Source organism: Melospiza georgiana, chromosome 8 (assembly GCF_028018845.1).
Source record: "Melospiza georgiana isolate bMelGeo1 chromosome 8, bMelGeo1.pri, whole genome shotgun sequence".
Classification (NCBI taxonomy): domain Eukaryota; kingdom Metazoa; phylum Chordata; class Aves; order Passeriformes; family Passerellidae; genus Melospiza; species Melospiza georgiana.
Window position 1 is genome coordinate 7,889,074 of NC_080437.1, and position 72,089 is coordinate 7,961,162.

The 72,089-nt window shown below is 43.5% G+C and overlaps 1 long non-coding RNA gene across 1 annotated transcript; it reads left to right on the top strand.

The window, feature by feature from the left end:
* The first annotated feature begins 10,831 nt into the window (after positions 1–10,831).
* LOC131086583 (uncharacterized) lies at positions 10,832–60,574 on the top strand. Its single transcript, XR_009114769.1, has 5 exons — positions 10,832–10,871; positions 12,677–12,784; positions 13,421–14,411; positions 18,472–18,568; positions 60,416–60,574. It is a non-coding gene; the product is annotated as an uncharacterized LOC131086583 (long non-coding RNA).
* Positions 60,575–72,089: the final 11,515 nt, after the last annotated feature.

Here is a 72,089-nt window from a genome sequence, read left to right on the forward strand (position 1 = left end):
AGAAGCAAACTCCAGAGCACTCAAGAGGTGAATTGAAGGTAGTGATCACTGGAAAACTTGACATATGAGATTTGATCACCTTGCTGAATTCTGGGGATTCTTCAGGGACAGGATCTGTGAGAAATCCCTGGCGTGCTGCTGGTTCTATAAAATTCATATTAATAGTGAATTGTTTTTAGAAGGGAAGGTGATGTGTTGTAAAAATACCAAATGATAATGCTATGGTGGTTGATATACAGAATGTGCATTTGCAGCCTGGATTGTTATGTGCTTCTAGGTTTGCTAGAAATTTTAGATACACACTTACTACAACTTTTAATGTAGGCAAAATACCCAGCAATATTTAAGTAAATTATTTGGAACAGGAATTGCAAAGTCAAAATAAATGGCTTATTTGCTTTATTACCAGGGACTACACATGTGCTGCAGTTGGGCTGGTTTGTTAGAGCCAGATTAAAAAATGCTGCCTTCAGATAACTCCATCTCTTGCTCGCTGTCTTACTGTGATATCTTGTGTATACCTGTGTTGGTGTGGCATGGTTGCACTCTTTGCTTTCCTGTACAGAAGGGAGTGCCTGAGCCTGGGGCTCTGGAAAGAAGTGTTTTTGTGGGCACCCAACTGGTATGTGGGGCATGAGTAAGCACAGCTATGCAGCTCTGTAGATTGAGAGCAGTACTCTGGGAAGCTCAATGGTGCCTGTGCTGTTTTGGCTCTGCTGGTTTGGTCCATGGCTGAGTTTGTCTGAACTGTGGTTATAGCCACGTTGAACAATGGATTGCAATAACATCCTGGGGCTGATTGTAGCCATGGGATGAAGGAATGGATTGTGATAAGTGAAGGAAATGCTGGACTTTGGTGCTTTTAGGAGTAATAAAATGTCTGCTCTGCAATATGTTTGGCAATACATGCAGAAACAAATAATCTGTGGGATTGCTTAGTGTTTTTCCAAGCTTTTGTTAGGGTGTTAAAGCTGAAATCTGGGGCATCTTCAATACAGTGGAAAACTGTCTTTGCCTCTTTTGGATCAGGATTCCTCCCTTATGTCTGTGCCTACTGTACTTGGTAAATCATCAGAACCCCATCACAGCTAACCTAGGAAAGCAGAGAGCCTCTGAGCTGTACTTTGGAAATTCAGTGCAGTGCCTGAGGTAGTGCTCAGGGCAGATGTTGTACCTGGACACTCCATTGCTTGTCTCCATGCTGAGGGTCTTCTGAGCAGAGAGGTGGGAAGAGCCAGCAGGAAACATAGCTGCTTGAAAAAGCCCAGAGATGGCAAGGGACTGATGGCAAACCAGGGCACAGCTGGGGAGAAACCCTGCTGGCCTGACCACATCTGATGACATAGCATTCTGTGTGTGCAAGGAATTTAGACAGGATCACAACTAAGTAAAGTTACGTTGCATTAAATGCAGCCCAGAAGAAAGCAACTTCTGCTCCAAAATCCTGACAAACTAAGCAGAAAAAAACTCTCAATTGCCCAGAAGTCTTGCTTATAATGGGCTTTAGCACATGGATATTCTCCAAATGTCAGTGACAAATATTTGGAGTTGAACTGTGTTAAATGGTGCCATACCTCATTTCTGAGCAATGCAAGCCTGGACCAGTTTGGCCATGGGTGCCTCTCCTTTTGTGCCTTAATTCTGGGTAGGTAAATGGTAGTGACTGTTCATACTTTAAATGCTGCTTTTCCTCTTTTGACCTCGGAGCACTTAAAAAAGGTGGGACACTGCCTCAGGTCAATTGTGGGCTGAGAATTTCTATACTGAATTTTAACCTAAGGGCAGTGACAAAGCCCAGTTTATAAATCTCTCCGAGATCTCAAAACAGTCCTACTGATCTCCAAATGATACCCTCTTGGATATTGTTGCTGAAACTTTCTGGAAGTAGTGCAAACCAGGAGGGAACAATTAATCCTCAGAGTAACCCCATTTACTCTAGCAGTTTGGCCCTGAGGGAGTAGGAGCACTTGATGTCTGACAGCAGCCCCAAATGTCAGTATTTCTCCACTTGTTCATTTGCTGCTTGCTGTGGTCGATTTCATGCCGTTATAAGCTGTTTATGTACAGCCTGATCAAAGTACTTAATGACAGGGTTAATTTCTACGTATAATGAGGAAGTCAAGACAGGAGACAGGTACTGTGTAATCGAATTTTTCATTTTGGAATTTGTTTCTCTTCATGTAGGGCTTAGCTTTGATTTTTATTACCATTAATATCTGTATTTACTGTTATTTCTAGTTTCTCAGATGAGCTAAACCTACTGCAGAAATAGGCACTGAATTGTTCCAACAGCTTCTATGAAAGTATGAGGATCAAGTAAAAAGAGTCTATAACTTCTTTACAGCCAGACCTCAAAGTACAGTTTGGTTTGGAGACCAATAAAACTGCACTTCTTTAACAGTCTACTGAGACATCTAATCCTCTTCTTTTGACTCAATAGGTACAGGCACAGACACCAGACACGGATGCTTAGATATCTCTGTAAGCAGCCAGAGAGACAAAGAATATGTTAAAATCTGGAAATCTTATAGTTTATGAAATGTATGTCTTCAGCAAGACTTTGCAGACATAAATTAATCCCAAGAGAATCCCTTTGAAATAGCTGACATTGAAAATGAATTGTTCTCCTTTTTCTGGAGATGGAAATGGTGCATTAGATCTGCATTTGCCATGCTTATTTTGGTTTTCATTTTTAGGTGCACTGAGGGCTGTAAATATTTCTGGACATTGAGAAATCATGGGGTACAGAAGTGATGGAGGCCTTACAAAACCCATCTCTGGGGTAGCCAGCTTCAGGAATCAAGCTGCAAGTGGGGATGACATTAAATCTCGGTAAATCCACACTACCCTGCATCCATTGTTTTTCTCTTTTTCTAGCACTCTGTATTTCAGAAAAATAGGGATTTAAAAGTTCATGCTAAATTCTCTGGACCACTGTTATACAAGTTTCCTTACGGCTGAGGTAGAAATCCTCCTTTGTGAGGAGAGTGTGCACCTCTATTAGCACCACTGTGCAAGCTGTAGTTTGCAAATGCGGTGGGAGGCTTTGCTCATGCTAATTTGGGCTCAGTCATGCACCTCTTTTCCTCTTTTACATGCAAATAGCAGCTGTGTCAGTCTCTGGGATGCCTGCTTGTTCCTTTAACGGAGAGATTCCAGTTCATACCTTCACCCAGTGCATTTGTGCGTGGGCAGGGGTATAGCGCACTGGTACAGTTGCTGACAAGGGAAGAGCTGTGACGGAGGTTGGAACAAGTTAGTGAAATAGAGAAGTCTTGAAAGAAGACACTGAGCTTTTCTTGTATGTTTTCATTTATTAAAAAAAAAAAAAAAAAAAAAAAAAAAGAAAAAAAGATGTGGGAGTGGAGAAGAGCAGAGATCTACACAAAATGAGAATCCATAATCCTGCCCCCATAAAAAGGGATCTCTTGACTCTCTCGAGTGCCAGAGAGATCCATTTCTTTCTTCTAAATGGCTGTGGGCTGAGTGCAGCTGCTTGGATTCCTCATGGTGGTGCCCTGGTGCTGAGGGAGCTGGGCTGGTGAGCTGTCCTGTGCAGGCATCATGCTCCAGAGGGTCCCTGGCCTTGCCAAGCCACGGGCTGTCCTGTGCTCTGCTCTCCCAGGGTTTTACGTGGTGGTGTGCAGCACAGCTGCCCTGCTGGGAAGACAAGGAAGTTCATTTGCTTGGACCAACAGGCAAATTGAGTATAAAGCATGATGTTATATATGATGTTATTTCTTCCTCTGTCTTCAGCCTTCTCCTCTGCTTTATGATTATGGCTACCTGAACCTAGCCATCACCTTCCTTTTCCTCTCCTGCTCTTGTCACAGAAGTCAATGCAAAATTAATCAGGTGAAATCATTTCTATGACATCACTTCTGATGCTGTTGAGTTTACTGAAGAAAGTTGGTATTAATACCATGCAGGCCACAGAATGTAAGTGTTGTATGTGGAGCAGTTTAAAAGAATGTTTCATTTAAGGTGCAAGGATTTCCAGAAGTTTGGAGTACAAAATTTTCTAAGAAGGTCAGCTCAGAAAAATATTATATCCCTGTGAAGTTCTCAGTTAAATCTGTGGGCAGCTTGTCACAAGGGTTCTCAGAAGATGGCAGCTCATCTATTGGAAAGCTCTGGCCCATGTTTGTTTTCTCCCCCCAAAAGACTGCTCTGATGTTAGTGCCACAGATTCAGGACTCAGTGTATAGCCAGGATCCAGTTTGCATTTGCTTCCTTGTGTAAAATGATAACTGTGAGATATGTCTCTGACCTGTTTTATTATCTACTTTATCATATTCCCTGTGTGTGTGTGTGCAGGTGGCAGAGGTGGGATCAGGGATAGAAACACATGTGCATGCATAGTAATGGCATCAAAGTGATTCCATCTTTGTGTAGGAAAGGCCCTTAAACCCCTCTCTAGCCTGTCCACTGATCCATGGGGAAACAAGGCTGTGACCTGTAGAGTTTCACTGACTTCAGGTTTGACAACACTACATTAAGTGGGTAATATATTGTGACACAACAGGATAGAATTCTGGCCCTAGTAATGACTGTGGATTTTGGTATTGATTTTGGAAGTATTTTAGGATTTCAGCTGTAGAAATTAGTGGCAAATTCCACAATGAAATAATCTAGCTATTTCCTATCAAACAGGCTCTTCAGCAACATGACTATTCCAGAAAATGCCTTTCAAATGGAACATCTTGAGCTATTGACCCCACAAAGAAATACACGCATACAATAGAATCACTTCCTGTCTATTTAACATTCACGTGTAACAATGTGGGTGGGTCTGGTTATGTTGCTCTCCACCATAATGACAATTTATCCAAACCAATTTGTTGCCTGGCCTAAATTTTGCAAAAACACCTGGTCTTTAAAGCCTTTTGAGAAAGGGTGATATTTGCACCTGACATGTCCACAAGTAACTTAGATCAAGTTATTGATCGGGCCTGTGTATGTCGCTTTCCAGTGGGAGGATGAGATGGAGAGGCCAATCCGTTACTGCAGCCATCTACCACTGGAAAGCAATAGCACTAATGATACAGCTTTTCAATAGCTGATTTATATTATCCTGCAGGCAACAAGAACTCATGATTTTGTCACTGTACTGTTAAAAGGAACACTCCCAAATGCTGGCAGGCCCCAAATCTGACCCACTGTAACGCAGCTGCTGTGTTATGAGCTGGGGAAAACTGAACAAAACCCCACAAGTCCTCCAGAGTATGGTCTGGACAAGGTCTTTGCTCACTGGGCAGTGGATCTTGTGAGCCCCCAGTTCATGAAAGGCTCATTCTAGGGAGTGATTCCTGTTAAGGTTTGCTTTAGTTCTATCAGTTGTTCCCTGGCATTGTGCTACCCAGAGGGGAGGATGGAGTTACAGTTGTTTCTCTGGGCAAATACTGCTCTTGGAATCTCAGTGACTGACTGCTGGTTTGGTGTTGATTAATGAGAACTATGTGTCCGTGGCTATAAATGAGAGGCTGATTTCCCTCTTCTTCCATCTAGTGATAGGAGTAGCTTGGGCACCACAGAGGAACGTGTGCAGAATCCAGCACGGAGCAGAGCTCCTGAGGGAGAGAGCAGCAGCAGTGAGGAGCTGAGTTTGCAGGAGAAGGCTTTTGATGAGCCATGCAAGAGCTGGTCTGGGCAGTCAGTGGGCACAGCCCCATCCTCTCTTTGGGTCATGTTTGAACATGGCTACAGTCACATCAGCTCAGTGAGGCTGAGGTCTTGTTTTGGGCACTCCTATCAACAGCCATGAGGGAAAGGTTGTGTGAGAGCAGCCAGGCACTGAGACAGGGGAATGGAGATGTCGTGTGGAGCTCTGCATGCTCAGATGGGCTGGCCTGCAAGGACAAGCATTGTGTTTTCTGGACTTGTACACACCCTGTTTTCACACAAATATTTCATGTAGATTTGGAAAATGCAATAGCTGCTGAGCGTATTTTACACAGTCACAGCCTAGTGACTGAAGGATCCACTAATTAAGAAGCCTCTAATTAGGCTTTTAAATGATAAAATGTAATGGCTGTAGTGCAGCTGTTGTAAACTATAGAGTAAATTATATCCAGTTGAAAGAGGCCTTAATTATGTAATTATATAACATACTCTAAAGACTTAGAAAGATAAAAGAATTTTTAGTATCTGCAATTAAAAAAAACAAGGGAGTAACAATAGAGCTCTTAAACCAATGAAAGCAAGGAAATTCAAAGTTAATCTGAAAAGCTGTGCTGGTACTTTCTTTTATTCTCATGTTGTTCTAATTTTTGGAGGGTTGTTTTTGTTCTTTTTGTTTTCATGATGGAGGAGATAAAGAAGTATTCTCAACCAGGAGTTTATGTCCCCTGCTTTTGTTTTTCTTGCTTTTATAGGTCCACGTACAGCATTGATGATACTCAGCAAACCTTCTGAGGCTTCATTTTTGCAGAAATCCCTAGCAAGAACACACTTATTAGCCAGCTTGTCTCCTTGCATTCTGATTTACAGAATGGTTGGTTGTTACACATGATTTTCTGAAGTCAACAGGACTCAAATGTTGGTCACATTTGGCCCTTGGAGTTTAGGCCACATCTAGCCTGCATGTTTTTGGTGCAATGTTGGCAGCCATTTTCCATGCTGGACTTACCAAGTGGAGGAAAGGGTTTGGATATATCTGAGGCAATTCAGCTAAGTGGAGATTGCCCTCTAGGCTTCTTTTTTACAGGCTTAGTTCTGCTGCACTGAAACAGAGGAGAATTTAGCCCTTGCCCACACTGGGGCTGGGCCAGACTCCAATCTGCTTAGCCCTTAGACACCAGCACTCTTCCCCTCAGCCCAGCTCTGCCTGACAGTGCCGCCTTGGGAACCTCACCAGCTCTGTCTCCAAACCTGCATCTGCTCTCAGCCCCCCTTCTTACCCAGCCCTGTCTGCTGCTCTTCCTTGCCATCTCCAATCACTGCTGATGTACTGCAGTGAGCAGATGCCTCTTGATAGAAAAAAGGAAAGATGTCTCTGATGTGAGCCTGGTGGCTTTGCTCATCTCTTGCCAGTTCTTTTCGTTTCTTCAATTACTGCTCCTCAGGACAAGGGCTGTGCTTTTTGTGTCTGTGAGCTGCAACCATGTAGAAGATACAGGCTGTAGGCTGGATTGTGGAGAGAGCTTTGCTCCTACAGCTGTTCTTAGGGGCTGGCCTTCACAGCTGCAGGACCAAGCACCCCATGACAGCCAAAGGAGTAGTGCTTTTCTTGCTTATTCCAGCCACATCCAAGTATTTTTATCTGGAAATGTCACAGTGAGGGAAATAAGGAATACAGATCTCATAGTAAATTTTTATGGCTGATTAATTAGCCCAAAGAGTATTAAATTGTGCTAATGTAGTTTGCCTCTTCGATGCTGTCTTTTGACTTCAATGGAACTAAATACATGCTTAAAGTTAACTACATGCCTAAGTGCTGTGGTGAATCGGGGCCTAGGGCATTAATTAGAACTTGGCTCAGATTTACTTTCAAGGCTTTTCCCCCTCTTTTTTTTTTTCTTTTTTTTACTCTTCAGCGCTCAGCAGTTTAATTGGTATGCAGATGTTCCCCTTTATTGCTGGCAGAGGCCTCTGTCACTGTTCTGAAGGTACTCAGACTTCAAGGCTGGTACAGTGGGCAGGAAGAAACCCCCCCTGAGGGCTTTCAAGCTTTGTGGGAAATAATGATATATGAGACAGGGATTCCTTTGGAACCTGAAGGGAACATGACAGACAGAATAATATGGGAGGAAAACATTGTCTTCACAATTGAGACTGATGGTCTCATCTTGTCTCCTTGTTATTGTTACCAACCAAGACTGAGATGAGCTTTCTTATGAAGAACTTCATTTTGTGGCAGGTTCTGTATGTTGGGCACACTGCGCTCAGTGGTAGCTTTCCATCCAAAGTACAGATATTGACAGGCTCTGAGGAACCCTTTGAGGTGGTGGTTTAGCTTAAAACCTAAAATTCCTTCCAGCATTGAGATGCATTTTGTCAGGAATGACAGTTGCAATTTGATAATCTTTTACCACTTTGCCTGCCCATGTGAAGAGTTGTTGGGCACAGGAGTGTCAGCTTTATGAATCAGATTTTCTCACACTTTATTAATTTCACTTTCCAGTGGTTAGTGCATGTTTTAAAGAGACAATTGATTTGTACGGATCTGTGTAGGATGGAGCAAAGCTGGAACTAAAGCAGGAATGCAAGTTGACAGCAATGCAATAGCTCTAATTGACAGACACCAAAGGCACTATTTAAAGCAACATCTCCTCTGATGCTTAGGTTAAAAATGACCCTCAGTTTGTCCTCAGGTTGCTATGTCCAAAAAGAAATGCTTTTATGTGTGCTCGTTTCAAATGGATTAGCCAAAAAATCAAGTGCTCGTTTTCTATACTTTTATTTTCAAGTTAGAGATGATTCAAACTGCTCTTGTGCAAGGTACTGGAAGATGGCAGTTTCTGAACTCCTCCAGTGTAAAAGCTGTCTTTCAGGGGATGCTTTGCACATGTGAGATTTCTGTTAGTATTTTTTGGCACCCACAGTTTGCATTCCAGCTAATGAGGAAGAAGGACTAATACACATAGTGTATGTTGTGGGTGCAAAAATGCAAATAGAAATTACACCCAGCGTGGAAAGAGCTAGGAAAATGTACCTTCTTGCATGTGAGCAGGGCAGGTTAGGAAACATCATCTTCCTTTTACAATTGTCTGTTACTCTTTACATTTCTGGAGAACTGGGATCTTGCTGTTAATCTTACAAAAATAGATGCTGTGGTGAAGCCTCAGGCATGAATAAAATTGGATGTTAATCTTAAAGCAGATTTTTTACAGCTATGCACTCAGAGCAGTGAATCCAAATGATTTTGGAAACTCTGTGGTTTTTACTTATTTAGATCAAAATGCTGTGAGGAAAAAGGTCAGTGGCACAGGTACATATTGTAACATTTGGGGCTGCTGAAAGTTGGGCAGATAAGCACAGCAAATATTAGACATCTGACTTGACACAAATAATAGGCAAAGCTGAAAAAAGCCTGCTGACAAGAGGAGTGGGTGTTGGTGGGTGACTTGCTGCAGTTTTAGAGCTGTTAAGTGTAGGTTTTTTAGCATTTTCATTATTTAAAAGTGGAGTGGTAGTTTCTTCACTCCTTCTGAAAAGTTACTAATTTACTCTGAAATATAGGGTAAGCCACAATGATTTAACAGATTTGTAATGTGCTTTAGAGTGACTTTAAGTAAGATACCCTCCTTCTCTCTGAGCTTCCCACTGTCTCAGCTCTGCCCTCACTCCTTTCTCTGTGTACATCTGCACCACAATGCAAAGCAAGGGCTGCCCCATGCATGACTATCATCTGTATCCTGTGTCAGCTGGAGGGCCTGCATGGCTGTGACCACTGGTGCTCATGCAGCTTTGCCTCATTGCCAGGGTTCAGAAAGACTGCCAGGCTGAGCTGGCTATGTTTGGATATTGGGAATAGCCAGGCTGAACTGGCTATGTTTGGATATTGGGAATGGCAGCTTGGACTGTGGAGTGGTTCAAAAGCTGTGCTCTGCAGGTGGACAGCCCTTTCTTGGAGGAGCCCTGACATACAGAGCCTGCCTTTTGCCTGATGCCTGGAAAGTGCCTAGTGGAGCCTGGCCAAGGGCTGGGATTAAGGTCCCCAGGATATTCCTGGGATACAGGCAGCATTAATTAATCTGTGGTCCTCTGTGTCTGGTTCAGAGAAAGCAGCTGGGTTGTATTCCTGAGGGGCTGTCCAAGAAGGGAGGCAGCTGCAGGGATGGAAGGTGCTCAGGACATTCTCTTCTGTTGTCAGGCTGGAAGGGTCTCAGCTGTGCCATGGCCACAGCTGTGCTGAGGAGCCATGCCTATGGCAGGATGCTTCAGCTGCAGGCCTTTTGCATGGATGGTGTTTATTCTGGTGCCTGGCTGAGAAGGAGCTGGGCCTGCATTTACTCAGAGATCTCTAGTGGTTTGTGGTAAGGAATTGGGACCTGGGGCTGAAGCCACAACCTCCAGGACCAAACCACAGACTTTACACAGCTGCCAAGGCCTGCCCATTTACCTCCCCTGCTGAAAGTCTGTCATCACACAGCTCTTGCACTTCTCTCTGCTGTGGTCATTATTGGTGGAGGGAAGAATCTGTTTTGTTCAATATAGTAATGATGTCTAGCTCAGTTTAATTTTATTAGCTGCTGCTGATTTGTTCCTATTCAGTGCATCCATGGATTTGTTTAGTGTAATGTGGAGGGGTGTGGGTCAGAGACAGAGACAACACACATTCTATGGTCCTTGTGACAAACAGCCCTGAGTTTATTCCCACAGCTCCTTTTATAGGAACTCAAATTTCCCTAGGAATGGGATTCATTGAGGTCTTAGCACCATGCAGCTCTCTGGCCAATGATACATCTGCATTTAGGGCTGAATGACCCTGGCTGGGGGTCCCTGTGTAGATTTGAATCCAACCTATCCTTGCCCACCCAGGGACTGTAATGCTGCAGTTTAGTATCAATAATCAAGGCTAGGAATCTTGAATGGAAAGCTAGGTGAAAATTCTGAGTTTGTGGAGGACTCCAGGATTTGTTTTGCTCTTCTTTGTTTCCCTGTTCTGGGAGGTGTGAAGTACACTTGTCCATTCATAACTGGAACTATTCAAGATGAACAGGCCTGAAAGGGCACTATAAGTTTCTCGTGCTGTCTGGTGTAGTAAAGGTCTTGTCTTCCAGCAAACATTATGAATGAAAGCTTTTGTTACAAGGAGAGGTGGTAAGTTTGTGTGCTCAACTTCTATTTGGAAGAATATTTTGATGTGAAACCTTTCTTTTTCCAGAGGTTTGAGCCAACTGCTTTTGATCTGGGAGCTTACAGAATGGGTAAGTGCAGCTCTGTTGGGCTGGGTAGATGTCACCCTCAGGGATTTGTGCATGGATCTCTCCTTGGCCTGAACTGGAGAAGGGCAAGAGTTTGTTCACTTTTACTTTCTGTCCCTGAGAAAAATGAATGCTGTTCTATAAAGCTATAATTTCTTCCCAAGCAGATGATGACTAAAGAAGGCCTGAACTGAGTAAAGATAATCTTATATTTACTTGAAATGAATGTAGCTCATAACTCTTATTTTAGCACCAATCTGGAACACTACTGTGAGCAGATTTACGTCTGCCTCTTCCCTACCTTGGCATTCTGGCATTTATGCACTCACTGCACTGGTAGTGCACATTCTTGCAGTGACACTTGGGAGTTTAATGAAGCCCAAGTGTCTGAAAGGTGAGTAGGTAAAAGGTAGATACTTTGAGATCCACCCCTTTTTCTTTTGTGTGCTCCACAATCTTATTTTAGTTCTTAAATATAGTTTCATTCTTCTGATACTAAGAGTCAGCCCTGATTTCAGTATGTGAATCATCAGGAGAGTTATTAACTATTTTCTAGTTGCATGGTCCTTTGTTGCAGCACTGAAAATACCTAACTTCAACCATGTGTTTTTAGACTAGATACTCACAGGAAGTCTTTTCTGTGATTATAGAAGAGAACATTTAATCTGGAAGTCATTGAGAGAAACCAATAAAGAATTTCCTTGATGTGATTTTTGGAGTTACTTGCTGGAATTGAATTGCATGGTTTTGGGTATTGGAAATAAGGGCACTTGAAAGCTCTAAGAAGCTTAAATGTAGATGATAATGAAAATGTTATTGGTATTTATAGGTCAGTTGATAATGTCAGCATATTAAAGTGATATGAAATATCTCCTTGATTTCATGGACAGTGCATTACTTTATATAGTTTATTGTAATAACATGATCCTTGATATACACTGATGATAAGTTTAGCTTTATAAAAATTTTTTTAGTAATCCAATTGCCCTGAAATGCCATATCAAAAGTATGTTTATTACAGAACAAGAACAGTTGCTCTCTGCCTGTGTTATCTCTATGAAAGCAACCTAAGCTAAGAAAGCACATTTGGGAAAAACGTGCCAAGCAGAGGTGGTTGGGTTTTTTTTCTTTTGTTAGACTTCCTGGGAACATTCATTAATAGTTGGAAATGTGGTCTTTCAACTAAATTTCTTTCACCCAGATTATATGCAAATTGCAGAATTCTTCAAGCATAAAGTCATATGCCACGAGTATGATATTAGCATTTCTTTTAATAAAAATAACTTTGAAATAGGTACCTTGTTTGGTGAATTGCCTTCCTTATCATTCATCACTGTGTAACATCTTTGTAGAATGACAGTAACTGGAAGGAAGGAAGGAAAATACTGGACAGTGTTTCTTAGAACTGGGATTGGCAGAGGTGTGCCTTTCTGGAAAACAAATGCTGATTTTAGTTCTTTATTTTGTCCTGGCCTTTTAATGCTGTTGTGTACTGAAAGAAAAGAATAAAAGTGAGCACTAGATGAGCTGTGAGTTCCCTTTGGACCAGGCTTTGGGAGTCTATACTCTGACACGTATTTTGGGGTTACTTTATCCCGAGGGACTTTATTCACAAAATCTCAGAACATATTCTTCCAATAAGATTTCACATAGTTCGATAAATGTTTGGATAAATTTCATACCATCTGATCAAAGCAGACAATAGTTCTTTCTTGAGGAACTGAGCTTAAGTGAAATGCTCATTTATGTTGGTGGAATAATAATTAAGAGTACAAGATCCAAATCAGTGCTTTGTTATTTTGTTGCAGGAGTAGGCTGAATCAAGCCTCTGTCAAGAGCCACTGCTGAAATACTGAATTAAAATATCCAAGACCAGCACATCAGGAGGATAGCCTTCTGCCAAGAATGGTGTGGAGGTATACCTTGTTCACAGAAGATCTGGAAACATCCTCAGACTTGGACAGACACGGTGCATCCTCAGAAGGCAGACATGTTGTGCTCTCTGAGCGCTGCACACTCTGTGTTCATGACTGATGGAAATAATGCCCAGTTTTGGGGGAGCTTGATGGTATGGGAGACAGTCACAGCAGCTCTAATAGAGTGGTTTATCACTTTCTTGTGGAGCCAGGTGCAGCTTCTGTTCTCTTTTGCACCCACAAATCTGGTATAATATTAATTAGATTGTTGATTGTCATTAGGTTTCATTAGTGAAGATCCATAAAACAAAAAAAGGGAATGGTTCCATAGTCATGCTAAAACTTGGTATGTCATTTATACAAAAGGGGGTGAACAGAGATTGGTAACCATGAAACACTACTTTTCCAGAAATATGAAATGTTTAGGTAAAATATCTAGGTAAAATCTAACAGAAAATTGATTGCTGCCTGATAAAATGGTGTCTCTTCCCTTCTAAATAGGTTTGATCATTTCCTTTGTGCAAGCCCTGCACCTTCACCTAGATTCCCTCCCAGGCTGCTGCAGTGGATCTGCTCACCAAGGGAATTTGTCCCACTGGATTCCTTTTTTTTTTTTTTTTTTTTTTTTCTGTGCAGTTGAATGAAAAGTGTGTGCCTTTTGAAGAACAGCAACTGAAAGAAATATTGATGACTGCCAGGGCATCTACAGAAAAAGATAAGAAAATTACTCTAGTACAACAGTGAAAACAAAGGGGCTTTGTTAACACTTTCTTGTAGGTTGTATATATTAATAGTAACAAGTAAAGTTTTGTATTTTTTCAGAGAAACACACAAGGCCTTGAATTGTATTGTTTTAATTGCAACTAACTGAATGAATTAAGTGGAAAATCGCACACAGTACTTTGATTGTCTAATTCTCTGTATGTGAGGCTTTGGGAACAGTTTGTTATTCTAAAAGAACAGCACTAACCAGAAATCAGCCAACATGTAATTGCTAGGCTGAGGGGCAGTTTGGGGAAAGCTGATACTTATTTATACATTATTAAATAAAATCACATAATATGAGGATCATCTCTCACTGCCTCCACACTTCATACATTACTCATCTTCCTAAATTTCATGGTTTTGTACTCCCTTAGTACATTGCTGCTTATAACCAGTGCAGGCATCAAAACCACCCACATCCAGGAAAGGAGATGCCTGTGCATTTGTTATGATGGCAGATTTGGTTATCGGACTCATCAAAGATTACAAACCTTCAGTTCAAGGAAAGGGATCTTGACTCAAGTTTTAAAGGTTGTTTTCAGTACCTAAAATACACCCGGGCACCTGGGACTGTTCAGGTGGCTGAAACTCTGGCTGGTGTTTCCACTTGACTATGTACATTTAGAGATTCACAGTCAGCCAGTAACCTAAATAGAAGGCTTAAGAGCAATTTTGGCATTCAATTTGACAGAGTTCCCAAAAAACAAATTGTTTATGTAATTCCCATCAGTTTTGGTAAGAATCAGGTAACTTCTGGTTACCTCCAGGGATCCTCACTGCTCACTTGTACCTTACTCCCATAGGAAACAGCCACTTGCAAGACACAGAGAGGAGATAGATGGTGATGGGACTCATGGAGAAGGTAAAGTAGTACTTAGTTCTCAGTGGTTTTGGCTATTTCAGCTCTCCTGGAGGATGGATGGAGCTGCCATTTGTTCCTTTAGCACAAATTTGAGGGCTTTCTTCTTGGAAAGCAAGGTCTATTTCAGAGGACACAGAAGCAGTGTCCTTTTGCCATGTAACAAGGGATTGGGTAATTCTGGCCTCACAAGTGAGATGAATGTCTTACAGACCAAGAGGCTCTTGGTGATCTGCAGCAGAGGGTCTGTGGATGGGAAGGTGTGCCAGCACCTGGGGAGATGGCACTGCTGGACACATCTTTGGACTTGCTGAGCTGCTATATGCAATGATATTCATGCTGTACAAACAAACCCCACGATTAAACCTCTTAAACACTGTTTATGCAACCTCAAAATGGTAGAGGCTTGATTTTGTTATTTCATCTTCAGGCTTGTTGAAATTTACATGTCCACACTGAAGTGGTGTGAAGATTAAATTGCTAATCCTAGTTACCAGTATAGACTGTTGCACAGAAGGTGCCTGAGAGGTGGAGCTGGGCAGCGTTCAGCTTTGCACAGCTCTTGCCAAGAGTTATTTGGTATCCCTGTCACTGTTTTTTGAAGTCCAAAAATATTTTTCCCCAAATAACCTATTTTTCTGCAAGGGAACACAGCTGCATTTATGAAAGGTCTTGGCTTTTACAGTAAGTCTGGTTTGTATCGTTTCTTCTCTCTATGTATGTTGTCTGCATAAGTACCAACAGTCATAATGAAAAACACAGTTTTGTTACAGGAATTTTTAACAGTGGTTTTCAGTAGTTTAGAAAACATTGGAGCTACTTCCAACAAATGAAAAAAATCAAAACAAAGCAGCTTTGAAAATGCTGATACATTTTGGCAGATAAATCTTTGGGTTTCACCCTGCTCTATTATTCTTTCTGTGATACTAAAACCAACATAAAGCATTATTGATTTCAACCAGCTCTACAGAAGATACCATATGGCTTTCACCCCACTGTCCCCTGCACTGGGGGACTAAAACTCGGCTGTGCTCTTGTGCAGCCTTTGGCTGGGTGTTCTGAGACAGTTTCTATTCAGTGCTTGTGTGCAGTGTTAAAGCTGTCTTCACTGCACCTCTTTTTCCAGCATGACATAGGAAGTTTCCTGGCTTGAATTCTCAATCACAAAACTCATATGGGAAGCACTCAAAATGTAAGCCCTTTCAAACCCTTGTGAGTTCACAGCATTTAAAGATAAGAGCACAGTATTGCCAAGAAATGTGTCTTGTTGAGGCCCACAATTGACTTTATCAAAAGAAGGAATCTTATTTTTGCCTGCTGCAGATAGAGGTTGAATCTCAAGGCAGCCTAAAGTTAGAGATAGCATCTGGTTCAGATCACGATATGATGAAAGATTCAGGTTAATTAGTATTTATTCTTAGTTGATAGTTATTCCTTTTGGCTTCAGCTAACAAGCAGGAGTTGGAGTCCCACAAAGTTGTGTCTCCTGGGATGAGAGATGAATGAGGGAGACGGTCTCCATGGTGAAAATGTATTTAGGGATGGGAATGTCAGTAAGAAAAACTGGCCATTGCCTTGGGTTCTGATAGCCTGAAGGGAGGATGCTCTGAGGGATGACTCAGTGCCAGCAGGGAGGGTGGGATGTAGGCATGGACTGAGGCACCCCATGGGGCCATGGACAGGGGGAGGTGCCCTGGTTCCCTGCTCGATACAGTGTCCTCACATGTCCCTGCCCACACAACCCCTGTCCGCCACCAGTTGCCCTAACTGGGTGGTTTTGGCCGCAGGGAGCAGTCAGGGAGCAGCTGTGGAGAAGGTGGCTTCTCAGAGCTCCTCCAAGGCTTTCAGTTCCCCTTTCTTGCCACTGTTTCCTGCAGCACCACACAGGCTCTACCAGCAAAAACACCACATCACAGTGTAAGGGCAGCTGTTCATCTTAGAATTGTTTTTTTCCTGAGGTCTCCTAATTGCTCATGCAGCCAGGAGGAGCCTACCAGATGAAGAGCAGCAGATCCCATTTTTTTTTTTTTTAATCACTGTTAGTGTCCAGTTGGAGTTGAGACATTTCTAGCAGGATGGCCTATGTATCTGGGCAGAGTTGCTCTCCTCCAGTAACCTCGTGGACTGTTTTGTTCCCTCAGACACTCCCAGAGAAGATAATTTCTACATTGGTGGGAATTCTCTGACTTCACAGGTTCCAGTGCAAGGGCAGTGCTATAGTGGGCAGGCACTGGGCCTCCTGCCCCACAGCCATAGGGCTCCCCTTTCCCGCTCTCTCACGGGACAGTCTGGGTCACCCCAGCAGGTGAGGCTGCTGGTACAGAGGGCTGTGGGGAGGCCATTCCTGTCCTGAGGGGCTGAGGCGATGGCTGGAGGGCTGTGGGTGTCTCTTGGCTGAGGTGATGGCAGGAGGGCTGTGGGTGTCTGTGGGCTGAGGCGATGGCCGGAGGGCCGTGGGTGTCTGTGGGCTGAGGCGATGGCTGGAGGGCTGTGGGTGTCTGTGGGCTGAGGCGATGGCTGGAGGGCTGTGGGTGTCTGTGGGCTGAAGTGACGGCAGGTGGACTGTGGGTGACTCCAGGCTGAGGCGATGGCGGGTGAGCTGTAGGTGACTGTGGGCTGAGGTGATGGCAGGAGGGCCGTGGATGTCTCTGGGCTGAGATGATGGTGGGAGGGCTGTGGGTGTCTGGGCTGAGGCAATGGCTGGAGGGCCGTGAGTGTCTCTGGGCTGAGGCGATGGCAGGAGGGCTGTGGGTGTCTGTGGGCTGAGGCAATGGCCAGAGAGCCATGGGCCTCTCTGGGCTGAGGCAATGGCCGGAGGGCTGTGGGTGCCTATGGGCTGAGGTGGTGGCTGGAGGGTTGCGGGTGTCTGTGGGCTGAGGTGATGGCAGGAGGGCTGTGGGTGACTCTGGGCTGAGGCAATGGTGGGAAGGCCATGGGTGTCTCTGGGCTGTCTTCATGCCTTGGATCATGATGTGGGTGCATCTGGGCAGCTTTTTCCTTGTGGACATGGCTGCACAGGCCAGCCAGTGTAGATTTGTGACCCTCCCCTGCATTCCTTTCTGGAAGTGTTTACTTTAAAGTCTCAACAAGACCTAAATTAATTCCCTTAATGTGCTTTTGGCCATCCCCTTTCCCCAGCCCTGTGGAGGAGCTGGGGAGGTGCTGGCCCCTGTGCCTGTGTCAGGCAGGCTGTGAGATGAGGCTGAACTTGCAATCCCCCTCCTCATGCTTCTCTTTGCAGGGGCCTCACTGAGGAGCTATGGGGTTGAACAGAGATAGAATAGCACAAACTGGGGTTTTGGATTAAAGAAGGGGGGCAAAAGGACCCCCAAACTTGCACATAGGTAAAATAGGTGGTATTTCTGCCTTGGGAACACCATGGTACTCCCTGGAGAGATTCCTGAACACTGAGCAGCCACCTCGGGGCACAGAGCTGGGCTTTGCAGACCCCTGGTGTCTCTCTGCCTTGCAGCCTGTGGCAGCCAAATAGGAGCCTCAGTGGACAAAGCTTGTTGCTTCTAGCACAGCAAAATTCTAAACTTTAACCAAACCATGCATAATAAATGTTAATAGCACCAATTTCAGTGCTTATGGCATCATAAAGAAACTATTAAAAGAAAGAAAAGCAGGAAAATAGTTTTGTTGCTCATTTAATTGTGGAGGCTTTCTTATATCCTGCTGTGCTGATGATCTGATGATAAAGGCCTATTACCAAGGCTGAATCCCAATTAGGTCAGGTGTGTTCTATGTCATTATAGTCACGAGCATCAGGTGTTTCAGTAGTGCAACAAACTATTTGGGATTAGCAGGGCAGTTCTTTAAGAGTTTGCCCACGTAGAGGCATGGGCTCTTGATTTGGCCACCATTATTGTCAGCATTGCACACTTACATGGCTGCTGTGTATGCAAAGGTGTGGACAGATGGCTTGGAGATCATTAAGCTGAGTTACAAATGGCTCTGTTTCTCCTTTTCCTGCTTCCTTTTCCTGGTCATTAGTTAAATGACTGGAATGTGGGTTAAATAAATACCCACAAACCACCTGTGTCTTTCATTTACTTTCCAGAAAGAAGAGACCAACACTCCTACCTGTTACTTCTGTGATGAAAATGGCAAGACAGCTATGGATCTGCAGTAAACTCCAAGCTATGTGGTAGCTACAGGTAAGGTCAGAAATTAAGCTGTTACTATGAAAAGCCAAAAATTTGGAACCAATTTATTCCTTGTGTTGTTTGTTCCTCATGTTGAGTGCTGGAAAGTAAATTCAGTTTTGTGCTGTGCTCAGACACAGTCCTTTCCATAGACTAAGTGTTCTGCAGGTTCACAGGACAGAATGGACTCTTTTGGAGGTATGAGGAGGCTGGATGAGCAGGTGTGGGACAGGGACTCAGGAAAGCATTGGAGCTGGGTTACAGTTATCAGATGCTAGACTTGAAAGAAGTTCTCAGTGTGCCTTCCTCTTCCCTTTCCTTTCCCATGAAGTCTGAGGCCTTGGATTATTAGCTCCTGCCCTTTGTTGTTCCAAAGACAGGGTGGTCCTCCTGCAGCCTTTGCAGTGTCTGGCAGCTCTGAGAGCACAGACCTGCCCCAGGCCCAAACATGGACATAGTTTTTGGGTCTTAATGTCTAATTATTATAGCTAGTTTTCAGAGGGAGCCTTTTTTTTTTTTTTACTATTAAATGAATATTTATATGCTTTTCTGAACTGTTGTCTCAGACTTTGTATAGATGCAGGAAGAGTGTATTGAATGTTGATAAGTACATACTAAAGAGGATGTGGTTATGTTCACATTTGAAAATAGCTTTTCCACCACAAGGATTAGCATCTACTGCCTTTCTTTAACTGATAACTTTTATTCTTAGTGTCAACTTCTCACAGCATCTCTGGAATATATTTGTAAATATATTTGCCAAAGTTATGTATTGGATAATTCCTCTGTTTCTAGCATGTCTGAAGTGACCACATACAAAATGTAATTAAAAATTACCATGAAACATGAATTGCATGCTCCTATCAGCTTTTAAACATATTACTAGGAAACACTTTTTTCAGGATTTTTACATTTTTTATTTAAACTACTAATTAATAAATTACTAATTAGTAGTTTATTTAAATTACTATTTAAATTTACATTATGAAAATAAGTATATGTACCAAAGGGGACTGGCTAAAAGTATTTGTTTGTGTTAGAATATTATGAAGGATTTTCACACTGGCAGCCATTACAAAACCCAACTAATCCAGGAGTATGGGAAAGCCCGTGGTTTTCACATTGTTGGGGTGTGTGGAAAGGAAAAGATTACAGAAGATGCTTGGGGAGAAATAAATGAGGGGGAAAAGAGGTTGACTTTTTTTATCTGGTGTATTGATTAGTTGACAATTTAGACTATATATATTTCTCTGTCCTCTCTGACTGGTCAGGATTAAAGAGGTCTTGGAAAAGAAGGAAGATGTCTTAGATTCTCAACTATGATGAATTTCCACCTGGTGATTATCATATTCCTTTCTTCATAGAGTGCTAAGTTTTTGATTTAGTTTCCTCTGCAGAGAAATGGAACGTGACAGAAGCAGACATTTACACTATGGTAGGTTTCAGAAAGTCCGTGAGCTTTCAGCACTGCCCTACACAAACACAACACAAATGTTAAAGTGTTTCTTGAGATAATGCCTCACCAATGATAATTTCTGAACTTGTATAAATACTGAAAACACTTGGAAAAATATCCTTTTCCATAGGTTTTCTGCTGATGATTTTGGTTGACTCTACCTTACTATACAAGCATGTTCTTATTGCACACTCTGTAAGTAGAGCCCTCCATAATAATAAAAAATAGCAGGACACATCATACTGTCCTTTCCATCTTTCTTTTGTTTGAGCTTTCTGCCATCTTGGTAGGAAGTCTCCTTTTTATGTGTATTTCTTAATACTTAGCAACTGAATGTAACTTTTGTCTGTTTATGGGTTTTGCAGCATTTGAAAGATGACACTTTCCCACTGCACTGAATACTCTGCTCTTCTGTATGAATGATGTACACAGTGTTGGGGTAAATACGTTATTTTTCACCAGAAATAGGTTCAGTTTCATGAAAGTAGAGAATAGCAGAGGAAATTTGCTGATTACCAGCACAACTTAGGCAGATGCATAACAGGACAGTACAACAAATATGTGCTTTAAAATATTTCCTTTTCTCTCTATAACCTGCTTCTTAACTTTGCTAAAATTCAGCCTGTCAGTGTTGGTACAGTCTTCTTGTTAGCCTTTCCTAGTGTGTTTGGTAAACTGCTGAGCTGAGTGCATTTGGGAGGGTGGACACAATGCTGCTGTCACTGCAGTCTGTGATAGAATGAGAAGTGGTTTTGGAGCAGTATCCTTAGTGCTGCTATTCCCTGTGGAATCAGGAGTGGGCAGATGCTTTAGTGGGCATATAGCCTGCATCATGCTCTATGGATGAGGCTACCATGGTGTGGGGTTACTGTACAGGCAGCAGTCCCCTCCAGTGCTGTGAGCCCTGCATTGTTTGGGAAAAGGTAGAAGAGAGGAGGTGCACAATCTGCCATCCCCTTACTAGGCTTTCCTGTCTTTAAGGAACCATCAGAGCAGCCCATTACTTTAAGGTGTTGCCAGTACATCACCCTGGAGAAGATGGGTGTCTCATTTGAAACATACCACTTTCTCTTTTCAAAGATCTTTCTCCAAGCCTTGTGGACTGAATGCTTCTGTCCTCACCAAGGAACTACAGAAATACTCAGCTGTGCAATCCCCTCTCCCTCTCCATATTCTTGGGAGAATGATGGACAAGGAATTCCAATAAAACTGCTCTTTTGCTTAGGTGGTCTGTTGATTTCTGTTTCTCCTGGCTGATTTATGACCGGAGATAGCTCAGGGATGCCACTTGCTCGGTTTCTCGGCTATTTAGGTGGCCTGGAAAGGCCCAGGGTGGCCTTGGACAGCCCGGCGCTTCAAAGGACGAGGAGAGACTTCTGATCTTGTTTTGGTCTCGGTGTTTATTAATTGTTTATCTAAAAGATTTTCTTTCAGCCCGACAGAGGTCTGCTCAGCAGCCAGCCATGAGCACACTGAGAGCCCCCAGGGCGGTCACTTATCTTTATACCCAAAGTTACGTGTACAATATTTATCATTTTTCCCCAATACCTTCTACCCTTATTAACCGGTGCACTTCTAGTAATGACCAATCCCAAAGTGCCACCATCACCACAGAAGATGGAGGCCAAGAAGAAGAAGAAGGAGGACAGGACACGCCCCAATTCCTCCATCTTACTTCTTTAGACCCCCCTGTACAGAAATCCTAAACCCTGTGTTTTGCACTCTAATTAACTTATCCCTTCACCATTCACCCCTGTGAAATCCCCCCCATCCTCATACAGGTGTTGTCTCCCGTGTAGGATCAAAGTCCAGCCACCAGACACTGCTGGCAACATTCCAGGACTCCCGAGCCCCCCAAGGGTGGCCTCGGCCACTCTGCACCTCCGTCCTGAGGTGCTGAGATCCCACAGTGGTCAGGCTCTATTTGTCCATATCTGTGAGATCCAAGAGCTTAATGAACACTTGCACTCCTGGGACTCAGGAGTTTACCTTTCGGCCTAGAAAACTTATCCCTGGAAGTGCCCTACTTTTTCACTTGGAGATTGTGGTGTGCAGAATGAAAACTTGTGTTAGAATAGTCATTGCACAGACTTTCACTGAGCTATGAATCCCTCTCCCTAAGTCAAGACACTTCTCCCAATTCTCTCTCTCTCTCCCCCAGCACAACAGAACTGTTTGCTTCAGTAAAACATCTGACAGAGCTGTCTGTTGTGTGGCCCCTACTGTGCCACACCCAACCTGTCCAAGATCTTCCATGAATTTTCTTCATGCTGCTCACAATAGTGAGAGAAAAGTGATAATCAATGGAGAAAGCATTAAAGCAGCTGGGACTTATAGAGCACAGTGAAGGGGCATTGCCAGCACTGTCCTGGCTCCCCAGATGGGATGTCCTAGAAGCTGCAGCTGCTTTCCCATCTTACCTTAACTCTCTGAACAAGGGTGGAGAGGAAGGAAGAAGAGAGAGACATTTCCGCTGTGATTGCAACAGGCAGTGATAGGCAAATTCCCTCTCCTGCCCTGTGACAAGGCTGGTGTTGGTCATAAACTGCTGCAATCCTTATCGGGGCTTTTGGGGCCGCTTTTAAAAATAATTTCATCTTTGCTGTCACGTCTTCCTCCCTCGCTGAGCAGAGACTGACTAATTAGCAGTGGTTCAGTGGCAGATGCTATTGTGAAAAGGGTTTGATGGTGATCTAACTGGGAATAAAATTGTCTTAAAGGTCCAGGCAGACATTTTCTAACCTCTCTGTGATACAGGCTGTGTTGGCTGGTGCATGAAACCAGCCCACACAGATGTGAAGGATGAGCCCTTTTGCATGCAAATGGCTGCTCCTCTTCCAAGGTGGTAACTGTGGCCTTCTAGTTGCATCCTGCACCAGTCCTCACTGGTGTGTTAAAAGCAATGATGGTGTTGACTGATCTACCTAATCACATTTCCTACCAGGAGAATAAAATGCCAGAGTTGATGGTAGTTTGTTACCTGTGTCACTCCTCCAAACACAGTTAGCAAGCAATCAGCTTTGGTTGTTTTCTTCTCAGTCTGAAATCACATTAAATCACATTAGTCATGTAAAAAGCTATACTGTTTTGAAACAAATATTTATCAACATATCCTATGTGGTTTATTTTTAGTCTGCTGATTTGTTTGACTACTATCTCATGACCATGACATTTGTAAACAGTGCAGTGAGGATGTGTCACTGCCCTTTCTGTTGGTATTTTTCTGTTAATTGTTATCAGATTATGAAAATCACATATTGAACCCTAAAGTCTAATTTTCACAATGCAGACAGGAGAGCTATAACTTGAGTTCTTGTGGTTACCTGCTCTTCCAGTGCTTTTTAGTTTGTTTTGCAGAGGAATGATTCAAGTGTGTAAATGTAGAGGACTAGTACCATTTGAGGTGTCTGAACTTCAGCTATTGCTGCAGAGGAGCAGTGGCCTCCCAAGTGCCCTGTGCCACGATCTCAGCCCAGAGAAGACCTTGTAGATGCCCAGAAGTGGCCAAAATGTCTTGGACAACTTGTGAGGCAGTGTCCCTCAGCCCAGGTTTGTGCCAGCTGTTTCCTGTGGGTGTCACCAGGGAGATCCTTCAGCTCCCAGCCATCTGCTGATGCCTTGAGGAGATCCTCATGCCTCCCACTGAGCAGGCACAGGCTCAACCCTCTCAGCTACTCCCCAGCTACTGCATCACTCACTGCAAGCTTGGTGATTTGGGCATCCTACAGAGAATGATGTACATAGGGTGTTTTTCCCTGTGATACTATTTGGGAAAGCTTCCTCACATGTATGAGAAAATACAGTGGTCTTGCCAGCAGAAGTAGGGAAAAGCCTAAAAGTGTTAGGTTAAAACTGCCATGCTTCAATGTGTAATGAATTTGGCTTTTTATACATAACTGAAATATATCTGTGTAAGTCAGCTGTACCCATTGGTTGGAGGCTCCTAGAATATCCAGCAAAGATCAGTGAGCAGTTTGGAGGCACAGGGGCTGCAGCAGTGGTGGGATGTGGGAGGCCACTGAGAGACCCAAGAAAGCAGATTGGCCTCTTGCATTCCTCCTTGTTTCTAATGATAAACTGTAGAGAGAGATTTCCTGCAGTACTTTCTCATACTGAGCTGTTTTTCTCCATAGTAACTTCTGCAGCTGTCACAGGAGTGGAATGAGCTTTGAGACTGGGGGATGTGTTCTCCTCTATCTGAGGTGATGTTCAGGAGTTAGGCTGGAAGATTTTATACACCAAACAAGAGGCTGAGGCCACCAGTGGGGACATTTGTGAATTCTGTCAGGCCTCTCTGAAGGACACAGGTCTGGCAATGCAGCATGGACATCTCATCTTAGGTACTTCTCACCAGCTGTGCCCTCTCAGGAGAGAGGTAGGACATGTCCTGTGTATGGGACTGCTGCCTTCTGCTTGTGCCACTGCTCTCAGGTGCTGTTGTGGCACATCCTTCCAGGCTGCAGAGCAGTGTGACACAGTGGGCTGCTCCATGCATGGCCAGGCTGCCCAGGAAACAAGTTTAACTGACCATGGGTGGTGTTTTCAAAATAAATCAAGGCATCTGTCCCCACTCATCTCTATTTTCATCCTACCACAGATTGCCACACACCTTCTCATCTTGTGTGAGCACCCAGATGTGTCATCCAGACTGTGACAGAACAAGTGCTGTGTCAGAGCAAGTGCTTAATGTGCCTTTTCTAGCCTGGCTGATTTTGGTAAAAATCTGCCCATCTGCTGCTGCAGGGAGGTTTAAGTTCCTAAATCCCTTTATCTGCTTGAAAAAATCATAAGCTGCAGAAATAGAGAACCTAGTAGATGCAACTGCCAGTTATGAGAATGAATGAAAAAAAAAACCCAAAGAAATGATTGAGATGGTCAATCAGTTTGTTGCCTAGGAGAGGAGGATTTTTGGGATGCCAGGGTTCCTGCTGCATTAAAGGTATGCAATGACAGACCAGCAAGGCAAGAGAGAGCCAGAGGGCCCTGTCACTGTGTCATACTGATGGCTTGGTTCAGACCTCAGCTGGGCTGAGTGGGTGGTGTCTATCACCTTTGCCTGACAAACTCCTGGTCACCAAACAGCAAAGTGATTGTTAAAACCCTTCAGAATATTTTATAGGGCATGCCTTTGCCCATGTTTATTGTATTTTTTTTAAACAGGAGTGCTTAGGTAGTCTCTGTTATTTCAGGAGGGAAATCCTCCAGTGTGCCAGCCTATGTGAGATCAGGGAGGCACCTGTGCCAGCAGGGAGATGGGTGCTTGGCACACAGCCCAAACTCTCTTGGTTGATAGGGCAGCCTGACTGGCTCTCCTGCAGTTCCAGCCAAGCTGAGAATGGCAGGAAGAGCCACACTCTACTTCCTGAGGAATGGGGACTTTAAAATTCATGTCAGTGCCATCCTTCAGCTCTGCTTAGCTCAAGATAAATGCTAATTATCAAGGCCTTTCTCAATATGAATGGGCATACATCAACTCCTGAAAAATGGACTTGCTGATTTAGTTAAAAAATAAACAAATCAATTTTGGGGCTTTTGAGCATTTAAGCTTCCTTAAGTAAGCAATAGATTTTTTAGAAGAGAAAACTTACTAGGAGGCAATCCAGTGAGTCCACTAGGAATAGTAGGAGCACTAGGAGACCCAGATTCAAATCTTAGTTTTGCCATCATTTCCCAATATATTCCTAGAAAAAACAACTAAATTTGTTGGACCAGAATTATCTTTCAGTGTATTCACAGTCTACCTTTCAGATAAACCCAAAATGATGGCAAGTTTGTTAAAGCAGGAATAAAATCCACCTTGCTGATGGGGTAATGTGATAACTAACTGGATAAAATGTTTTTGTAGTAGTTTTGTACCACTGAAAAGTCATGTGCTGTGAGTCTATTGCTTGCCTGAAATCACAGAGGAGAATAGCATGTCTTGAAAAGAGCAACTGCTGAAACAACCTTGTAGTGTATCTACACTGATTGAGTGAAAGGATGATTCTGTCCTCATAATCTTAATATTTTTCTTATCTGCTTGCAGTGAACTGATAGGGCTGATGGAGAGGCACTGCCTGATAAGTGCTGGTGCTGTACAGTGAGCTTTTGGTTGTTGGAGGTGGGGTCCCACTCTACCAGGATTAAAGAATAGAGAAGGTCCCAAACAGAGGCACTACTTTTCAAATAATCAAACAAAAAACCACCCAAGTTTTTTGGTCAGTTTGAGGCAGCTGTAGCATTTGTTTCATGGAAACCTCTGGTGATGAGTAAAATTGTGCTCTGTTGATGAAAGCACCTTCTTCCAGAGACCACTGCCTGCTCCTGATCTGTTGCTAATTAGTCTCCACCCTCTGATGCTTAGTCATTGTATTATTTGCCCTTTTCCATGGCTGTTTTTGGCATGGAAACTGAGACAAATATTGCTCCCCTGCTGGAAATCATTGTCATGTCATCAAGTTTACCAGTACCTGTAAGCCCAAACAAAAGGGGAATAGATTTTCTTTTTGGCCAGTGGTCTCTGAGAGGTATGTTTTGAGGTTCAGACACGTTATGTGTTATGGTGATGCACCATAGATAGAATCTGGCTAGTTTCTGTAGCATCACAAATTCTTTTATTACTTAAAACAGCAAAGCTATTAATCAGCCTTTAAAGCTACTGTCAGGAAAGGGTGGAGGGGTTCCACCCTCAGGGCCCTTCAGTGTCAGCAGCAGGTGCCTGTGTTTGTGCTTTCCTGTAGCCTGCCATGAGGTCTATTGCCTCCAGCCACGACTTCCCAGTTCCTAAGAAGATTGTGCAGGAAGTTGTTCTGCAACTTTCAGACATCCTCTTGTTCCATGTATCACTGGCTTGAACGCCTCCAGCCTCATAAGGTGAAGTTCTGTTTTGGTCTGTTTCCTTGGAGGAAGAAGAGTGGGACAAGTTTCCAGCGTCACCAGTGTCTTTCCCTGGTGTGACTGACTTCCTTGATTTGGCAGGCATTGCTACCACAGGGCTGTTCTTGACAATGTGTCTTTCTGCTCAGCTGTGCTTGACCAGATCTGGTTCAGGCTTGGTACAGTGACTCAAATGGGCTGGAGAGAGACCCTCAGGACTTATGGAAGCAATTAGCTTTAGATGACTGAGTTGGAAAGTTGCTTAGTGGTGGCATAGTAGGTTTCTGCAGCAGATGCCCAAACATCCCATAATGCCTTAACCTCTGAAGTGGGACAAGAGCTCCTGGCTGCGTTCACTGTGATGGGTGGCAGCAAAGCTGTGTGTGTCTGCCTAGGCAACAGAAGCAAAACTTGGTCATTACAAGCTTTAATTAACAAGTAACACAGATAACAATTACCCAAGAATCCATGTCCTATACTGTACTGCTCCTTCCCCAGTTATCTCTGAATCCTGTGTCTGCTGTTTTATTTTCCTCAGCACTTTGGGCCTAGGTAGCATCTTATCTTTCCAAATGGGCTTGTCAATTGAAAAGTGTAATTTGCCTGGATGGCATGCATGTGTGCACTACTTGTTCAGCTCTTGGTGGGAAATCAAAACCACCTAAACATGTCTGGGCAGTGCAAGGAGTGTAAGGGTGCTTTCCTAGAGGGCTGGGAGGAGTCTGCTGAGCTCTCTGCACAACAGCAAGTTTCAGCTTTTTTTTTCTTTGTTGTATTTCTGTGGGAATGAGGATGGCTGTGCCATTCCAGTAGAAGCAATTCCACCCAGTACGTGTACTGGGCTGATGTAGACAGTGTCTAAAAATGCCACAAATGTGTTGACAACTGTCAGTGACTAATTTGAAGAAAGGATAAAAAGGTCATAGTAAAATGATTTCTCTGTGGCACAGCAATTATAAGAGTTGGAGTAGACCAAGCACCCAGTAGCACACCAAAGACTGGTGGCTTTTTCTACTTTCTCCACATCCTTTTCTTAATAAGCATCTGTTGCAATAAAATCAAAGATCCAGGAAGAGAGAAAGAGAAGAAATATCTGCATTTGTATGAAATGATAAAACACAGGCAGCTTTTCTCAAACATGCTTCATGAAATAGTTCTGTGGTAACCCCAAGAGTTATGAAAGGGGCAAATCTTCACCACTAAATATTTGTTCCTCTTACAGTGAGCCTTGACAAAACTCAAATAGTCTCTGACCTTACAGAACTTAGTTTACAGTATCAGTAGTTTCCTGCCATGACTCAGTGGCTGGAACAGTAATATCTGACTGTCGTTTTTTTTCCTCTCTATTTCCAGATCTCTTTTGAAGCTTCTCAGAGTGGGCGGGGAGAGGCAAGTGACAGATATAGTCCTGGTTTTTGCCCTTCCTCTTGCACTGCCCCCTCCTTTATTTTTTTTTTTTCCCTAAACAACCTTCTCCTGCATTTTCTGTTCCTTTCAGTCCTCTTATCCATTGGTTTTCCCTTTCATACATGTCCTGGACCAAATCTTACTTTCCTTTTCATTCCTACTGGTAGCATCTATGCCTGCTGATAATGCCTGGGAAATACTGAGATCATTCCCCTGGTTTTTTCCCCTCAGTGATGCATTTCTACTCCAGATCAAACCTCTTAACATCCTCCCTTCCTCTGCAGTTATCTTGCTGAGCCTGCACTGCTGTAAGAAACTCTGCTACCAGCAGAGATGGATTGAGTTTTGTATAGTCTGGACTGGAAATGGTCTATGAATAAGGTTGGAATAAAAGTTGGCTGGAAGATTGGAAGCAGCCTGACCTTTGTCTTTGGGTCCTCCATAGCTGAGATAATGAGTGATAATGGAGTAAGCCAATGGCAAGCCCCACTTTTGTGGAAATGCTGTGAATTCTGCCCCCTGGCTTTGCTATCCCAAGATTGCCCTGCCTCAAGGCTAAGAAGCAGTAGTTGATGTTTACTCCTGACAGTTGTCAGCAAGCCCTGAGATCTTCCCTGGAGCTTAGAGTGAAATCCTCCTGCTGCTGCAGCCTTCAGTCTTCAGCCTTCTGGCTGGCCCAGGAGAAAGCACTGGCTCAGGGTTGGGGCAGCTAGGAGCAGGGAGGGTGTTTCATCACACCAAAGGGATGGTCCTTGACCCCCCCTACTGAAGGAATTGTCCTGACTGTGTAGTCCTCACCGTGCCTTCTGACCCCATGGAGCCTTTTGGTCTGGACAGCAGAGCAAAATTACCTACTTGTCAAATTTAAGAAAAAGACTCCAGAGTCCTGATGTACTAACATCTATTTAACTCCCAGATTTTCCAGTACTGTGTAGTACTGACTCTTTTCTTCTCTTCTGGAGAGCTCTAATCCCACACCTCTGAACAGCACCCTGGGAACTTCCACATTTAACAAGTCCTTTGAATTTGCAAGTGATGGTCCTGAGCCAACCTTCTAGACTGCAAAAGTTTTTAATACTTTGAGTTGTGTAGTTTCCTTTCTGCTGAATTTAACTCTTCTTTAGGATATGAATTAGGAGCCATCTTTACTGGAAAACTTACCTTGCTTCTGAAGCCTTGCAGTAATAATCATGGCTCTGCTGCATGTATTCAGGAGGTGTGAATCTGGGAGACTGACTACAGACAGGGGCCAAAATTAAGTGAAAAATATTTTAGTCTGCTCAAGGCTACCTTCAGCTTTGTATGATCCTTTCAATTTCTGTCTAAGCACAGCAGGCCCCAGGCTGGGAAAGTATCTGAGCTCAGTAGAAACTTCTGCTATGTGGAGTAGGTTGCTCTGAGGGGACCTCTTCAGGACATGTGAAGCTCATTAATGATTTCAGATGTGCAGCTTGTCTGTTACTTGCTGTAGATACCCCAAATACTGCCCTGGTAGATGAGGTGTACAGCTGAGACCAAACTGGAGCTCAGGGTGTTTCAATCTACTGACAGCTGTCAGATGACCATGCTCTTGCAGCCTCTGTTTCTGGGAGTCCTCATGCTCATGGACACAATGAATTAGAAATGTGTATCAGACCAAAAATGTGAGGGGACAATCCACTGAGTCAGTCCTCCACTTTTCCAGTGGGACATATAAAATTTGGTAAAGTCCATGGTTCTACTGAACAAAACTCTGCACTGTGCCTAATCTGGAACCAGCCTAGGTCTTTTATGTCTTGGTCTGGAGAATCAGAAGATGAGTGAGACTTCAGGTGCTGAGGTTCACCTTGGGGAACATTCAACATCAGTCTGTAATTTTTGTTCTACATGTTCTGTTTTGTGGACAGAAGCTTGATTAATTATATAATTAACCTTGATTTTTTATTTTTTTTTTTTAATCACATCAGCAATGTATTTCAAGCCAAAATTACTTGGAAGTCATCACAGTATTTTGTTTAGGCTGTGATCTGAGGATGTTTGTGGGGAAAAAAATGTAGAAATAATTATTATAGGATACTGAAATTGGCCCTCAGATCAGTTGTGCAGTATTTGCCAATATGAGGTGTATTCATGTGTTTGTGATCTACATTCAGGAGAACACCTAATGGCAAAATAGACAGCAGAGCAGAACAAACTGCTTTTCATGTGGAAATATGAAGAACAAGTGATACTTGTGCACAGGGACCAGACTTCTCTTTAGCTTGCAGAACTCCATTGAGTTGGTTTTTAGCTGTGCTGAAGGGAAGTCTAGAATAAGTACTTAGATGAGGAGCAAGGAATGTTTTCAGTGCTATGAAATATAAACTAGTTGGATATGCTTTATTTGAAAATGAAGAGGCCAACACAATAGAAAAGGTGATTCTTTTATGAAATCTCTACTTCTGGAGTGTTTTCCTTGTCTCTGTATGGATGTTCCCGTTGCTGTTTGGGGTGTGCTGTCCCTGAGCTGTGGTGGCTGTTGGTGCCTTCTCTGATTGCTCGTGGCTGAAGGGAGAGGCTGTGAGCAGGCAGAGCTGGCCAGCAGCTCTCCTCTAGAAGGAGTAAGAGAATTGTTTGGAGCTGTTTTCAATGTCTCTAGACTAGATATAAACACATGGTGAACGACTGCTTTGAAAATTGCTTTTCTTTTTTACTTTCTTGTCCTATGTATCGTCAATGTTGTTTTATCCTTTTCTTTTCCTTTTTTCCAATATGTGCAATTTCCTATGAGAATTCAGCCCTTCAAAGCCCTGAAAGACGCTTGTGTACATACTAAAAAAAAAAAAAAAAAAAAAAAGACTTCCCGTCTTCCCGTTTCCCATGGTTTCCAGAGGGCTGTCACCCGGAGCTGTGAGTGCACCTGCCCGGCCCCGGGCACCTTTCAGACGGGCATCCCGGGCATCCTCCAGCGGAGCGCCGGCCCCGCCGCTGCCTGAGGCTCCAGCGCCCTCTCTCGGCCCCGCGGCCGGGGGAGCCGCCGGCAGCTCCTGCCCAGCCTCGCCAGCCCGGGGGCTCTGCGGCCTCCGCAGCAACGCCCACCCTTCCCGGCTGGAGACTCTCCTCACCTGCATGAGAAGTACATGTGTTGAGGGATCTGGTATGCTAGAAGGAATAGAAACCTTCTGAAAGTTTAGGTCGTGGTTAAGTTGCACTGCCCAACAGAGAAGCTGCTTCTGGAAAGTTGGTAGCAGAATTACCCATGCAAGCCTTTTGCTTGATAGCTCCTCTTTTCCAGGTACTTCTTCAAAACCAAGTCCTGTCAGTGTGGGTCCTTCCTTTTGATAAGGAACAATTTGATAAGGAACAATTATCAAGACCCTGAAGCCTCTCAGATCTAAATACAGCTAGACCAGTCAAGGGAGAGTCCTAGAGAGCTCTTGGGAGACATCAGATACTGAAAGTGAGCATATCAGGTCTGGCTGATAAATAACAGCCAATTTAGTGATCTAAGTCCTCTACTGCAAAGCTCTTTTTTACCTGGCTTGAAATTTTGGGTTTGCTAAGTAGTGTGAGTGCTATATGCTGATTTCAGAAATTTTTTTCCTTGTATTACTTCTCCAAATTCAATTCTCATATCGAACACCATCATTTACATGTGAAGTCTTTTATATTCCTGAAGGTAATGAGAAAGTGAAATGAGTCCTGTCGTTTCAGAACAGTATTTTGTGATCAGGAAAATGACAGGTCTGCTTTCTCAAGCACTGTGTGGAGCATATTAGGCCCAAGCACTGTGGAATTATAAAGCAGAAGTCAGACATCCCTTTGAGATCTTATCATAAAGGTGTCTGTGTGTTTCTGTAGCTCTGTGCTATGGTTACCATCTATCCAATGTCTTTCCATGACTTCTGGTCGTTTGGAATCCCAGTTGCTTGGCATGGCCCCTTAAGGTTCTCTGAGGATGATTCTCTCACAAAGTGTTGGGTGCTTGCACTCGACTTTGCAGTTGCTGTTTTACAAAAGCATTGATTCTGTGACCCAACCTTTAGCATGGCAGCACACAAAGGTAACTTGGAGGCACAAAAGCCTTGTAAGTGGGTGCTACATCAACCAGTGTTTTGTACTTTATTCTGTGGTTTTTATTATAGCTGAAATGGAGATGAACAGAAAACTCAAATCTCTACCCCTTTGCTCATGTCTTGTCTTTAATACAGTACATATATTTCTGGTATAATCTTTATTGCTGCTATAGATCCTTCCTTCATTCTACTATTCTTATACTATCAAGGGATGGTGAAACTGCTTTAAGAGGTCACCCAGGAGTTTCTGTAGCATGGCCCAGGCTCAAAGGAATCCAGACTGCACTTTTTCCCCAGTAAGGCCACTGTCACAGTGGGCCTTTGCTCTTGTAAGGGGTCCTTTGAGCCTCAGCAGCTCTCTGGTGGCCACAAGGTCTAAGATCTCACATTGGTATTGCTCATCTTCCTTGGTGTCTTTGAGATCTGAAAGCTGGTGAGAGAGACACCATATGCTCAGGACCAAGTGGGATCTACAGAAGTTTTGCTGTGTTATCCCAATCAAATTTTGGGTTGAAATTGCTTAAAAAGCAAGTAAAACCTGTTTCTTCTGGCTAAGAGCTGAAGTGCTTAAGCACAGGTCTGTCTTGCATGGAGAGTGGAGATGCTTATACTTCCAGTCTTTTCATGCTCCAAGAACACATATAAATCACATTTTTACCAGGAAAAATTGATTTCCCAAGTGATTCCCTGGATATTGGGAGGGCTTTGGTTTTTCTACACATCCTTCAGTCTCTTGTCCTGTAGCAGGAGGTGGAAATAATTTTGGAAGAAGAATCTTTATTAGTGATCTGGATGAGGCAATCAAGGACACTCTCAGTGAGTTTGCAGATGACACCAAGTTGGATGGGAGTGTTGTTGTGCTTGAGGGTAGAAAGTTCTTCACAGAGATCTGAGCAGGCTGGATTGATGGTCCTGAGGTCAATTGTGTGAGGCTTAGCAAGGTGAAGAACTGGGTCTTGCCCTAAGGTCACAACAATCCCATGCCTTGTTACAGGCTGGGGGAAGAATGGCTGCTGAGTGTCCCCACAGAAAAGGGCCTGGGTGTGCTGGTTGCCAGCAGCTCAACATGAGCCAGAGTGTGCCCAGGTGGCCAAGAAAGACAATGGCATCCTGGCTTGTATCAGAAGCAGTGTGGCCAGCAGGACCTGGGCACTGATTGACCCCCTGTGCTCAGCACTGGTGAGGCACCTCAAATCCTGTGCTCAGCTCTGGGCCCTCACTACAAGAAAGACATTGAGGGGCTGGAGTGTGTCCAGAGAAGGGCAATGGAGCTGGGGAAGGGTCTGGAGCACACAGGAGATGAGGAGAGCCTGAGGGAGCTGGGGGTGTTCAGCCTGAAGAAAAGGAGACTCAAGGGGACCTTATGGCTCTCTACAAGTACCTGGAAGGTGATTGGAGCCAGGGTGGTGTGTCTGGGAGTGTGTGTGTCACTTCTCCCAAACAACGAGCAATAGGACAAGAGGAAATGGCCTCAAGTTGTACCAGGAAGGTTTAGATCAGGTATTATGAAAAATTTATTCCCAAGAAACTGGAACAGGCTACCCAGGGAAATGAGGGAGTTGCAATCCCTGGAGCTAATTAAAAGATTTCTAGATGTGGTGCTTAGGGACATGTTTTAGTGGTGGGCTTGGCAGGCATGGACTAATGGCTGGACTCAGTGGTCTTAAAGTGTTTTCCCACATAAATGATTCTATGATAATTTCTTAGCATTTCTCATGTTTCTTCACTTCCTACAGAAAATACAAGGACTCTGAAGTTTTGAATCCTTTACCTTCTGGTCTCCAGAGGATTTCTCTTGGCACGTATATTCTGGGGGCCCTGTCTCAGTCATCGAAAAAGCAGAGGGTGGAATCAGTGAAAGTGGATTTTTTTGCGCAGTTTGCTGCATAGACTGATATATCAAAATACCACCCATTATAGTTTGTCAGGACTTGGTGTGTCACCTAGTAACAGACTTTGCAATTAGATATCTCTGTTGCCCCTGCATGTTGAAAAATCCTGCCAAGCTTGGGAGGACTCTGCTGCTGTTGTCTCACTTGAAAGATCTGCACTGGCTGATGGGCACTGAGGATTTTGAATTAGCTCCAGTGTTTCAAAGCCATGGAAATTTGTGTCATGTTCTTTCTCAAATGCCTGCCTTTGGTATCTTTTCTTCCAGCATGTGCTTTCCCCTAAATACCTTTGGTATGTTGCTATGCAGTGGGATATTCCTTCCCAGTTGCTTTCTGGTACCTGCTGCCTTTGGTGGGAGCCCTTCTAAGCTCTAAAGCATAGAGATTTTTTCTTCAGAAAGCCTTGTCACTTTGGGTTGAGGGTGGCTTAACATCTGGAGCAGCAACCTAAATATTTATATGTGTCTACTACAGCAAGTCTCCTTGGTAGATCATCCCAGTTAATGAATTTTCAATATGGCTTTAGGTAGCTGTTGTTTTCATAAACAAATGACTTTGCTGTGCATATTTCTCCACGAGGGATGGTTTGAGCCAAGTGCTGCTGACAGTTGTGAGCAAGTAGCAGTGCCATCCCAGACATTTCTCGTGCCTTTGATGTCACCCACTTAGTGGTAATGCAGCACAGTGGTTGTTAATGAGAAAGTGGGGAGCCCTGTGTGCTGTCATTGCCACACAAGAGCTCTGGTGCTCACACGTGTCTTCAGTTCTGTGTGTGAGCCCCCTGCTGAATCAGTGGGCAGCGTCAGGGAGACGCTTTCGAGTGATTTGTTTTATACAGCAGCGAACAAGCAGCCTGGCTCTGAACAGCTTCAAAGAATGACATTTTTAATATTGTGATTGACTCAATCCAAAAAGGGATGAGACTCCAACAGCTTGGGAAGACGCAGTCACTGTGGTAGGTGTTACCCAGTGATTAATGTCTCTTACTTTAAATACAAACCTTTCAGCTCCTTTCATACATTTTTGCTAGCAACAGCAGATTCTGTGCCAGTCTCCTTGGTCTGAATTTCTCTAGGTGCAGTCACTATTGCCAAATTTGGTTTCTTGGCAATTTTGGGCTTAGGAGTTCAGCTCTGACTGTGCATTCAGATAGACAAGTATTCTGCCTGGACATTGTTGATTCTTTGAGCTGTTTTATAGAATGTGTTATTCTGCTTTTCTGAGGTATTTTTACTGTATGGAAAACATTTTGTGCTTATTATCACTTGCCACATGCATTTAATCTATTTTTGGTAATTCTTCAGGGCCCATCACCATGGTATCCTAGCACCAGTGAACATAATGCTGATATCCATTCAATGTGAACCAGTGATGCACAACTCCTTCTAATATTAACACAGCTTTGTTATGTTAGTGCTTTTTCATTTGGCAAATACAAAGCATTTATGCTTTTTTAGAAAAGGGTTAAAACCACACATACTGCAGACAGAACGATTTCTTAAGGGCCAAATGGAACTAACAAAAGCAGTGGACCAGGCATGCCCATTGCTGCTGGCTACACCTCCTTGCTGTCTTGGTGACACACTGGATGTTTTTTTTGTTTGTATTTTTCGTTGGTTAGTTTTGGTTTTTGTTGTTTGTTTTGTTTTTTTTTAATGCAAGTCTGTATCTCTTATAGTGACACAAAGGGCCAAGTGCCATGGATTTCCATGTCTTGTGATACTCTCTAAATAACTTCTAACATGTAGACTATTCTAATCTGAAGAGGGTGTAACAGGTTGCCCATGTAAGGAGGGGCACTGGTCTAAGACATAGGGGCAGATGGTCACTAAAGCTGATGCACAGCAGTGGATCCTGGTGTGCTGACTGCTGTCAGTCACCAGTGTCACTCCCTGTCCTGCTTTCAACCCAGATGAGTGCAGAATAGTGATTCAACCATTTCTAGCTTTCTCACAGCTCACACTGTAGGAAAACAAACTGTTTAGGGAACTGTAGAAGATAACACTGTAAGAGGTTGTGATTCAGCTCTTTTTTGTTCAACACAACACAGAATTTTATTAAGGTAAATGTCTCTGTGCAAGACAATAAGACATGTGTTTAATGTGTTCAGTATTTCTCCTGCTGCTGACATTTACCTCTTGCTAAATCATTATGCAAACGATTCTGAACTAAGTGCTTCACAGCTGAAAAATGAATGAAAACAATGCTATGTTTATTCTTTTGGCAAGTGCAAGCTCAGGTGATATTTAAAAGACGTCTGCATGGGAAAGGGGTAAAGACCTTTAGATCAAAACCAAAGCAGGAGCCTTGTGCTGCTGTGAAAGTCTGTCTGTACTGGGAATGCCTGTCCCTGGTAAATGCTGGGCAGGTGTGCAGAGAAAAGGCTGCTCTGAGAGCCAAGAGCTATCTCCTGGGGCTACTGCTGATGTTGAGTCTCAGCTGGGTTCTCCTCCTAGTGTACATGTCCTACCAAAAGTGGAAGGAGGAGTTGATGTTTTAAGGCCAAGATCCAAAGAGGCTCCAAATGACTTGAATGCCAACAAAAAAATGGACTCTCCTTTCCTTTTCCTTCTCAAACAGCAGCAGGTCTCCCACTTTTTGTGGGGCATTTCATCAATATAAGGCAAGTGGCTTTTTATTTACATGTCTAGTTGTGGTGTGGCAACTTTTTAAAAGTAATATATGTGTATTTTTGCTATGCCTAGAAAATATTTTTAGAAGGAAGTTAAATCTCTTGACAGAAGATACTTTTAAAAGTTTCTCTCCAGCCATAGGTGTCCAGTGTCTGTTAATTGTGTGTCTTCATGGGGACAGGGTGAGCACAGCCCCATCTGTATCAGGGCTGTTTCCAGCTGCTGCATGTCACTCCATGATTACCCCATTCTTGGAGGAGATAAGCTGTTGTGATTGCTAAACAAGCAACTCCAATTTACAGTACAGGATGGAATTAGATGACAACTTGCTGTAAAAACTTGTAGGCTGACCATGCAGGCAAATGCTACTTTTGTAAAAGCACTATTTCCTGTCCTTGAGTTTTTATGCCCTTGTTCTGTATATTATTCTCCTCATGGAAGAAAGTTTGGTGTTCCCAGTATGTGCTGGAACTCTTTGCAGTGTTCCAGTTGATTCCCTGTTTCTGTGAGTATAACATTCCAGAGTGGCATGGCTCACCAGAGGCCAGGAAAGACCATGCCTGTGTTGTTGTGGAGGTAGGCAGGCCTGTAAAAGCTCTTGGCCAAAGGCAGGATCAGCACTACCTCTCAGTTCTGAAGGATGCTTTTCCTGGATGCTAGAAACTTCACATTTTCCCAATGCAAGCTCTAGCTGTTCTTCTCCCCCTTCACCTTTCAGAGGTTTTCTCATGCCTGAACCACATCTTCTCAGCTGTGCAATAAACTCATCACTTCCTACACTCCTCTGAATATTATGGCCATTAGAAAGTAGATTATTTCTTTCTTCCAAGGCAAACTTCATATATCCATAACTGTTTTCACAAGTTCCCCAGTTTCCATTTCTTGAGAGAAGTAATCTCATAATCTTCCTTCTTTTCCGTGGTTGAAAGGCCAGAAAACTGTCCCAACATTTTTCTTGTCCCCTGTATTCTTTCCAGTCATTCTCATATTTTGTCAGGTGCAGTGCCTAGTCCTGGAAGCAGGCATGAGGGAGATGGGGCCTGGGAGCAGGGCTGTGTGCACTGGATGTGTGACTTCATGAGCACTGGAGGCTTCTAGCTCAGTCTGTTGATGCCAGTGCTGTGTTTGAGTCTGTAACACCATGGTGCAGCTGACTCCTGGTTTCCCTGGTGACCCATCCACCTTCAGGTCCTTCTCTGGATTGCTGCTGCCTGGACGGGTTATTTTCCTCCCTTAGCTGTGAACCTGGCTCTTCCTGTCTGACAGAAGCATCTTTCAGTTTTTTTATTGAATTTTCCCCCCTCCCAGAGCACTTCTGCAAGCACTCTAAAAAGTTTTAAAGTCCAAACCTGCTGTCCAAGATACTGACAGTCTCATCTGTCTTGCCTCCTGGCTTGTGGTGCCTTGAAAGGCTGTGGTCACTTTTCTTCTACCTGTTTGTGTTTTTCTATCCTCAGTCCCAAGCCCAAACAGCAAAATACAGCCTGAACATAGCTCATGAGTGTCAAGCCAAGCAATATTGATCTTGCTGCCATTTATTTTGGCAAGGAATGGCTGGAAATGGTCAGGACTCAGCAGCTCCCTCTTAATGCATCCAAAAGCCCAAGCTTCATGAGCAGCAGGACCTGAACAGTCCAGCACTGGCATGTAAAATCCCAATATCAGTAGTAAAACACCACAATAATCTACTGAGTGACAGATCAGTTTTCTTTCCACTAATACCAAAACTAAGTGCATGTTTTGATTCAAGCTGGCAGTCTAGAAACCAGCTTTCACTCTGCAGACATGTGAAACTCTGACATTTATTCCTTTCAATCTATTGCATGAAATTACCACAACTTCTTTTAAAAAAGAATTACAAGCTAGCTTTTTCCTGTTTCCCCTTCTCCTGCCAGACTTGGGGAAACTGTGGCTTGTAGTTCATGTGAGATATTCACACTGAACACACAAGCTGGGCTTGAAGGATCCAGTCCACCCTGGCCCAGTGCTGTGAGTTTGCCACTGTTTCCACTGGAGTTTGGTGGATAACTCACTGGGAGCAGCTGGAGCTCCAATAAGCCCTGAGCACAACTCAGACTCCCAGGCACTCATGACAGTATTTTTCCTCAGTTAAACAAATGGTTTTTGTTGGATTTTGTGGTTTTGTATTTTGCTATTTTAGTACCAGAATGAGCTGCTTTGGTGGGACACTTACTCCTTGTTACAGGGATATTTTGGTAAGATGTGTGTTGTTTTAAGAGGAGATTTATATAATTTGGATAATTATGAGCAGTGGTCCAGGTCCCTGCAAAGACTTAGGGGACAGTTCAGAAAACTTAAGGCTAAAGGGTGACTCCAGCAGGTGTGGCCTGAGTGTTACACAGCTCTCTTGCTCATTGCTGTTTCACCAGCCATGCTGGTCTGCTGGTAACATCACAAACAGTGTCCTCAAAAGGGAATAACAATTTACAGCAGACTCCCATCAGGTGGCAGAGGACAGTGAGCTGTGATCTTGGTCTCTCCTTCTGCCATTTGCAAGCTGGCATCTTTTCCTGAGCACTCTCTGTATTTTATCCTTAGGTTCAGCCTCTATATTCTTCTGTTCTCTGTCTTCTCATTTGGCAGTTCACAAATAAAAATCCCTCTTAATAATTGCTTCTGTAACTACATAACTGGAAATGCAAGTGTAAATGGAAGTGTGAAGTTTCTTCCTGTTACTTATTAGTCAATGGAATACATTTTCTAGTCTCAGAGAGATTACAGTCGTATTTCTTGCCACTTTTTTCTAACCTGCTTTCTCAATTAACATATTCCTTGGAGGAAAACTTCAATTCAGCCATCAGAGTAGCCAGAGCTGTTTTATATGCTGTTTCTCTTTTCATTACTCAAGCCTGTATCAGGAAGGACAACAAATAAGACTTGTGTGAGTGTCTATTCACAGCCCATCAAGGAACACAGCAAAATGTAGGCTGCCTGATTGCTGGCTCAGCCAAAGTCCAGGGCTGTTGTACTATTCAACTCCATGTATTTTTATCTGCTCATGTTTCAGACTTTGTGTGCAAGAATTTAGATTGAAAATGTTACTTAAAAAGTCTGTATGTGAGAGAAGGAAGGAAAGATCCTAATATAAGGCTAAAGAAACTAGTGTGTGGTTTGACTGTTGTGGTCCAGTCATTTTTTCCTTTAGTCTCAAGGGTTATAGGTTGATGACTCTATTATTTATTTATTTTATTTCTTTTTCTTACTGAAACATATGATTAAGCCCAGAAACTCCTTGAGTCTGTAAATATGAAGAGACTTGGCATTTCATGCCTTCTGTCACACCAGCCAGGTTGCTGGTTTTTGTTTTCCTCTTAATGTTTCTGCTTCTAAACCACCTTTCTGTATGCTCCCTGTGCCAGGGTTATTTTGAGGTGACAGCAATCCTTTCCATGTCAGTCCAGGATCTACTCTTACTGAAGGAAGCAAGACATACATGGCAATATTTTCCTTGCCTTGCAGAACTAAAGTAGGGGAGGAGGGAAGAAGAGATCATAGATGGATGTCAGGCCTGGTTCCTGGTGGTTTTTGCTTAGTTGTGTGAATGATGTGATGTGCAGGGCCTTTTTCAGAGTAGTGTGGTTGTGAGAATTGATTGTTCCTACCTGAAACTCCACTTGTGAGCACCATGGCAAGGTGTGACCTTCCTAGCCCTGGGCAGGAGCAAGTCTTGACATTGAAAGCTGGGCTGTGCTGAGATCAAGGAGGGTTGGTAACACAGCTCTAGGTCAGGAATAAGGGAGGAGGCAGAGCACTCAGTGTGTGTGTAGGACTTGAGGTGGAGTTTTGGTTTGGACAAATGCTGTACTGAAAGTGAACAATGGCTTAGGGGATGCTTTTGGATGGATGGGAGCAGTGGGAAAAAAATATGGGTATGGGTGAGAGGCCTCAGAACTGGAACTGCCAGACTGGTCAATAGCAGAGCACACTACAACTTTGAACCCTTGTTTTACTGTGCTCTGCCACTCTCTGCTATACATATATAATGTGGAAGCACAAAACATTTACATTCAACCCACAGAGGAGACAGATGTTTCCTCATGGTAAGGGAAGCTTTGAGATGACAGACATTGCAAAGCACCTTTTAAAAGAATTCAATTGGGTGCCAATTAGCTATAATGAAATAAGTTCAGTGTGGATGTTTTCCATGGAAGTGAGCAGTAGATGCTGCAATGTGCAGTGTGAATGGCAGTATCCTGCATTACAGGGCCTCACTGTGAGAGGGTCAGAGATGTAATTGTTTGCAGGTGTTCCAGGCATGTTTCCACTGTCAGTGTAAATACTGGGGATGAGTGCACCAGCTGGCTAGACTCTGGGCTGACCTAGACAGCTTTTGGAAATTCAGGATATGCCATTCCTAAAAGACTCTTAATTTTCCCATCCCGCCCTGATTGAAAAATTCTTTATTCAGCCAAAATGTGATGGAGAGAGTGAAGAGTCCAGTTCAGTTCCTGTTGAGAGCAGTAACAGATCTCAGCCAGGGCAGGAGCTGGCTGACAGTGGGTGACAGCATCCTGCTGCATCAAATCAGTCCAGTCCTGGCATGTAGAAATCAAGGGCAGTGTCTCTGTATCCATGAATATTCTTTAAAACTTTGGAATCAGATTCTGTTCTAGTGCTGGTGTAAGGACTAGCCAATTTGGCAACAATTTCCTTTATGCTATCTTAAGACCTGATTCATGGCACTGGTCTGCAACAACAGCAACAAAAAAAACCCTGAAAAAAAACCCAGCAAAAGGACTCCAGCCCCTGCATGGTGAGTGCACATAGGTTATAGAAACAATATCCTTTGATTCATTCAAAGAATATTGTATCTTATTTCCTGTGTAAAGAAAAAACAATTTAAGAAAGGAACAAAGAACAAAAAGGATTTTATTGTAAGGAAAATAGTTTCAAATGAGCCTGGGCATGGCAGCATCTACAAAGTTGGTGTTTGCTCACTGTGGTAATCACATCTTTGGCACAAATGGATGACTGAGGAAACACCACAATCAGGGCAGTTGATTATTTCTAAGGTGTATCACTGGACTTGTTAATTTTTGCTATTTTTATAAATTGGTCAATTGTAGACTTGTGTGCATAGACAAGATGAATTTGTGTTAGATGAGCTGTCTGAAAAGTTATTCATCCAGAGAGAAACAAGTGGGTCAGCCTTTGAGACAGGTTACTGAGACCAGTGAGATCACTGGAGTCATCTCCATGGATTGCAGCAGATCCTAGATCTGTTGGAGCCTTTGCATGCTAAGGTTTTAAACACCTGCAATCCTGGAGATGTCTTCAGGAGCCTCTTAAAAACTCTTTCTTGCCTTATTTCTGCTGTTGGGGTGGGAAGGTCTGGCAGTACCCACACATCCTTTCAGTGCAGCCTGAGGATGTTAGGGAGCCCTGGGAGCATGAGCCAGGCTGCTGCATGTGGGTGCAGCCCTACACTGAACATTCTGCTTCTCAGCCCTGACTCTTATTCTGAGGACTTGACCTCTGGAAATCATATTGTACCTCTGCAAGAGTTAAAATCCATGAAAAAAGTTTATACAGTGCTATTGAACAATATGTATTATCCACAGTAATAAATTATGGCCATAGGGCCCAGCCTGGGTGAAAAGAGACCTGGTGTATGTTCACTTTTAAACCTGATTTCTGTTCTCTGCTACACCATACAACAGGAATGAGCAGTTCTGTGTGAACACACCTGCCAGTTAACACCTCTGATATTGCTGTCCCACTGTGTTAATGAAGAAGAGAATGTAAGATTTTCTACCTCATTTTCGCCACGTGCAAGCTTTTATTTTTGCAACAGGAACTCCATTTGAACAATGTGCTTCTGTGTGTGCTGCTGCCCTAATGCTTTCAAGTAGCAACTGCTTTGATTTGGGCACAGGCAAATTGGCACTTCTCCTTGCCTGTTCCTCTTCTCCATTTATCACCAGTTTATGTGGAAATACGTTCAGTTGGCCTTACTCAAAGTAGAATTTTCAAGGAGAAGGTGAATTTATTTCCCATAGTTAAATTATTCCTTTGCTATATGAAAGATCTTGCTGTTTGCTGTGAGGTGTACAATAGGCTTCTTGCTGGCATTTCAGGATGGAGGGAGCCAGGAAATGTTGGTGAGTCTTGCTGCAAGTCAGAGGAACTTGGCATCATACTCCTACATGGGAATGGAATTCTTCCCTGCTTGCTGCTGGAGTAGTCCTTAAACAAACAAATAATGGGACCAGTCAGACTGAAACTAATTCTCCACCCTGGTGTGGAACTTGCTAGATTTTGAAAATGCTGGTAATATAATTTCTGTTAGCTCTTCTGAACTTTCTGGTTACCAGTGGGAGATGTGTGTTGGATGGCAGCTGGGGTGTAGTCATAATCTTGGAGAAAGAGGATGGTGCCAGTTTCTCTGAGGGCAGCCAACGTGAGAACTTCTGATTCAGCTAGCAGAGCAGGACAGGCAGGAAGCCTCTGTGTTGCACCAGCCTGGGCTTCACCAGGCATAAACACAAGGTGGTCTTTAAAAAGTCATGGTGCCAACTCCACATGGGCCATCACCAGGCTGCTCAAGGTGAGGAGGGTGTGCTCCAGCGGTGTCCTTCATCTTGCATCAGAAGTGTATCACAGAGGGTGCTGCTTGAGCTCAGTGCCATCAGAGCACCTCTCCTTGGTAGGGCCGTGCTCCTCACACCACTGACACCAGTTTTAGGGGGAAAAAAATCTGTCCATTGATTAACAATTTCCAAAGGGCCCCTTGAAAAATGGCGTGAAATACCCCAAGAGGTCATTTAGGTGGTGATCACTGAGGGCCTCTGCAGGGGAGCAGAGAGGAGCTGCCCCCTGTCCTGGGGTGCTGCCCAGGGACAGTGTGCACAGTGCCTTTGGTGGGACCCTGGGGGTGGCTACAGCAGCTCCTCCCCCACCAAGGCATGGAGCAGCTCCTGGGCAAGGCCCAAGGGGTCAGGACTCCTGAAAATCATGAGGAACACTGATGTTGTGCAGCAGTCTTGCACACTCCTCTGGCTTTTGCTTGTGTTTGGGCTACAAGGTGAGATGGCAGCAAGCTGATATTTCTTTGTGGTTGTTTAGGTGGATGGGAGTTTCTGCCCCTTGGGGAAGGTGCACTTATCCCTTAGGGGATGTGTGTGGCACAGCCAGACTTTTTTTTTTTTTTGTCTTCTACCCCTTATTTGGGTGACAATTCAGAGGTGTTTGCAAGCACCATTTAAAACAATGTACAGTTTTTGTTCCATTATGAGAATCACATCATAGATTCTCTCCTTCTAATATAATTTGCAACTAAAAATAATTTATATGTTGTCAGCCAAAAGGCAAGTCATTTCTAGAACATGGATAGAATACTAGAAAAGTATACATGTATGCTTTAAAAAACTTTTGCCTCAAAATTTGAGCCAAGAAGAAAATTAATTTAGCATCTTTAATATTTCAGTATCTCTTGAGTAGAGATGATTTATTTTCAAAATTCTGTGGCACTAGATAATCAAATTTCATTTTTAGATCACGCTACTGCCTTTTAAAGTTGTAAAATAGAAATTAGTGAAATATGCTGGCTTTTATAAAGATATGTTGTCTGTGAGGATGAAGTAAAAATAAAGATAGTGAAATTGGGCTGCTTCTTAATGCAGTCTCTGCCACAGCTGACTTCCAAGCATCTTGGCAATCTTCACCTTAAAGAATTTTAGTGATTCAGCATCACTCCAAAAAAAAATTTTTTTTAACCCAATTTTACTAAAATTGACAAATACTATCTTGAAAAATTCCCAAGAAGGAAAAGCTTACACAGTGCTGTGGTTTAGCCCCAGCCAAAGCCAGGACACACAATCAAGTAAGAATTCATTCCTTGATTATACACTGCTTCGTTCATATTTTTCATAGAAACAGATGAAACTTAAATTCCAGAGCATGATGTGAAGGAAAGTGATAGTCTAGTCACAAAAGTTTGTTCCTTTTTTTTTTTTCCCTGACTGTGTCTCTTTTTCCAATCAATGTTTATTTGTATTGCTGTCTGAATTGGTTTTGGACACTGACCTTATGATGTTTTCCTAACTTGAGACCTCGCAAAGTGAAAGACAGTTTCCTTAAGCCCCAGAAGGAAACAAATTAGATGGGACTGGGTATTTAGATCACATTGTGCAACAAAACTGAAGGGAAAAGTCTTGGGCTTGCTGCCAGGCCAGCTGTGGCTCCTCAGATGTAGCTGACTCAGAGCACATCAGACAGTTCGTGCTGGAAGACACGGTGACGGAGTGGTTTTGGACAGGCTTCCAGCTTGTGTTTGAGCAGGCAGGGAGAAGGAAAACAGTGCAAAACCATGGCATTTCTTCTGTAATTCAAACTAACCTGTGTGGTGGGGGACCCTCAGGTTAACACATGTATTTACAATACTGAACACTTAGAGTTTGTGCCTGACTTGCACTGGCCAAAGCTTCCGGACTAGTGTCAGGAGCTGGGCTGTAGAAGTGGCCAGAGGCCACAGTCTGTTGTGCTTCCATTTGGAGCTTGCTGAAGCCATCCCTAAAAATAGATACCTGCCTGTGAGTCACAAATTACCAGTCTGAAAAGAAATTATATTCATAGCCCTGAACTTTAAGTATGTTGGGAGCCTTCCCCAGGATGTGTTTTGGGGAGAGGGTCCTCATCATAGACGAGTGCCTGTGGACTTGGCAGCACCCTGAGCTGGGGTTGTCTGGGTTGCTGGGTGCTCTGATTTCTCCCTGCTGAATTCTTTTGTCCTATCATCACTTTGAATATGAGTTTAATTCCAAAGGAGAAAATACTCAGGGCTGTCTGTGAAAAACACAGCAAATTTCTGCTTGTGGTTATTGCCTGTGCACCACGAGCACTCAGCATCACTCCCTCCCTGTGTGATGGATACAGCAGTAAGAATTTACAGGAAAAATCCTCATAAATTGCTTTTGGCATATGCTGTCTTCATTCAACCTTAAGGATGCTGCCTGAAGCACTGTTTTTCCTAAAAATTAAAGTGTTTCTTTGCATAGAAAATTGAAGATCTTAAAAAAATTCATCTCTGTTGGTTCATGTCATACTGTGCCTTTTTGGCAGAGGTTCCAACAGTGGGACCCCTTCATTTGGAGCCTTAGGTTGATTGAACTTATAGGTGTGAATAGTATTTGCTTTTAATTTAAGAGACAGTGAAAGGGTTGAGTGGCTTGCCTCTCTCAGGTGTATGATTTGTTCCACACAGTACCTCTCTTGATGTTGGCTGTACTAGTGACTAGAAAGGGGAGATTTAGTTGCTGGGGTAGCTACACCAGTTGGTGGGGAAAAAACTTAATATGGAAGATATTTAGCCCTGAGCCTCAGAGCTACAGAAAGAAGGTGGCTGTTTCTTTAGGAAAATGAGTGCTTTCAAAGAACAAACAGAATATTTCAGAACACCCTCTTGTTCTGATAAATAAAAATATTTGCATCAGTTTTTCAGACTCCCTGCTGACAGAGGGGGCCAGGCCCATATTCTCAGGGCCTCCTGTGTCCCACCCTCCTGGGGCAGCAGCATCCAGGCACACTTTGCAGAACATTCCACTGGCTCAAGCCTTGGTGGAGCTGTGGTTTCTGCTTGGGGTTTTCCAGGGCATCCCAGAGGAGATCTGCACTTATGATTCAGATTTGGGGGGCAGGCTTTGGTTCATCTGGATTCTGGACATCATTCAAAACAGCTTGTAGCTTAGCCACTCACACTGGTTTTTCTTTTCCTTTTTTTGGTTTGTATGACACTCATATTCAAGTTCTTCCTATCAGAGCTATTGGTGTGTTTCTGAAATTAGTGTATTCAGGAACAGTTTGTTTAGTTTGTGTACCACAATACATATGTTTTCCCATTAAGGCACTGGATAAATACATGACTATTTGTAAGAATTCAATCCTGTTTCCTTAAGTTGCTTTAAGAATCTTCTATTACCCTTCATATGCAAAGCAAGTCTGTAGCTGGAATTCATATTGAAGGAAACATCCAGCAGCATAATCCATTTCACCTCTGCAACTGTGTTTACCATTCTTAATAATAGTGGTTACTTATCTGTGGTTTGGTTTTGCAGTTCTCCACATATGTTAGGCATACAATTTCCTGTTATATTTTAGTTGGCAAAAATAGAACTGACATTTTTCACACAACTTGGTTTTTATTTTCTAATATCTGTATAAAAGACTAGATTTACTGACAGAATGTTTCAGAAGGACATCCAGCTTCCCCCAGACCTGAAACCTTTAGAAGTTTAAAGTGCTGAGGAAAGACTGACATCCTTCTCTTGTGTGTCACCTTCAGCACTGTTAACAAGGCCCTGCTGACTGGGGACAGACAGCAAGAGGCAGGGCATCCCCTCACTTCACTGAGTTACCTGTGGGCAGCACCTCAGAAATGACCACAAATACTTGATTAACTGATTAGATCCCCCTTGACTGTCCCACCTTACAGAAACAAGTTTCTGGACTTCTGAGGTCACTGTTGCAGCTTTTGGGCGCTGGCCATGGGAAGCACAGAATTGTTTTTTATCTACTAGACCCTGAGAAAGGGTGGGTTTGGACTTCCAAAAGTCCAGATGCTGTCTCTGAGAGCTGTGAGAGAAGGAAGTGAAGTCAGGGACAGACAGCAGCCTAGCTAGGAGCCTCTTGCTAGGAAAAGTGGGACAGGGTGGAGGATGTAGAGAACAGGTACAGCTGAAGCTGCTTCCCATCCTTTTCACAGCATGGCCCTTCTGCCTGAGCTTGGTCTGAGGTTTGGTATTGCAAGGAAAAATTCCAGACACATTACTCATTTATGTTAGAGTCTGTTGACCTGATACTGTAAGCTGGGAAAACAGACTTGAAACAAAGAGGCCAGACATGAGTGAACAGAATGGTAATGACTTTACAGTAAATGGTGTCGTTCTGAGGAGGTTAATAATATGCTCATATTTTACTGAATATATTAAAATTTTTAGTTAAATATTGTATGTTACTGGAAGGGAAATAAAATTTTATTTAAGTGGGAGCATTTTAATTTTATCACATTTCCTTTGATTTCCTTGAAGTCTCCAAAAATGATTTTACAGGATTTTTAAAGTTGATAGCATATATGTAGTTTTTCTAGGCTTGCTGCTGAAAAAAAAAAAAAAAGAAAGCAAGGCTTCAAAATTAACATGGTTAAAAACCAAGCCCTGCCAAAAGTTACACATGTGGACTTGAAAGCCTGCAAGTATTCTCCATGCACCAATTCAAACTACTCACATGAGTAAAGTTAAGAGCTTAATTGCATGCAGGTATTGTTTCCTCAAAATTAGGTAATTTGGTTTCTGAGACTGTGAAGACCTGGTGTTATGCAGCTCCCATGACCCCTGAAATAAGAAAGCATTGTAAAGACTGCACAAAATGACTTCTTTTGTTAAAATATTACTGAGATGAATGCTCCCCTCCCCACTCCGATTGATATAATCTGAACGTTACATCATTTCATCTAAAAGAGCTGCAGGTTTATAAACTTCTTTGTGCAGAGCCATATGAAATGAAAACTAATGAGGTTCAAAAGGTTTCTGAACATTTTTTAAAAGTTTCATTTCAGTTTCCCATCTGGAAACTACCAGAATTGAGGGGGGAAGGGCTCTTCATTTTTTTGCACAAGATCCTCTTGAGATCTTTTGTTACTGTGAATTGGCCCTCAGGAACCCAGAGAGAGTCTATTCCCAGATGTTTTCCCACACGCCTTTTGGAGCAGAACCCCAGGAGTTTTCCCATCCTCCCTCCCCATGGTGTCTGTATGGCACAGGTTAATGCAGGGGGTGAATCCCACCTCCTGGACAGGACTGAGTTGCAGCAGTAGATTTTTGCAGCAGTAGATTTTTGCAGCACCAGCTGTCTGGCAGAGGTGGCTGTGCCTGCCTGCACTCTGGGCAGGGCTGTGTGGAGGCAGCAGTGGCTCCTGGTCCCAGCCACCAGCCTGCCAATGCTGTTCACCTTCCTTCCTCAGGCCCCAGGGGTCTGTATATCTATTCCTCTATATATCCTCTCTTTCCTTGCTTGTTATTTGGGTTCACATCCTTTATAAAACCTCAGGCTTGGGCCTCTTGCATTAGTTTCAACTGAGAGCACATTTATCTCTTTCCTATGAAGTGATTTTTCCCTGTAAGCAGTTGTGAGTCCAGTTAGAGATGACCTTCTTTCCTGACTTATATTGTCAACTGTTCTTTAATTCTCATGTGCTGTCTCCTGATGAAAAGCATTTTTTCAGGCACCTCATCAGGCCAATGTCTGTCCTTTCCTCACGGGACAGGAGCCCTCTGATGACAGGGCTCTCCCATTTCAGACTAAACTAATTACTCGATTTAACATCTGCTGGCTCCCTGGAACAGTCAACTTTTAATATCACTCCCCAGTTTCTGTAAGATGACTGGTTTTGTGTCACAGTTCTGGCTCCTGGGAGCTGCCTTTCAGTTGCAACACCCAGTACTCTCAAAGCATTTTAACAGAAGTTGCTTGTGATTTACTTCTGACAGAACTCCCAGCTTAAGCCAAGATCCTTTTAGGTGTGTATTTTCAAGGCTGAATATTAATTTTTAGGGTAGCCAGTTTTGGCCCCGAAGCTTAAGCTGTTTAAAAGTTGTTCTGAACTTTTGGAGTTCATTGACAGGAGTTCATCCTCCAGGGATCTTGGCATTATCCCAGAAAGAAGCTGTTTAAAGTCTGGAAGCAAACAAAATGCTTTCCCTTCCCCTTGCAGCCTTTCCTGCTGTGTATGGGCTTTCACACAGATAGCGTGTGCTGAGGCTGGAGGTGGGAAGACAAGTGAGGTGCAGGGAGGCTACACATTGACAAGTATTTTTCCTAGCCCACCTATGGTGGAGGGAAGCTCTCTGCCTGCTGCCAAAGAGGAGAGTGTTTCTGCCTGCTTCTGCACGCTGGCAAGTACAGAGAAATGCCCAAGCTAAAGAGCAGTGGCTTCACTGCCCACTTTGCCAGTGCTAGTGCTGCCGAGAGCCAGAGTGCAGCTGCCTTGTGAGATGGAACCAGGGCACCTGTGCCAGTGGCTATGGGTAAGAGAATATGACAGACCATCCCAAATACACCTCTCCTTCTTCTCTGGGGGCAGCAGCAGCACTAGCCAGGCTATGTGGCTCTGAGCTGCACTACCTCCTTCCTAAAGCTGTAAAATTCCACTTTCCTTGACTTAGCATACCCCCAGCTCCAATGAAGAATCAGGGTCTTGAGGTTAGTCTATCTGCAACAGTGTGACAGCACTTGTGGGTGGCCAACCTCCTCCTTCCAGTCCTGCTCCATAGGAGTGAGCCTGAATAACCCATCCTCTGCCAATGTCTGCCCCAGCTATAGTCTGGCCTCTTCTGCCCCCTCCCACTGAAGTTCATGTCTCATTGTTCTTATAAAATCTCCAAGTTATTTAAATCATCTATATTCAGCATGTATGGCTCCTGATCTGCTGATACTTGATACACCTGTTAGCTCCTTGTCATCCACAGATAGCTGTCAAATTCACATATTCCACCAGTAAATGACACAGAATAAGTAATGGCACAGATAAATAGGGTGAATGGCATTCACCTCAGCGCTGATGCTCGGGGAGCTGAACTGATCCTGCTTGCTGCAGCACCCCCTTAATGACTTGCTGCTTCCAGGATGGCAGCTGGGTTTATATTCACCTTTATTGTACTAATAACTAGACAATAGCTCTTCTCTTTCTGTGAGCCACCTCTGTGTCAGAGATTTTGTTAAAACCTGACAAATGACTGCTATTCTGCCACAGAAGTCTTCATTTTCACTATCTGTGCTCAGCAACTGCTAAGCTGAAAAAAGGCAATCATTGGAGTAATAAGTCCTAAACACAGAGTTAGTATTTGCTACATGAGTAAAAACTGCAAACAAGAGCCATAGGTGACTCACTACAACACTTTGGTGTGATGTGTTTCCAGAGGTTTGGCAGGCAGCAGAGCACTGTAGATGGCTCAATATATGACTGCAAAGGAAAATAAATTAAGTAGCAGGAAACCAAGGAGAGGCTTGAGCAAGATGCTGATAAAATTACAGCAGAAATGAAACCCAAGCACTCTCTGAAGAGCTGAGTAACACGTATGGTAGAACTGTTAATGTACCTGACACAATGCTTTTAAAAGCAAAATCCTGTTCATTTCCTCCATTAGATTTGTTTCATAGCAAACAGGAGATGTAGTCAGAACAGAGCATTTAAGGCAGTGCAAGATGTGCTGGCCAGTGGCCAGTGGCTGCCTCTCCTCCTGTCTGGCCCTGGAGGCTGGCAGAATGCTGTGATGTTAGCACCTGCAGGCAGGGCTGCCAGCTGGGGCTCCTGCAGGACACTGGGGTCCCAAGGAGGCCTGGTGGCCTTCACCCCACTTGGAAACAGCCTGAGCCTGCTGGACTGGCTCAAGGGCCAGCCTGATGCTGCACCCCAGCCAGTCAGGACCATGGAGCACTCTGAGCAGTGATTTACAGAGCAGCTGTGCAGTTGCCTGGCTTCTCTCTTTGTCTGGCAAAACCTGTCTGCAGCTGTTGAGAGAAGCTTTCTTTCCTTTTTCTCTCCTGGCTTCCCCAAGGGTTACCATGCTCTTCCTTTTCTTGCCTTTGGCTCCCCTTTGGTCTGGACTGCATTTGGCCCCATGGCTGCCTCCCTGCCCTCTCTGGCAGACCCTGTGGTGGTTTCTCCCCAGTTTGGATTCAGTGCCACTTCAGGCAGGTTTGGGGAGCAGCAGGAGAGAGGGAAGCACAGGCCTGTGGTCACTGCTGTCCCCAGGTGTCACACATCAATTATCTTTGTTAGCCATGGTACTGCCAGCACAGCTCTTTTGCTGGGCTGTGGTTTCACAGGCTGGAGTTTTACAGTGAATCACATCTGAGCATGTAATTGCTTTATCTTCTAGTAGCAAATCAGGTTGGACAATGAAGCCCAAATGATAAAGTACCTAATAAAGAAAAGTGAAAAATCAGATTCTGTTACATATTTGACTTTATTAAGTTAAGGAGCAGCAGAATTAAAGCATCTATTCTTGCTGCTGGTATTTTTTTTTCCAGTCAACGCTGGAAAGTCAGACCACTGGTGCTGTCAGAACAGGTATTACAGTCACTGGGGAGAGATAAAGAAAAAAGCAGAGTTTGGGACTGTTATCTCAGCAGTAGATTGTGTCTGTCCTGAGAAGCAGTGGCTGGAGACAGAAGTGACATAGAAGCATAGAAGGAGGTGTAGCCCTGCCTTCATGTAAGCTTCTCATGTGTGACCAATAACCACCATAAATAGATGGAGAACAGGTTTACAGCAGTACTGTCCAATGAGGTTTTTGACTGAAGTACAGGTGGTTGCAGTGGCAACATATTTCCATGTTATTTTACTCTCCATGCAATATAGCTCCTCTAGAAGTTGCTGTTCTGAAATTTTGCCCTCCAGAATTAATCCTGAAGTACTCCAGAATGAGGCAGAGCAAGGCAGTCACTACTCCCAGTGATCTTTTGCAGGTACTGCAGGCAAAGCTGGGGCTCTCAGCAGCTCCTGCTGCTCCTGGTGCCTGAGCCCAAGTGCTCAGCCCTGGGCAACACAGCATGAATGCTCTCCATGGGGGTGTGCAAAATGCCTGAAGGTAGAGGTTAAACCCCTGTGGGGAACTCTGAGCACAAGTGAATCTTTTCTTCTGCTTTATTTCCTAAACAGCATCATTTAGAGAAGGTGTCCCTTGTTTCTCTAGGAAATTGTGTCTTCTGGCGTGGAGATTTTTTTTTAAGGGTAGGCAAATATTGTGAGCATTCATTCTAAATGTGCTGGATTTATTTTTAGACATGGGGCATTAATGAAACAAAAATATTTTTCAAATGAATGAAAACACTCTTCCTCTTAAATGATATGCAATGTACTAGTTTAGATTAATACCATGAAGTAAATCACAAAAACAGCAAATAGCATTTCTAATTGGTCTTCTGGTCACTTGAATATGAGATGGAATTAAGTGCTCCAGAATATTTTTAAAGGATAATGCTGCTGTTTTCTGATTGTACTTTGTATTTGTCCACAATGAGTTGTTTGTCTGTTTGGCAAAACCACATCTAATGGCCTGTGAATCAAGCCCTCTGGTAGACCTGCAGTGTTTCCTGAAAGTGCACACATGAGGAGTCTCCCAGGGACTCTGTGCTCCATGTTTTCTCAGAAAACAAGCTCTACCAGTGTCACTTTTTGAAGAAGAAAAATTCTCAGGTTAAAATAAGGCTCTTTTCATCTCCTTGGAGGGTAGGTCCTTCCCCTGTCTTGTTTTTGAGTCTGGTGCCTCCTATATTACAGCCTCCAGCCCACTTCTCTGTGTCCTCAGGCAAGCCACCATCTCTCCATCACCACTGAGACTTCAGGGTGCTCCCTGTCCTTCCAAGGAATGGTATCCCAAGCCCTCAGGGTGTTGAATTGTCTCTGTTCTCTGTCATGCTCCTTCTCCAAACTGTGGGGGCCTTGAGCTCTCTGAGGAGGGACAAGTCCCCTCTCTTCACAGAGGATCTGTAGTGTGAGAGTTAGGGCAAAGCAAATTGGCAGCTCCCCCTCCATTACCTCTACATCCAGCTGGGACAGAGCTGGGCCACTACATTTGATAATGTGGAATACTCCCTCTTTTGCAGAATGACTGTTTAATGCATTTTTAGAGCTGAATTTTGGAGCCTCCCTGAAGTTAGGGCATGTGATAGGAGTGAAGATGACAGCCTGGTAATGCCATGGCAGTTGTGTTGTCTTGTATATTGCCCCTTTGTACTGAGAGATCATGAAACTTGTATCTGGCAGGGGGGAGGCAGTAAATACAAATTAAATACAAATTGTTGTCAATTCACTGTAGAAACTTGAAACTACTTAGTAATATCCAGCTGCACAAAGTTGTTTCTTTGCAAGTTTATTTACATTTGTTTTATAGTCAGAAGCATGAGGAAGTGCACTGTGGAAGGCAACCAGAGCAACTCAATCTGCTGGTATGGGTTGAAGTGCCTAGACAGTAAAATTGCATTTCTGTTTTTTCTCTAAATAATTGAAAGGGGGAAAACCCTAACATCTTTGTCTGTAAAAACTTTGTTTATATGAAGGAAAGTTTACACAGCTTGTAGAGAATTAATTTGTAGGAAATGAAACCTCTGTATCTACTTCATCTTATATACATGGTCACCATCTCATTCTAAATCATACCACCACTTGGGTTAAAACTTTAGAGTTATCAGGAAGATTTCAGGTTTCAGAAAGAAATGCTTTTAATCTTAGATTGAGAAAAAGTTAGAAAGAAGAAATATTTAATCTTACTTTATAGATTTTTAGAACAGCTTGAATTAGTTTATCAGTAATTCTGCTCTTTGTTGTGGGACAAAATTAATATTGGTGCCACCAATATTAGGTGCAGCTGGCAGCCCATTTTGTGCTGGCCTTGCTCTGGTAAAGGTGGGTCAGAGCTACATTGGTCTCAGCTGGCAGCAGCCCTGCTGCTGAGTTTGGGACATGGATGCTGTAGGGATGCTCAACTGTGCTGGGCAGGAATGGGGAGGCATGGCCAATTTGTGGCCATGGGAACTGGGGGAGCTGTCAGTGTCACAGGAAAGCAGCATCAAAGTGATGGCTGGGCTCTGTCTGCTGCTTCCCACCAGCTAGCAGAGGGTCAGGAGAAAGCCAAACTTCCCAGTCAAAGCTGAAAGGGAAGCTTAGAGTGTCTGAGGTCACTTTAAGAATGTAAAGAAGACAGACTCCTGAATGAACTTTTTATATCCTCTGATCCTCTGCCTCTGCACATCCTGCTCCCGTGGGCAGTGGGAATGACAAAAGCCTGAACTGTACTTGTAGTATTTTTAGTTCAGGCTGCAGCAAGAGGTGCTGGACATTTTATGGGAGAGCACATTTCCATGTGCCTTCAAAAACATTTGTTTTTATCCATAAGGCTTGGGCAGATGCCAGCTGCCATCTCAAGCCTCTGTGTAGGTGCAGCAGTTAGCTGAAGCAGGTATGTTCCTGTTTGTGAAAGGTACTTGGCATACAAGAACATGGTACCTAAACTAAAACTGCATCCAAGGGCACTTGAAATCTGTGGCCAGTGAAGATGTTTTGGTGAATATGCAACCCTTCTCAAGGTGCAGAGGAGGAGTCAATGAATCCAGGGGTTCAGGTGCACAGTCAGAAGTGGCTCTGTGTGGTTTTGGGAAGCTCCTGGGCTGCATGATGCCACAAGGCCTTGGCACTGATGCCATGTGGGACTCTGAGCAGTTGCCGGTATCCTCCAGCCCTCCTGTGGTGCCAAGTGAAACCTCCTGTTAGTAAAAACCTTCTTTACACCTGGAAGTAAAACTCCAGTGGGTTCATGTGATAAACAGGAAGGAAACAAAAGTGCCATTTCAGTGTTTTCACTAGATTTCCCTTGTCTTCCCAGGGAGTTTAAGTGCTTCCTTAGGCTTCCTTGGCCTCTGAAGCTCTCCTGGCCTTCCTTGTTTAGCCTGGCACAGCTTGAAGTTTTCCACTGAGCCATTACCAGGCACTCATGGTAGCATCCACTCCCCCCACTCCATTTCCCTCCCATCCCCAAGCTGTGGATGTCTTTTAAAGCCAAAGCAAGAGCAATGATAAATAAATAGTGCAACCCAGGATTCCTGTGAGAGAGAAGGATACAGACTCAGAAATAATAAGGGTCACAAACATAAAGGAAAGGCAAACAGGAAATAATGGGGGGTACAGGTCGAGACACAGCAGGGGTTGGATGTGACTGGGACGTGGAAGTGGCAGCCACACTGCCAGCTGGTGGCTCTCAGAGCTGGCATTCTCTGACCAGGTTGCAGTGGGTCTTGGTACTCTTGTTGCATGGCCTCTGAGTGCTGGGGGCCCATGTGCCAGAGAAGTCCCTGTGGTGCTGCTGTGCTGCCCCAAAGGATCACCCCAAAAGCACAGTCAAGAGGTGCAGGCAGTCCCACATGGACACTTGTTCTCCTGCAGACCGTGCTGGAGGTCTGCCATGGACTCAGTCCAGCACATCTAATGAATACTGAATTCACTGCATTTTCTAAAGAAGAAAAAAAAAATTAGATTTATTTTCAAGATGGATCATCATGTCTTTAACTTTTTTTCTTTTTTTTTTTTAAATAAAGACCAGTGCATAGCAGGAGGGAACCTCTGCCACAAAAAATCAATATCAATTACTACCCTGTAAAAGACTAGGCACGCACGCTCGCTGTGGCAATGCCCAAACCCAATCCCCTTTGTGCAGGGAGTACTTAGCTCTTTCATAGCATTTGTGGCTGTAGTGGTGGTTGAGCTATTACAGGAACAATTGATGAGGCTAGCTGACGTCAATACTTGACAAGAACTTCCTGTTTTAGAAGTAAAAATAAAAATGGGTATCTTTAAAAATATAATTTAAGGTAATCAGAATGCCATATAATAAGAACTCTGTTGCACATAATTGGTGCTCCTCTCTCATTTAGCATTGCAGTTTGTCTGTATTCAATTTCCTCACATGGTGTGATTATTGCTTTTGATTATTACTATCTACATCTAATGACAAGTAAACTTCTGGTTTTTTTCCTCAATCCTTTCAAAATGACCTTGTGCCATTCTGCATTTAAGGGGAAAAATACACATGTACCTGGCTGGGCAGCATCATAGATAGGCTTTGCAGTCACAGGTTGCTACTTCAGTCAGTATTCATGCTGGTTGGTTGGTTGGCTTTGGTGAGCAGCTGTGTGTGAGCACAAGCAAAGACACAGAATTTCACCTCAGAGGTAAATTTCTTGTACTGCACTGGCACTTTGGTGTTTCAGGGTTAGTGGTTTTATGTCAAGGTCAGGCTGCAAATCAGCATTTTAGACTGAGCACCAGAGTCCCCATCTTTATCTCCTAATCTTATGTGCCATCCAGTATTTCCGTGGATCTCCTGAACTATTCTGCAAAACTCAGTACAGTACTTGAAACCCAAATATTACCATGTAACATTGCAGGGACTATATAAAAGCTCACAGAAGCATGGGTTGAAAGGAAGGTTTTGAACACTTCCAGTTAAAGGTTAAAGAGCCTTTCAAGCTGTAAAAAACCAATCTTTTGTCCTTGTCCCCAATCATGGCAGAGCTCCCTTTGCTTGGCCACTCAGGGGTGGTGTTAGAAGAACAGGGAAAGTAAGGGAGTGACAACCTTGGATGGGCATGGATGTGAGCTCCTCTCACCTGCCTCAGCTCAGGTGGGAATTTTGGAGGCCCCACAGTTCTTTCCCCTGGTGCTGGCTGCAGAGGCAGCATGGTATTTTGCTTCTCCAAAGGCAGGCTGACCTCTCTGTTGCTCTATGGGTTTGGGCAGGAGAGAGTTTCTTTTCCAACCTCCCTTCCCCAGAACACTCTTCCCCCACAGCCCTCCATCGTGGCATTAGCTGCTTGTGTTATCACAGTTCGCCCCCAGTTCATCTGTTCCTTGGCTCTCTGTCCAGGGAATATTAATTTGAAAAAGAGGATCATCAACTTTAACAGCTTTTCTTTTCTGTGCCAGCTGCTGTAATTTCTCCTGTCACCTCTGAGGATTTTTCACTCAATAGTGAGACCAAGAGCTGTGTAGAAAATGCAGGGAAGTTCTCCATTTAAAATGGGCTCAAGGAATGCTCCCCCTCCCCAGGCAAAGGCTGAATTCTCTCCTTGGGTGTGTAGAGAGGGCCAGCTGAAATGTGCATATCTAAGTACCATACTTTTCTGAATGTTGACTCTTACAAGATTTTTGATGAGATTACTAGATGACCTCTTAAAGCCCTTTCCCACCCAATTATTTATTATTCTGGGTCGCTGTAAGATTTCATAATGGCTCCTTTATGACTCCTTACATAGTTTACTTGCTATTGAAGTTAAATGAATTGCTTAGTAAATTCCTGGATGCCCCTTTTTATAACTCAATTGAGTGCTGTATTTTGTGGCTCTGAAATCCTCTGGCACCTCATCTGTTCTCCATGAACTTTCAAAAATCACTGCTGAAGGTATCACACTTCCCTCTGCTAGCTCTGTTAGCAATCTCTGATGCTTGTCATTTGGTCCCATGGGTTTATAAATACTTGCCCAGGAATTCTTTTCATCTTTCCTTTTGATTTACTCGTGATTCCACCAAATTGTCTGTAGAATCCAATCCTCAAAGTTGTTTCCCCGCCAATCGTGGCCTGTAAAAAGGCAGCAGTGATTGTGTAGAGACCTCAGTTTCCCAGTGTAGGAGAAGTGCTCTTGGTTAAGGCTGTCAGCTAAGACCCAGAAATACTAATTGCTGCTGTACATCAAGCAGCTTTCCTGCTCATGATTGCTAACAACACATTGGTCAGATAGCACACAAATTATTCTTCTATAAAGGAAAGTTGTTCATGAACCAAAAAAAATATTTGATATTTGGTCTGAATATCAAGACTGTCAGTACTTGAAGAACTGACTGCTCTGACCACATCTGATTTGATAATTTTGCTTCAAAATTCAGGTTCCATCAGGTCATCAGCACATCAAGTGGGCTATAACAAAATGTGATTAGGCAAGTTATTGTCACAATTGGAAGAATACCAATTTTTTATCCACTGATAAAAAATGTCCTGAATTCCCTCAACATGAACACTGATAGTGATATAAATCTGATAAAATCTTTAGTGAACTGGGCTTAGTAAGGAATATGTAAGCAAAAATTCCCTTGAAAGTGTGAACAATCTTAAGTAATTTGGCAAAAACTGTAATAAAATAAATAATTATTCAGATAAGTTTTACATGGTTACCATATGCCACAAGCTAATGTGTAATTGAATTTAGATGAAGGAAATTTCCATTATATAAAGGTACATTTAAGCAGATGAGAAACAAGTTTAGTAGCAATCAAAAAATTAAATTTAAAAAATGAAATAATTTCTAGTTATCAGGGGCACTTTTGTTGAGGGAATCCTGTGACAATAAGCCATATGGACCAATCATATTTCTGACTATGTGCTGGTATCAAAACACTCTGGCCTGTAGCAGAAGCTGTTTAGCTCTGCTGAAAACCCTTCCTGCACGTTTACAGTCAGAAAATCTTCCATGTGATGTGGAGAAGAAAGGCACTGAGGTCCTGATTCCACGCACACGCATATGTTTACACCCATGAATTAGAGTGGGAACATTCATGTGCAGAAAGCTGAGCATATGTGTTAATCTTTGCAGGACTGACATGCCCAGTCCTGATACAGATCCTTGATGGAGCTTGCTTTCCTGCCAAGTGTTTATCCTAAGCTCCAAATGGGCCAGTCCTCCCTCACGGCAGGGTGTGAGCTTCCCCCACAGCAAGATCTGCCTGCAGAGAGATTTCCCACAGCAGTTCCAAAAATATGTCCTCAGGATAATACTTTTCCCTACCTTCTGCAAGTCTCAGCCCATGTGACATTCAAACTTTTTCTTATGTTGCATCCCTCCTTTATTGTAGAAAACATCACTGGCTGGTTTTTTCCCTTTCATGCTTTTCCAGAGACTTGCTCTTCTATTTCAGTAGCTTATCAGTGCAGTTGATCTCCACCTATGGATATAAGGAGCAGTGGAGTTTAATGTATCCATCCATAGTTTCAGACCTCAAATTTTACTTTAAAATTGGCAAGAATGGGGTAGGACTTGTATAGAGATAACCAACACTCGTGTAACCAAATATTATTTCAGCTTCTGCACTCCAATAGTTACAAGTGGCAATAACTAGATTATTAGATTTCACCAAACACAGGCAGTATTTTGATGTGTGGGTGTCAGTTGAAAAATAGACCATGATCTTTAGAAGAGCCCATGCTGTGATATTTCTGAATAGTCTGAATCCACACAGTCTTTGAGCTCTGCTCCTGTGATCACAGCTCTGTCCCTGTCCTCCCTGATGTGTCCCTTCTCTTTGAATAATTTTATTGTGAGAAATCCTGTTGAGTAACAAACAATATTTTGCTGAGATCTTCAAGTAAAGCACTCGTCATTTTCTCTCCTTCTTCCTCCCCCACACTTTCATTTGCTTTCACACTTGTAAATGTCCCTTCTACAGCTGATCACTTACTGTTAAATATAAAATAATGGAAATCTAGCTGGTAAATTTTTCCTGAGAGAGATTATAGGTTCTTAAACAAAACCATTGCATCCAAAGACCATACTGAGTGACTGATGCACAACTTCACCAACTGGTGTTTACAGCTGAAATATTGCTGCAATGTTTGCTGTGTATGTGAACAACAACAAACTTTCCATTGTGTATGTAAACAAAATCCTCTGCAATCCTGTGCATCTGTACAACAGACACCAGGGAACATCCACATTCATGAAGGTAATTGAACATTTTTTCAGTTAACCATTTAAATGGTACTTAGTAGAAAAGCTGAACTGAAATCCAGGCACAAGGGTTTTCTAAACAGCGTGATAATAGAAATTCTGCAATGTACTCAAACCTAGGTCATTTGTATTCCTAGAAGCATCACAGTTTTCTGAGCTTCCTGAAAGTGTGATGTGTATCTCTGTTTCCCACATACATTACTCCATAGACATAAGTCATCTGTTAAAACAGGCTCTATAATAATCCAAGAAGTGCCTCTGTATCTACTGTGTTTGTTTTGGCATTTGTGCTCTAGGCAGATGCACAGGAGGAGGGGGTGATGGCTGTCCAAGGGCCCTGTGACACTTGGGGACAAGGAAGTAAAATCAAGACATTTGTGATGTAAAAGTCTGCTCTCCCAGTCCTCTCATCTTGTATAAAGACAAATGGATCACAGAATCTGGATGAGAGGAATAACCAGGTATGTGTGTGTGTTATGTGCATCCACATGGCTTCAGCCCCAGGACCTTTGCTTTGGCACCTCCAGGAGCTTTTCTGCTGTGTCATTAAGCAGCACAGCACAATGGTTACTTTCACAGTAATCACAGTAAAAGAAGAAGCACATGTAGGACACACAAAATTGCAGCCCTGACCCTGGGGGCCATTTATCCAAACCAAAGAGACAGTGCTGGGATGAGGATGTGCAGTAGCTTGTTTTGGAGTGCTTTGCTAGCAGCTGAAGTCAAACTCTTCTGTTGTGGATTGCTCGAGGAACACACTGCCCAAAGCCAGGTATAAGTCTGCTGCTTAGCCCAGGATCTTTCCCTTGGGGTGTAGGCATTGGTATAGTTAACAGGTAAATGTCACTCAGGGACCAAAGAGGAGGAATTCTCAGAGTATTGTGTTTTTAATTCAGTCATCCTGTGAGCTCTCCATTGAATAAAACAGGATGTGGCAGATATTCAGTCCTTTATTACTCAGAGGAACTTCCTAGCCCATTGGAAACTTGGGAAGATCTCATCTGATCCCACACTGGTACCTGGTACTATTGCAGTGATTGTTATTCTCTATCTGCACAGACCAGATGTAGGCAGGCATGGCAAGGGCAGTGTTCCTTGGTAATATGTTGAAAAAAACTGAAGTGACAGGATGTACTTTGCATGTGTGTTCTCAAAATATCCCATCCCAGCAATGGCAGTATGGACTGTGAAAGAGGAGAATAGCTGTGACTTTCTGTTCCCAGAGGGCCTTTAGCTGACTGGCACCTGAGTATTCATGGATGGTAAGGTGCACTATTTTAGCTTTTTCTTTACATTTCATCCAGCTGTGCTTTGAAGGTAGATAGTTATCAGCATCAGTAGGAGTTGGAAGCAGCAAGGAATGGCATAGCTCAGAGTACTTCTGCTTTGGGATGGTGCTGTGGAATTACTGTTTAGCAATCCAGAGGCTCACTGCATCACCAACATTTAACATATTCAATTACTGCAATCTTTGTAATTTGTTGTAGGATACCATTCATTGGTAATGTACCTGAAACAAGAAGGACAACAAAGAAAGCAGTGAAAAGCTTTGTAGCTCTCATTTTTCCCCATGAAAGGTATTTTCTGTGCATGGCAGATTATACTTCTGATTGAAATTGTAACAAACTAACAAAATGCTGATCTGTTGAATGCAGTAAATCTTTGTCAATAGCACACATACACTAAGGCACAAATCTTCTCCATGAAAAGTCCTCAGCATTAAGAAGCAATTCCTGTAACAATGGGGTTTTTTTGCCTTGTGATAGTCCCACACACCTACTTATGTAGACATTCCAGACGTGAAATTACCTGAAATTGGACAGATGTCTACAAAAAATAAACATTCAGAACTCACAGAAAGAGAGAAGTATTAGGAATTATTCTTCAGGCTGCAGCAGTCAGCCCTGAAAATAACATAGCAGGGGCTGGAAAGCATAGCTCAAGTTAATAACTTCTCTATTGTAGGCTTCAGAGTGGCACAGACTCTTTTTGAAAGGGCTGAAGAGGAGCAAATTCTCCCTGTGCACCCTCTGGTTGTGCCATTGCATAACTGCAGCAATGTGCAGCCTTTGTTAGCTGTTTTAGAAGTGGGCCATGTCTGCAGAGCAATCCTGTAACAAGGTGGCAGTGAGACAGGATTTCATTCATGTGTTCTCTGAGCACAGTTGCATGCTCTGCTTTGCTGTCCCATCCAGCCTTTTTTTAGTGAGTGCAGTGACCAAAATTAATCAGGGAAGTGGGCTAGGTTTTTTACTTTGCATTTGTTTTTTGTTACTTTTCGTTCTTACTTGGCTGTTTTTCTTTCTTCCTTATTCCCCCTTGCCCTCCTTAACCCTGCAGATGAATAAGTGTTGGAGGGAGCACCTGGTGTGCCTTTTCCCCAGGCTGGAGCCGGCCCCACTGGCAGCAGAGCCCCTGCTGTGGCTGTGGTAGGTGCCCTGCAGTCCTTGCTGTGCCCCCTGTGGTGCCTCTTGCCCTGCCTCTCCCTGTGGGGTGCTGCACAAAGTCAGGCACCCACCCTGCTGCTCCCGTGCCTGCCAGAGGGTGGGGAATGGTATTCCTGGTGTGGAAATGGTATTCCTGGTGTGGAAATGGGCTCCTCTCTCCTCCATGCCTGTGCCCAGGGAGGAGAGTGAGAGTATGTGAGGAAATGGCAAGTGAAATACTGTAACTCACATCTGAGCAAGTGAGCCCCATGTGCCAGGTGATGTGCTAGGCTGAGTGGGTATGTTTAAGGTTGCTGAAATCAGTATCTGCAAAATGAACTCCCACTTTTCACTTTTCCTAACAATGCATTTATTTCTCTATTCTTGTCGTTTTAGTTAACAATGGTATATGCTAGTATAATGCAGTAATATCAAATGCAAGTGTGCAATTGAGATGGCCCCAGGTCCAGATCCAGCCTGAGAGAAGTCTCTCAGTGCCTCTGGAGCAGAAGTGCAAGGAAGAAATTGTTGGAGTAGCTTCTGTGGCTACTCAGCTCTCCCCTGTCTATGAGCTGACCCACAATGTGCAAAAGCAATCTCCACTGTGCCCTCATGTGAAAACACAAACCCACTTGGGCAGCTCTTGGGATTTGCATTTGCCAAGTTTATCCAAGTTTCTCGGTGATTTATGCAGTGTTAGTAAAGAAACAAAGAGGAGTGGGGCTCCACGGGCAGGAGGCAGCTGTGAGGCAGCTCTGAGGCAGGTCTGTCAGCTGGCAGGTGCCTCTGCAGTGAGCAGCACCGTGCTGTGGGGCTCAAGCCACTGCTCCTTTGTGCAGACATGGGGCCATAGTTTGGTACTGAAGTTTTGGCAACAATTGAAATGAAATGAAATGCCTTGCAGAAGGGTTCAGGGCCACTGATTTTTTGAGACAGAGAATTGTGTGATGGGAAGCTTTTGTAAGACTTTGGAGATTATTTTATACTGCTTAGCTTGTGGTACATGTTACTGTGAATGCTGTGCCAGAGTAGCACATGGGCACTGAGAGATGGACCATACACCATGTTCAAAACTGACTTCTCACCTTCTCCTAGCTTGAATGAATGTGAATGAATACATGAGTACACAGACCTGCTAATTTCACTGTAAATACTGAGATACACCAACACAATCAACCAAGCCAGCCTTGAACCAGTTTAAGGAACTTAGATATGGAGTGGTTTATGGCAAAGGCTTTAACTCACACCCAGCTGTCTGTCAGCCTAGCTAGAGGGTCTCTGAGATGTTCCATGTGACTGTGAAGAGTACCCAATGCCATGGCATAATTAGAGGCAGTCAAATAATGATAATACCTGGATGTCCAAGAACAGAAAGACTCTGAAGACCACTTGAGAGCCTTTTTGGTATACGAACCTGTATCCAGGATCTCCAGAAATCCTAACAAATATCCTACTTCTTAGGATGCCTAAGAAATAGGAGTCCAGAAATTGAATACTTCACATGCAGCTACAAAGCAGAAGTGCCATCTGGTCTAAAAGCAAATACCTGATAGATCTGGGAGCCAAGGAGAACTATCTCATTACTATAATTTTCTCCATCACAAGGAGAAATATCCCATTACTCTTAACTATGTGAGAACTATGTTTTAGGCAGGATTTATGCCAAATCATCTAGTATCAGGAGGGATGAAAACAAAGCAAATCCAAGCAGGTTCATTTCAGAGGTAGGCACAGTCTCCAGCACACCATAGTTTGAAAGTGTACCATTTTTCTTGCACAAGGCAAGAAAATACTTGAATTAGGGATGGCATTAGGAACTGAGCTGCTTTACTGGTGATGAACGGCCACAGAGCTGCTGGCCTACAAAACAGCAACCTCTGCCTCAACTGTATGGTAAGGAGTGTGTGACATGGAGGGAAAATCAAAGCTGCCTTTTAGTTATCTTTGCTTTAGCCTTTCTTCTAAATACTAAATAGGTATTATCAATGCAATTATCAATGCAATATTCATGCACACAAGGTTTGTGCCATGCTGGTGGTTTGGAAGTTACCAATGAAGTTATTTTCATACACACCAGGACATCAATTCAGCCCATTCACAGCCCCTCCCCTCTCCATCACTAGTTTTAAACCATATAAATGAATTGTAATGCCAGTCATTTCAGCAACACAGATGTTTGCAATAAGCAGGCAGCTGAGAAGTGTAAAGTGAAGATGAATGTATCATTAGTATGCATAAGTAAACTTTTGTGGCCCATTTGTCAGATCAAGCTGAATTGCACTGAATCAGTCTTTCCAGATTACAAATGTCTTGTATTAAAGCAACAGGTTTTTAAGAAGACTGGGACATGTCCTACTCTGATTGCTCACTGTAAATACTTTAGGGCAGAAACTTTGTCCAGGATGTTCTCTCTCTTGGCTTTGGAAGTAAAAGCTTAGGTAAAAGCTCTATTATTCCCAGTCTGAGACCTCATTGTGTGAGAGGCTTCCAGATCCTTTCCTATCAGGGAGAGGTTCCTAAGAGTTATCAACTACTGCATCTATGACAAGATGTTCCAGTGATATATAGATGTGTTCCTTCATTTGTTTTTAAGTTGCTCTTAAACACTTTTTCTTTGGAGCAATGTTTCAGCCAAACAAGACAGGAAGGTAGATTATTTTTTTTTTTGCCTTTAAACTACTGAACATTTTTAAAAGTGAGCTATGCTTCAGTGTTTTTTGGCACATGGAATCCATCTTAATGTGGAGTACATGACAAAAAGTGCCATGCTTTCTATAAAGATCTTAAGGAGAATGACTGAGCCCCAGTACCACATTGTAAATTAACTATTGTCCTTTGTCAGCATCGAGTGTGCCCCGTCATGTCAAATAACCACAGCTGGCATCCTGTCTATGAGCATGACCCCGTTCATTTCATTCACCCAGCAGTGAATAATTCATATAGCAAGTTTTACCCTGGGCAAAATACACTGACATGGAGTCACTAAACTATAGTCATTCACAGAACAAAATAGTTATTCATGCTTTTAATGTGAACCACTAAATCTTGCCAATTAAATTTGAGAATGAATCGAATTAATTCATTTAACATCATCTGAGCTCACAACACTGTCGTTGCATGCTTGCTGTGCTTGGCTTTACTCTTTCCCTTTTTTTTTTTTTTTCAATTTCTACCTGGAAACTGATAAGCTGGGCTGAGCAGGTTTTAGTGAGTCCTGTCTGGGGGAAGATCTTTGCAGGAAAGAAGGTAATTCCTAAGTCATGATGCAGCTCCCTCAGCTGATATAGTTAATAATCAATTACTAGATGGTATTGTGGTTATTGATAGCATTTTATGCAACGAAGCAAGCAATGATTGCTCCCAGAACTGTCCTTGCCTCCTGATGTGTACCAGGGCAGGGTGTGATGCCTCCCAAGACCAAGGGGATGTGGCTGGAGCAGGATCTTACCTTTCCCCTTGGTGGTGGCTGCTGTGCTCCCAGGGGCTGGGGGATGAGGTGGGCCTGCTCCAGAGATGGAGGGAGAGCAGTCAAGCCCTCGTGCTTCCTGTGAGACCCTGCCTGGCACATTGCTCCTGGGTAATAAATAGGCAATGGTGCTGCTCAGGTGGCAGAGGAACACCTGCAAGTGAGGAGGAGCAGATGAGATAGGAAGGGATTACTGTGCTGGTCTTTGCATAGCTTGATTTTTGATCGGGGGGAAGAAGCCAGCCACAAAGTGATTTTTGTGATGAGCTGCTAAAAGCTTCCTCTGTGCCTAGCAAAACTAATTGCTGGCTGGCTCTGAGAACAGGCACAATGCTAACCAATTAGAAAAGCTGATAATGCCTCTATGATAACATATTTTCAAAAGACAAAACCATGGGAACTCTTTCTTTCTGATGTCCAAGGGATAGCCATGCCTAGGCTATTTCAGTCAGTCTCCAACAGCTTATATAGTCTAAGGCCCCTCATATTTTCTGGTTTTTGTTCAATTACTGGGGGTTTTTTTCCTCAGTTTTCTATTTTCTTCCCAGATGTGTAAAGTTACTTGTTTGGAAAATAGCAATGGAAAGATGCAAGAAAAAGTGTGGTTACCTTGCAGCTGGCTAAAAGCTGTAGCCCTGCTGTCAGCAATTCAGCTGAAGTAGGTTAGATCCCTTGTTGCCACCACTCATCCAGCTCCATGTTCAATGTCAAGTGTAAAATTTGGTATAAACTCTTGAGAGTCTTCCAAGCTGACTAGGTCACTTTTGAGATGAAGTTCACTTTTGAGATGATTTGCTTGGTTTGGCACAAAATAATTAGCTGAAAACTACTTATCTTAACCTCCTGGAAAAATAGATCATATTCCAAAACAGCTGCTTCCTTCTTAAAAATCACAGCTTCTGATCTGTGTAATGTAACACTGACAAATCCACATTGCTGCTTTTATTGTAATTAGGGCTCTGTGTGCTGTGTTGTCACGGCCTCTGCACAAGGCCTGCTCCCTGTGTGTAACCAAGTGAGGTGGGCAGAGACAGTGGAGAGGGTTGGGTTTGGAGCTGGACACCATGTGGAGAGAGGACACTGCTGCCATGGATTCTGCTGGCTTCATTGCCTCAGAATGGCACAGCAGAATTGTGCAGAATGGGTCTGTACCTGTGTCTGATCCCCTGGACAGGTCTCATGTGGGATCTCAGCACCTCAGGACTGATGTGCAGAGTGACCAAGACCACCCTTGGGGGGCTCGGAGGTCCTGGAATGTTCCAGAAGTGTCTGGTGGCTGGACTTTGATCCTGCACAGGAGACGACACCTGTATGAGGATGGGAGGATTTCACTGGGTGAATGGTGAAGGGATAAGTTAATTAGAGTGTAAGACACAGGGTTTAGGATTTCTGTACAGGGGGGTCTGGAGAAGTAAGATGGAGGAATTGGGGCTTGTCCTGTCCTTCTTCTTCTTCTTCTTGGCCTCCATCTTCTGTGGTGATGGTGGCACTTTGGGATTGGTTATTACTAAAAGTGCACTGGTCAATAAGGGTGAAAGGCATTGGGGGAAATAGGTAAATATTGTATACATAGTTTTGAGTATAAAGATAGGTGACCGCCCCGAGGGCTCTCAGTGTGCTCATGGCTGGCTGCTGTGCAGACCTCTGTCAGGCCAAGAGAAAATCTTTTAGATAAACAATTAATAAACACCGAGACCGAGAAAAACCTGAAGCCTCTTCTCGTCCTTTGGAGCGCGGGCTGCCCAAGGCCACCCCGAGCCTTTCCAGGCCATAAAACAGCTGAGAAACCAGCAGTCTCACAGCAGTAGAAGAGTGGTCTCAGCTCTCTATGTGAACTGCAGCTGCCTTCACTGCAGGAGCTCAGGTGTGCAGGCCCAGGCTGTCTAATGGGTGTGACTATTCCAGCATGTTTTACTTAGGATCACAGTTCACCCAGAACCCCCCGCCCTGGGAGCTGGAAGGAGCAAGGGGATACATGTGCATGGTTCCAAGCTTCTCCATGTCCCCTCTCACCCCTCATTCCTTGCTGCTAGTGCCATCCATGGGAGGTGGTGGTCCTTTGGTGCCACCTTCCCAATGTGATGCAGGCAGAGGAGCTCTTAGGAGGCTCCAACAGCTCTACCAGAGACAGCAGCTTCTCACTGGGCACTCACTGGAACTTAATATGCACATTGGTGATCCATAAACTGAACCAAACAGAGCACAACTATCTCTCCCCCAGTGACCCACTTGCAAGAGAGGTGATGTCCCTGTATGAGAAATTCTGGGTGAAGTGCAGTTTGTGTGGGTTATCTGGGGCATGGGCTCAGTGTAGTCAGTCTTATTTTCATGTAATTTTTAAGGGGAAAGGGTATGTGAGCTGTGAGTTATTGTTATTTTTTAAAAAGGAAAATTATGCTGTAACTCACTTGCATTTTAGTGAATTGGCTTTCTGACCCTTTTTTCCTTGAAATTGCTCTGGTTTCCCTCCAGAAATCATGCTGCTAGAGAGAAGGGCCCCTGCCCTCTCTTGATGACAGGCTCTGCTTCAGCTTCTGTGAGGCAGAGGCTGAGGGATTGCTGTAGCTGGCAAAAGAAGGCATGGGAAGAGGCAGTGAATAAACATTAAAACTAGATAAATTCAGGCTCAGTAAAGGTGAACATTTTTCACAGTTGGTAGATTTTAACCATTGGAGTAATTTTTGTGGACTTTTGGTGGATATTTTCTGTCACTTTAAAGCTTTTAAATCAAGCCTGCAGGTACTTTTGATAAGCTTCAAGCAGAACTTGCAGACTTGATTCACAATTGCCTGAATGAGGTCTTTTGGCCTGTTTTGTACAGCTGGACAGAGCAGATGGTCAGAAAAGGATCTCCCTAAGAGATCTGTGTTTAAATAAGCAAACAAACAACCCCCTTGAAAGTGATATCCACACATACAGATGGATGAAAATTACAAGTCCTTGGCAATGCTAGAAAAGGAGATGTTTGTGTCTCCTGTAACTGACCCATTTTTGGTGTTCCAGATGCAGGCTAATTTGCAGGGAAACCTGGTAAACTGTTCACTCTGAGGACAATGTGAGGATGTGGGACTTGTTGGGGGAATGACCCCCAGACCCTACAGCCCCATGGGGTTGACAGGAGCAGCCCCTGGTGCTTCCTGACTTTTGGATTCCCTGCTATCCCTGCTTCCTGACTTTTGGATTTCCACTTTTGGATCCCTGCTATCCCTGCTTCCTGACTTTTGGATTTCCACTTTTGGATTCCCTGCTATCCCTGCTTCCTGACTTTTGGATTTCCACTTTTGGATTCCCTGCTGTCCCTGCTTCCTGACTTTTGGATTCCCACCCTCACCTGAGTGAGGTGCTTTGGGTCTCTGAATAGCCAGTGGCCAGAGGGATGCAGAGCAAGGCAGCACATGGGGAGGCTGAGCTTCTCTTTAAAGCCAGCTGCCCAGCCTGGGTGTGTCTGTACAGCTCTGGGTGCTTGGATCAGGCTCCTCTTTTCTAAGAGCCAACCTGGGAAGGCCCCAGCCATCCCAGAGAATGTCAGTGAACAGTTGGAGCTCTTCATTAGAGAAAACCTAATTAGACGTTTATTATTTATGTGATTTTACATTAATGGCCTGGCAACAAGATTTATTTCTCAACTTATTTGTTTCACAATGTGGTCTCTTCAGCAATCAATTGATATTTGGTTAGCTTAATAACTATCTTGTTAAAATTAAATTAAATGCTACTCTGATTTAACTGTATTAAAATAAATGTTGTCATTGTTAATGAAATGCAAATAACTATTTAAATTGTGGCAGTGCTTCATTGAGTTGCCACTGTTGGGTGGAAGGGTGTTGAAGAACATGCCAGTGAGGCGGGGGATGGCAGGAAATGCTGGAGCTGGAACCCCTGCCAACACCAGCAGGGCAAATGGAAGCTTTCCCCAGCTCCAGCAGGTCCTGGGTGATAGCTGCAGTGGTGCATGAAAGCAGTTCCTCTGTTTAGCTAGGATATCTGATCTTACAACTTTCACTATCTGATATGCCCACTGGGCTGGGAATTAAAACACTCAGGCCATGAGCATCTAGAAGCAGGTGGAGATCCCTTATGTCTAAATAAATAACAAGGAGTTAAAATGAGGGGTCCTCAAGCTTTCCCTGCAGTGTGGGACAAAACCTGCCAGAACATTGGTCTCTGTGCTTATTCATTCATTTCCTGGCACTGGGTGTTGCCATGCACAGAGGCCTGAGCCTGCTGCCTTGGCTCAGGGATAGCAAGGAACCTCTGCAGGTTCCTGCTGTGCAAATGCCTGCCCCTCTCATGTCCCTATAACACCCCTTCCTCTGGCAGGCAGCAAGCACAGACATGGAAAAAGGAGTCAGTTTGGGCTGCAAATAAGGATTTCTGAGCAGACAAAGCAGCTCACTTGTCTCTGCTGCTCCTTGGGTCTGAGGAGAAATCCCTGGGTGCAGGCAGACTGTGGACCTCTGCAGACCTTTCCATCCCTGCAGATGGAAAGAATGATGCCCATACAAAAGTTAAAATGTGTCCAGAGCTTTCCACTGATATGGATGCCTCCATGAAATAGTAGAAGCAGCAGCTAAAGTTAGCTAGAGTCATTAGGAGAGAAGTCCTGATGTGTTGCCAAAGCTTTAAGCTGAAACTATGCAATCTGAAATGTGCGGTGGGTAGAGCTGACCCAGCTTCCTTTATAGTGGGCATGATTGCACTTGTGACTGCAGCAGGAGCCAGGGCAGGGCTTCCTGAGAGAGAGAGAGAGAGATGGGTGAATGCAAAGGTCAACCTCCACAAGTAGGGTCAGGTGTGCACCCTGCATTCAGAGGGGTCTGTGTGCTGCCCAGAACAATGAGAAAGTTAATACAATGGTGCTGCACAAGCAACTGCTCTTGTCTTTTGTTTACATGTGCATGTAAGTTGTTCATTTATATCACTAGTGGCCAAATTTGTATGCACAAGTCCTTTTTACTGAGTTGTAAGTACTGTAAGGACAGTTGCCTGTACAAAGTTGGATCAATGCCTGCAGAGAAATCCTTGAAATAACTAAGTCCAAAAAAGGATGGGCCACAGGGTGAGTTCCCAGTCTTTCTCTCTGAAAGCCTGAGCACATCCAGACATTTAATATTTACACAAATGTGTAAGCAGTTAACTGGGAAGCAAAGAGCAAACTCCTAAAACAAACCCTGCTGCTGTTTGTAACTCTTGTATTTTTGCTCATATGTGTTACCAGTTATTGACACAACTGCAAGGAGCACACATGCATGCTATAGGGAGGCATGATTTAAAAAAATTATTATGTTATTTTATTTTCATTTCTGGATATAATGATGCAACAGATCTAAGTCTGGGGGATATAATGGATAGAATGAAGACTCAGGAAAAAAACAGAGGTTAAGTTTAGCTCAGTATGAAGTGTGCAAAGATTTAGACTTGGTGTGGTTTTCAATAAACTTAGATGAGCAACATATGATGCCTTGTGTTATATTAATCTCCAGTGCTTGATGTTTCACGTGATTTTCCAGCAGCTTTCATTTATTGAATTCCCTGCTTAGATTTTTAGTGAAAAGCAAAGAAGATTATGAAACATCCCGTTTTTAATTCTAATTTAATTGCATACAATTAGCTAAATACATCATTTGTTACAACTCCAGTTAATACATAGTTAAATGTAATTTTTACAATAGTGTGCCAAATGGCATATTAATAATATTTGATATCATTAGCATTCAATTGCAAAAATATTTGCATAGTGTTTATTAGGATGTGATATGATGCATTTCTGCATTGGTTGACTATGTAGGTGACTAAAGATTACAAAATAATTCTCACCCCAAAGCCTGGATTTTAAAGCTTCCAGATCTGTTTATTTTAGAAAAGAATAGTCAAGTTCCTGACACTATTTTTGTGGCATGGTTTTCTAGAATAAGTGTATTCAGCCTTATTCCTGTCCAGACCATACTTCTGTAGCTATAGCTGAACCCCAGTTCCCCGAAATTTGGTTTCTTTCTCTAATTTTCTATCTGCCAAAAATGATGAGGGGAAAATTGATCCTGCCTTGAGAATGAGGGACTGGAGCAAATGATCTCTGTG